The sequence below is a fragment of the Puccinia triticina genome, chromosome 6A, assembly GCF_026914185.1.
Source record: "Puccinia triticina chromosome 6A, complete sequence".
Taxonomy (NCBI): Eukaryota; Fungi; Basidiomycota; class Pucciniomycetes; order Pucciniales; family Pucciniaceae; genus Puccinia; species Puccinia triticina.
The window spans coordinates 7495816-7546536 of NC_070563.1; the positions used below are offsets into that span (position 1 = coordinate 7495816).

At 47.4% G+C, this 50721-nt stretch overlaps 5 protein-coding genes across 5 annotated transcripts; 1 reads left to right on the forward strand and 4 right to left on the reverse strand.

Moving 5' to 3' along the window:
• Nucleotides 1-1042: 1042 nt before the first annotated feature.
• Nucleotides 1043-3457, forward strand: PtA15_6A857 (uncharacterized protein; the record flags this gene model as incomplete). Its single annotated transcript, XM_053170605.1, has 12 exons — nt 1043-1244; nt 1472-1528; nt 1610-1743; nt 1815-1926; nt 1990-2121; nt 2183-2252; nt 2318-2484; nt 2554-2642; nt 2705-2843; nt 2906-3068; nt 3129-3234; nt 3302-3457. 12 exons carry the CDS (start codon nt 1043-1045, stop codon nt 3455-3457), a joined length of 1527 nt encoding a protein of 508 aa, XP_053021780.1.
• A 6552-nt stretch (nt 3458-10009) lies between these two features.
• PtA15_6A858 (uncharacterized protein) lies at nt 10010-10681 on the reverse strand (the record flags this gene model as incomplete). Its single annotated transcript, XM_053170606.1, has 1 exon — nt 10010-10681. One exon carries the CDS (start codon nt 10679-10681, stop codon nt 10010-10012), a length of 672 nt encoding a protein of 223 aa, XP_053021781.1.
• A 367-nt stretch (nt 10682-11048) lies between these two features.
• Nucleotides 11049-12524, reverse strand: PtA15_6A859 (uncharacterized protein; the record flags this gene model as incomplete). Its single annotated transcript, XM_053170607.1, has 2 exons — nt 11049-11828; nt 11907-12524. 2 exons carry the CDS (start codon nt 12522-12524, stop codon nt 11049-11051), a joined length of 1398 nt encoding a protein of 465 aa, XP_053021782.1.
• Nucleotides 12525-13765: 1241 nt separating this feature from the next.
• On the reverse strand, nt 13766-14032 carry PtA15_6A860 (uncharacterized protein; the record flags this gene model as incomplete). The annotated part of the gene is made up of 1 exon (XM_053170609.1): nt 13766-14032. One exon carries the CDS (start codon nt 14030-14032, stop codon nt 13766-13768), a length of 267 nt encoding a protein of 88 aa, XP_053021783.1.
• Nucleotides 14033-19537: 5505 nt separating this feature from the next.
• Nucleotides 19538-26788, reverse strand: PtA15_6A861 (uncharacterized protein; the record flags this gene model as incomplete). Its single annotated transcript, XM_053170610.1, has 4 exons — nt 19538-19572; nt 22530-23153; nt 23875-23903; nt 26586-26788. The coding sequence occupies 4 exons, from the start codon at nt 26786-26788 to the stop codon at nt 19538-19540; spliced, it is 891 nt and encodes a 296-aa protein (XP_053021784.1).
• Between the last annotated feature and the right edge of the window lie 23933 nt (nt 26789-50721).

Consider the following 50721-nt stretch of genomic DNA (forward strand, 5'->3'; position numbering starts at 1 on the left):
TTGGTTTCAAACCCGCTGACTCCATGGAGAGCTTTCAAACTGAAGAGATGGGGGGTGTATGATTGGAATGGCATGGCCAGCTTATAGACACGCTTTCGGCCTCTGTCGTTTTGCCTCAGGAAGTGGTTTCAATGGCACAGCAAAACATCCGTCCAGTTATCCATTTGATTTGGCTCCGGCCAGGCGACACATAACTATGTAGCCGAGAGCAGTATCCGTATAGTAATAATTGCCGCGTAGGACTATCAAGCGACAAAAAAGTTCTTGCTCGCGGTGTTTTCCCGGCCGTTAGAAATCATTATACCGGAGCTCCTACGAGGTTTGATGAAAGCTCATTTTAAACGCTGATCGACTGCAGTCGGAGGGAGATGAAGGATGGGTGGACATATGACTGTGGGCGCTGTATGATGAAGTTTTGAAACCTCAATCAAGGCTGGAACGTTTACGAGCATGTTCGAACACCTTTGTAATTGATCATTATAAATAGCCACAGAGGGTATCCAACTGTAAGGGATAAGGGATCGACAGTTTCTTTTTCTGATGCCCACGGTCTGTGTTGCCGAAGCACATGAAGCCTCTGGGAGCCGGCTCGTTTGTGTTCCAGTTTTTGTTTGAAGATTGGTAGGGCTGCCTTTGTCTTAGATACCATTTCTCAGAATCATAACCATGAAGCCAGGGTACGCTTGTGAGGGTGGTTTCCCACTGCGTCATGGGCCCAACAATATTTTGGTGGTTTGTGATGGGGGATATGGCTGTGATATGTAGATCTGACTCTTGGGAGTGTCTCCTACATGTCCAGAGTCGAGGCTGTTATGTAAATATGTGTACAGGTGTTGTGGGTGGTTGTGGGATTGCTGTTATGTGGGTGTGTGATGTTATGTACCCTGCAGCGTGGTGTTGTTATGTGTCCTCTGCGCCGCCTGCGTTCTCCTCCTCTCCCTCTGGCGCACTTCCTTCCTTCCTCGCCTTCATCCAGCATTCCTCCTCCCCTTGAGCTGCCCAGCCGTCGTCCCCCTTCTCCCGAGCCCCGCTGCCTCCTCTCATGTCGTCTACCCTGGCCCATCGCCAGCTGCACCAAGACCGGAAACCAGCCATGAGCCTCTCCACTTACAATACAAGGTCCTATCATCGAGCCCTGCCCCACCAGAACTCGTCCAAGAGCGCCTGGAAGCTGGATACCTTCGTCGACAAATCCAGTGGCCAAAGTCGGGAAATCATCGTTCTGGCTGATACTCCTAGTCCAAGTTAGTCTTCAAAAACCATGCATTCCTCTCTCCAGCCATCCCAGCATTCTGCCGCAACGAGCTATCCGCTCCCCCCCTCATTTCCCTGCCACCGTCTGAAAATCACAAGAGCCTTGTCGGCACCTGCTTGCATTAGTCATATTTTTAGTACTTGGTTGAGCTAGTCACCTGCTCGCCCATCGCCGCATTGCAACTGATTCTTCGGCATTCCAATCCTCACAATCTAGCACCCCACTCTGGCCCTTCGAAAACCAGCGGCTTCGCTCGTCCCATCGCCAACAACGGTAAGCCGACTTCTGTACCCTGTTGACCATGGTGGTTAGTTTTTGTTGACCGCATACTGACCCAGTTAATCTTTCAGTAAGCTAGCAGTTTACCCGCCGAGTCTGCTCGACCGAACCCTCGCTTGTACTCACGATTTGTCTCTCCAACTCAGGAACTGCAGCCTTTGGCCAAGAGCAAAAGGAAATACGAAAACTACTCTTCAGGACAACAACAGGTTTGCCGACATTGCATGCTCTCACCTCCCAAGGAGATCTCAAACCAGATTTGCCTCTTTTGTTTCGGCAGCAGCGAGAAGAAGCGCGCGAAGCAAAGCGCCATGAAGCGGAAAGATTGCCTATAGACGACAAAGAGGGCCACTACATCGTTCGCCAGGATGACCTGCTGGGGGACCATCGTTGTGAGTCAGTACCAGATATTCTGGCATCTGTCCAGCCACTGACTTCCCATCCATCCTGCTCAGACCAAGTCGTCAAACTCCTCGGACAAGGCACCTTTGGCAAAGTCGTTCAAGCCACAGACCTCCACGCCCCGATCGACCGCTCTGGCCGTCGGAGAGAGGTGGCTGTTAAAGTGATCCGTGCCGTACAAAAATGTCAGTCGCCTCCGTAGCTCCATCTGACTTCTCAGCTGACCCATTCGCCGCCTGTCTCTAGATCGAGATGCCAGTAAAATCGAAATCAAAGTGCTCAATCTTCTTCGGGAAAGAGATCCCGACAATGTCCAGTGAGCCCCCCTCCCGTCAAACTACTTGGGCCAACTTTCAGCTAACGATTGTTACCAAATGGCAGCAAATGCATTCATCTACTCGATGTGTTCGATTATTGCAACCATATTTGTATCGTGACAGAATTGCTCTCGCTTTCTGTTTTCGACTTCCTCAAAGACAATCAGTATAGCCCCTTCCCAGCCAGCCATATCCAAAGCTTTGCCAAACAGCTTCTGTCTAGTGTTGCATGTACGTGTTAAACTTGCCGAACTCTTACTTCAGTTCTCTAACTCGCCTTGCACCTTTTTTTACATTTAGTCCTTCACGAGCTTCGTCTAGTCCACACTGACCTTAAGCCAGAAAACATTCTGCTGCTTGATGCGTCGGCCAATCTGATAGCTGCCAAGGTAATTTACCTATCTCGAATTTGAAGTTTCATAGGGTTCTAACCCTGGCTTTATCCATTCAGCGAGGAGCCAATAAATCCAAAAAAGTCCTGCGGTGTTCCGACATCCGACTCATCGATTTTGGAAGCGCTACGTTCGAAGACGAGTATCACGCATCGGTCGTCTCGACCCGGCACTACCGAGCACCCGAAATTATTTTGAGTGAGTCGTTGCTCTGAAGCAACCCTTTTTTCCACCATGCTCACGCCGGGTTTTCCTTGCAGACATGCCGTGGTCATTTCCCTGCGATGTTTGGTCTATCGGCTGTATACTTGTTGAGTTTTTTACCGGGGAAGCTTTGTTCCAAACTCACGAAAACTTGGAGCACCTTGCCATGATGGAAGCGGTCTTTGGGCCGATGCCCGAAACATTTGCAAGGAGAGCCGCGTAAGCCTGCATTCTCCTTGTCACGATATTTCTGCTTGCTGACCTGGAATCGGCTTACAGGCGTAATCGCTCTGAATGGTTTACCAAGAACTACCGCCTCGACTATCCACAATCCAACACGACTCGGCAAAGTCGCAAGTTTGTCCGAGCAATGCGCCCTTTAGAGGTGAGCTTGCAATGCGCCCTTCGGGCAGTAGTTATATTTATTCACTAACCCAGATCCACCCTTTTAGGATATTATCCCACAAACATCCATTCAGAATGCCCGTTTCCGGGATTTGCTCAGCAAACTCCTTGAGTGGGAGCCTCACAAGCGTATCACAGTCAAGGAGGCTCTCAAGCACAGTTACTTCACACTCAAGATAGATGATGAAGGGACGATATACTAAATTATGACTACTACCCTACTAGATTATTCTCGTTTTGAACCGCATCAGGGCTGACATTACTCAAAAGTGGACCCCCGATCGGCCTGGCAAGTGCTGCCGGCCAGAAGATATATGTTTCCATACTGTACTATTTCTCTGCCTTCGTTGTGCCAATCTCCATTTCTCATCATTCATCTATTCGTCAAATATTATCATGATTCCTCACCCATTCTATCCACCCCTGCTCTGGTTTGTTTTCTACTCTCTTCCTGTGCTGTTTACGGCCAAGCCCAAAAATGGGGGTGCCGGTTCACATATATATGATCAGGCAAATGTTTGATACATTAATTCTACAAATCTCAAGATAGTGCAAGAAACACTCTTCCGTTGTCATGTTGTAGTCTACTGCTATGAGGATTCCCATTCCCATCTTCTCTTTGCGACTCTCAAGTTTTCCTGGCTGCTATTTATCATATCACTTGCAACTTGTCTTCAAAGTCTATACTGCATCCGTGTCATGTATTTATCGGAAAAACACACCATAAACCTCAGCACCTCTGTCAAGCACATTTGAAGGGCCCTTCTTGACATAACAATCTACTTTGCGCAACCCTCTCTGACCCCTAGGCTTGTGCAGACCCTCGAGGGCGCCTTCTTTGGCAGTCGGTGAAGCTTTTTCCATCTTTTTCCGCTCCAGGTCTACATAGAAGGTATACGTTAGCACTGTTCAATTGGAAAATCCAAAATCAGTTGACTGATCCTGATGTTGGATATTCCAATTGGGTACCAAAATCAGCCGTTGATAACTTTGTTAGACATCAATTTGTGCCATTTCGCATGTTGATGTGTAGCAAATTTATCAATAGCATTGTTAAATTGATGTTTAACATGAATTGAACTGTTGATCCTAACTTAACTAAGTCCCTCTCTTTGTGGAGGGGGGACGCCGTCCCGTTCGGAGGGTCCCTGCGGGACGGCGCCCCCCCTCCACAAAGAGAGGGACTTAGTTAAGTTAGGTTCGTCGCTTCGCTCCCCCGAGGAGGGAATTAGCTAAGTTAGCTGTTGAACCAACCAACACCATCTATTCCTGACTACATTTCTTTAATGCTGTGCTTTTCTCTTAAAATTACGGTTCCAAGACGTAATAAATTCCCAACCAACTAGCGACTTCCTAATTAGCAAATTAGCTCAACGTGATTGGTCAGTGGAGTGATACGTCCTAGTCTACATACAAGCTGTGTAATATTTGTGATGGGGCGCGTTTCGTATTTACTGCCTAGCTCATACTTAAATATAGCTCACCGCTGGGATTACATGCGAGAGCCAAACAAGCTCAGCGGGATACGGAATATCATGCACTGTTATAAAAAATTAAATCAAGATCGGTGTTTCACTCCTGCACCTCAACCGAGCTCTGTCGTCCAGACAACTGCTGTGTCGGAGCGTTGAAGCTTAATAACTCAATTCTGGCTTGAATTGGAGTACTCACAGCTGGAGGGGTAAGTTGAACATCAGCTACACCTAACTTGACACACCCCCCTGGTGGGAGGCTCGCTGTGGCTGGCCGCAAAGCTGCCCCTCCCGCAGGGAGGGACTTGTGCACAAAGTCAAAATTTTGGCTGAGAAAGAAATCACCAATGGCTGGAGGAATAATACTTAGCATCACCCAGCCTCCCCCTCAGCTCCTGTGGACCTGCCCCAACACTTCTCAATCTCAGCTTTCAAATGGCGCTGGTCTCATCTCCCCAATCCTTATCATTTTTGCTGTACTAATGTTTTAAAAATCAAAAAGCACAAAGAAATGTAAACCAAGGAATTACAACCATCATGCCTTGTGGATATTGGATTCATAAGCCTGCAGATATCTGCAGATCCTACACCTGTAGCCACCCAATTGTTGCAGATAGGATATTCAATTGTGCATATTATCAGAAAATCCAAAATTGGATCTTCAGTGCAATGGAATATCCTCCAGGATTCCTTTGACCTCCAAAACGGATTCCTTCAATCAGTTTTGGAGGTTATGCCTCAAAAACTTGGGGGAGGGTGCCCATCAGTACTGCCAAGAAAACTGTCTATTCAGTTTTTTTTGTACATATTTTGGTGAATTTTAAATTGTTTTTTTGTGTTTTTAGGATTGAAAATCCTTCCTTTGTCTGCCAGCCTGCAGACATTATTCATAAGCCTCTCCTACGGAGAGCCCTCCGGGCGGGGTCCCCCGGACCCTCCGTTTGAGAGGCTTAGTTAAGCTAGAGCTACACCCTAACTTAACACCAGTCCCCCCTGGTGAGAGGCTTGCTGTGGCTGGGCGGCCCCCCCCCCCCCCCCCCGCACAGAGGGCTCTCCGCAGGAGAGCCCTCCGGGCGGGGTCCCCCAGACCCTCCGTTTGAGAGACTTAGTTAAGCAAGAGCTACACCAAACCAAAGCAAAGCACAGGCTAAAATTAATGGAGATTTGAAGGGGGCCAAAAATTGGCCTGTTGTGGATACAACAAACATCAACCTCACAAAAATTAAAACAGGTATGTGAAAGTTGAAACAGGAGGGAGGAGCCAACCTATGAACACAAGGTTGTGAGGAAAACCTGTCAAGCAATTTTCCGGCCGTAATATGAAACCTGTGTCCTGAGCCTCCTGCTCCAATAACTATTGGGTTGACAGGAAAAGAGAAGATTTGAATGCCGCAAGACTAGAATATCACAAGCCTTTCCAGAGGATTTGGAAATTTTGCAAAGGCTCTTTGGGTCCCAGTCCCACTAAGGCCCCAATTATAAACCAATTTTTGAGTTTTATTTTGTAATTATTTGATAAGCGCCAAGATCAAAGCTGTATTGACAAGAGTTTTTTCCCGTGCCTCCACGGCCAAGGTCAGGATCATATTGCCCCTGGTGGTCCCGGATTTTCTGGGGAATTTGGTTTTCCTGCAGGTGATCGGGATTTTTGTAGTGACTGCAATCCAATCGTGGAACGTTGAGGCAATCAGGGTATATCGGCACTACAGCAGTAATTTTTTTCATGTGCCAGCCAACCCCCGCCCGGCGAACTCCGCCGACCCAATACAGCCATTATATGGGGGGGGGGGGGGGTCTGAGGCACCAGTTGCCTGGAAACCATACAGGCATACTGCCTGTTCAAAATTTTGATTTCAGAAATCTGGCTTTCTGAAATCTCAAACACCCCTCCCGGGTGTGTTTGAAGAGTTTTGAGATTATTTTGAAATGAAAAGAAGTCAAAACAAAGTTGGTTTTGATTTCAAAACAATTTCAAAATAATCTCAAAATAATCTCAAAATAGTGTTTATAATTGGGGCCTAACTCTCCCACCCCATTACCGTATGAGTGGCTCACTCATTTGCGTGGTGAATTCCAGACAAAGAGTACATAGAATGAAACAAGGTACAAGAACAACCCCGCTTTTGAGGGGTTGCAAAACCACAGCTGGCCGTGGCCAGATTCATGCAGGTTTGGATGCACTCAAGTGCTCCATGAGGTTGATTGTGTTGTCTTTTGGTGGCACATGTGGTTTGTTATTTCAGCTCATAAATCTTGCCATAAATATTTACTAGTAACCACCAGCTGCTAGATATATAGATGTAAATCTCTTATCACCCTTGCCCTTGGCCAATTTGCACATGTGTATGCGTTTGGCTGCAGAAATATTGCCAGCAGGTATTTGGTAAGTATGCCGCGGGTGCTGTGAGATGGACGCGACGGGTGTGAGGTTTGGTTTTCCTAGTCTGGAAAACTTCCAGCGCGCGATAAGGTTTAAATGATAATTTTTAAATAATTTTGATTGATGCAAGCGGGCAAATGTCCTCAGAGTACTGTGATTGCTGGTAAGGTTGATAGCTTTAGAGGTGAGAAGAAAAGAATTGACGGCTTCTCAGTCCCTGGATTTAGTTCAAAACTGTTAAATGTTAAACTGAAGGATGCATTTTATCAGAAAAAAGAAAACAAGGATCACAAAACAAAAAAGAAAAGGAAAGGTACCTGAAGGCAAACACGACAGAAAAGAAGAGCACGACAAAAGATTGGGATGATGAAGGAGGAAGAAAGAAGAGCAGACTAAAAAGGAAACAAATGTCAATCGGTGAACAAGGATAGAGAAACATAACACTACATACAACCGATGAGAAGTTATCGAGGGAGTACCGAAAGTCTTGAGGAGATTTGTGAGAGATTTTGAAGACCGAGAGTTTTGATGTCTTCTGGAGGAACAAAGTAGTCAGGAAGTTGAGACTGCTTGGATGATGCGATGAGAGTGTATCGAGCGAGTTCCCCGGAGGAAAAGAGGTGAGGAGCGAGAGTTGTCGAGTTTAAATATTCTGAGAGTGTTGAGTTTGCAGGAGAGAAAGTTTGAGTCGAAAAGATCGGGTTGTCCGAGTTGAGCGAGTCGGATGAGCTGTTGTTATGTTGGAGAGACAAATCGAGATTTACCAAAGTAGCGAGATTGAAGGACGAGCGTGAGGAATCTTGGAGACTAGAGGAATAGAGAAGTCGAAGTTCTTGTCATGTGACATCCACAGGACAGGGACATCAAGTTCAATTTAGGGCGCGGGTTTGACTCTCAACAAAAACCAGCTTTACAGGATCCTAAATTTGGTTCTGCAGGGCCATTGATTCTTAGAGGAGATGAGGATGGCGGCAGAATCAGGGAGTCTAGTCTTGCTTTCATGTAAATATATGAATGGCCATTAATGTATCCCCAGCTGTGATTTTGAAGATATGTGCTGAACATAAGGTGGAAGTCCATGAGGGTTTTATTCAAAGCTGAACTCCAATGGCTCCACGCGCCAGCACGACCTGACACTAAAGAGATATTGGGCTGGGTAGGATCCGGTCCCGACGGCAAAAGCAATGCCGGCTCTGATACAAACCAGTTTAGGAAAAAAAAAAAAACAAAGGGATTAGATGAAGTAACCCATTGGACTGGCCAAATTGAGAAATGCCCGCTACATACACCACGGGTTGTGCCGGATGTCCATGGGACACCTCTTTGGAGATGTCCCTGGACATCCGGCTCTTGCAGGGCAGGAAACATCCACAGGATGTTACTCTTCATGATGGATACAGATGTATCCCAACTGAGTATCCACCGGATGGTCTTGGAGCATCCACTGGATGTAACCCAATCATCCGCCGGATATCACAAACCATCCTCAGATGGGAAAAATATTTGTCCAGGTGCGCTGGCCAGCGCACTCCTGTAGTGCACACCAGGCCCCGTGACACGTGAGCCAAGAAGCAGGGGGGCAGAGGGCAGTGCGATTGGGTGCCGCGGGTGATTGGGCCCAGGTGTCATGTGGTCAATGAAACTGGGGGTTGAACACCCAACCTGCAGCATCAGAGGGCCTGGTGAAGGCAGCCCTTCCCCACTACGGCAGGGGGCATGTGTACTTGCCAGGAGCACACGCGGTTCATATCAAGTGCGCACTGGGTTGACATCCATTGGACACTCCAGCCAGAGTGTCCGATGGATATTGACTCTCAGGATGTCCAGCGGACACTCCAGCCAGAGTGTCCGATGGATGTGACCCTCAGTATGTCCAGATGATGTCTTTGAGGGCTGAACATCACTTGGAAGCATCCAAAAGCGTCCAAGTGATGCTCAGTGCACCTGGCATCTGCTGGATGCTCCCAGGACATCATGCGGACGCTTTTCAGCCCAAAGCATCTGCGGGATGTCAGCCTTTTCCAAAAAGGCGCCCTGTGGTGTAGTCTTTGTCGAGCGTGCGAGTTCCAAACAAATCAGGCCCCAATTATAAACACTTTTTTGAGATATTTTTGAAAAGTTTTTGAACTTGCCCAAAAAAGAAATTGATTTTTTTTCAAAATCTTTTTAATTTCAAAAATACTGCAGATGCACTCAAATACACCCAGGAGGTGTGTTTGAACCATTTTTGGAAGAAAAAGTGTTTTCATTTTGTTTTTAAATACTTTTCAGTTCATTTTCAAAAACTTTTCAAAAATATCTCAAAAAAGTGTTTATAATTGGGGCCTCAAACACCACGGGTTGATTCGACCTCCGGGTTCAACTTGTGAAATGTAATGATCTCGTGAAAATAAAAAACCAGAAGTCACGACGCTGGGTTTTTGGCGGGTAAGGGACCGCCTTGTTTTGGATGGGCACTGCAAGGATCGAGGTGAATGTACACAGTTTGCAAATCTTGCATTGGCCGCTCCTGGCGAGCAAGTCCTTTCGATTGGTTCAGGCCACAACCTTGTGGGGTGATGGACAACACCAGCGCGCATTACATGCAATGGCATCATTGTCCAAGGAATCAGGATGATTCATTTTACTATCCAACGTGGGAGTATCCAATGCTTATCATACCGATTGAACTGATTCCTCATACAACGGATCCGAATTCGCTGATTCATAATGGCCTTAGATCGATGGAAAGCTGATAAATGAAGAGTTTCTAGAAACGGCAGGGAGGAAAGACTGACTCAAGTCATTATCATTTCATGAATTCGAACTGAACATAACAATCTACGCGCCTACAAGGGCAGAAAACGATGCAAGATGTGGTTGGACTAAGGACTGAGAATCACAACACGATGGTACAATGAACGCTAAACGGATTTGGGGTCTTGTCTTGGATCAAATTGTTCGATCCGGGCGAGGGTATTATAAGGACTTGTCATTATCCATTGGTCATGTATTAGAGGATCGACAATGTGATGATATCGCTTGGGAATTTTGCCTAAGATACAGCAGACCAAGACGTCGAGCGGAATTTGAGGGTCGACTGAGTGGACTTCACGTAGGCTTTGGCGGCAGGCGTTGGTGAATGATTTGAGGTCGCCATCGAACGGAAGTCGCGTAAACTCGAGCCAAACCTTCGCTTTGATGGCCGCCGATTTCATCCCGAAATGAGAATTAATCTTCTGCCACATCAAGTAAGGGTTCACTTCGTTCTCAGTGTCGATCACTTCCATAAAACTCGAGCTGCTTAATCTTCCAGTGATAATATTGACCGCTTCATACATTTTCTTCTTGTAATCTGCATCGGGTGAGTGGGGTGGTGGGGTAGTGCAAATTCCGAGTAGTTCACAGTGTCGTAAATAGATCTTCATCCTTAAGACCCATTCCGGATAGTTCTCTTCGGTGAGGAGTGGGATTTGAACAAGGGATTCGTTGAATTCTTCCTCGTTGATTTTTGGCATACCACTGACTTCGAGCGCTCGGGAGTTCTTGCCGCGTTTGGAGGGAATTGTATGATTTATGATGCCTGGATTGATCATCTTGCGAACCAAGCGGAATCAGAAAAGCGGTAAGTACATCAATCGATACAAAAAATGATGTCAAAAACAGCTTACAGCTTACCGAGTCTGGGTTTTCGAATAGCTGCAAACGGTACAATCACTCACGATTTGGTACAAATGGCGCTGGACGCCAAGGAGAACACGGCCTGGATTTACATGCCAGACCGACACCGGGGTTGTCCTTCCCAGATTTGTCAAGCTGTCGGCTGGGTTGGGCTGGGCGGGGCTATGGAGAGTACACACATACTTTTTTATGTATTTATTTACATTTCACATGTGTATTACATAAGCTTGTTTCCTTGAGGCAAATTAATCTCAGCACTGTTATTTCTTGATCTCTTCAAGATCATATTGAATAATCACCAGTTGTTTCTAATTGGTCTTGGACGGGAAGGTCGCCTGAGGTTGGAAGATTGATGGTGTCCGTGGGAGCCGCAGAGCTTTTGTCGTGCCACAAGATCATTAACGACTCCAATAATTCTTCATCCGAATCGTTCTTCCGCTGGATTGCACCTCTTAGTGTGGCGCGTAGATCAGCTGGTTGGCCCGCGATTCCCTGGCTGGCCCTTTCCACAGCCGTGGGCTGTTCAGGACTTGTGCCGGGTGTCAATGACTCTGATTTGGTTTGATGCTTCGAGGCCGACTTGCTGAGTGGAGGGGCAACCGAGGCTGGGCGTGCGAATGTCGTTTGGGACGGAGTGTGCATTAATGTTGATCGATTACAACGATTTCCTGTGATTGTGGTTTTTCGGAATACCGGTTCAGGCATGGCACATCCCCCCGAATAAGTTTCGTTTGCCTCAGGATTAGGCCCATGCGGTGTCAGCATAAGACTGTTATATTGGGCTGAGACGCCAACCGCAGGGACCACCCAGCCGACACCTTGCTCATCAATAAAAATCGGCATGCCTTGCTCGTCGATGAAACTGCTGATGTGCTGAGGGGGCTGTGTCTGGAAGTCGGCAAAGTGACATCGAGCTAGGTTTCGTTGTTGGTGTGATGCGAATCCAAGCATGGGTTGCAAACTTGACAAGTTGGACTCGTGAAAGTCATTTCCAAAGTGAGAGCTTTTTACATCAATCTCGTCTGCAGTTTCATCCGCGCGATCCGAAAAGCCTTTGGCGTTCTGCACCAACAGAAAAAGACAAGCAGCAGGAAGTTCAGGCATCTTTAGGAAGTAATTCATGTCCGAAATGCGGCTTACCTCCAGGAACTGCCAAGCATCCCGATCATCGCTCCTTTGTTGCCTTTTATTGCGCCATCGTCTCAAAGCGCAGCTTAGAATAGCACACAGGACGCTGAAAATGGCGAACCCAACCACACAGGAAAAGAATATCACGCCTGGGCTGGAGCCAAGCCTTGCGGGTAATTGATGCGGGCCTTGAGTCTGCCGAGGCACAGGCGTCATTGAGCCTACGGATTTTGCTGCAGTAACTGAGCATGATGTTCCAGTGGAACATGAAGGTGGAGGAGGGCTAGGTTTTGAAACAGCGGCTGAGGTCGTGGCTTGGGATGCACTCGCCATCTGAATGACCGGAGTAGGTGTGATAAGATGAGGTGGTACAGATACGGCCGGTGACGTCGGGGTGACCAACAGAGGAGCAACCGACGGAGACATAGTGGGAGAGCTTTCTTTAGATGTCTGTGGGATGGTTGGAAGTGTCAGAGAAGCAGCTGGCGGTGGTGACAAAATCGTGTGGCTTTCTTCAGGTGGGCCCAGGTTAATCGGAGCCAAAGGCGTAGGACCAGGTGGAGCTGCGATCATATCATTAGTTTCACGATTTGAGCCATTGGGGCCTGTTTGAAGCTCCGGTCGTGACATGAGCTGCCTTGATGTGTGGCGACGGGTGGATCGGATCAATGAATGATTCTGCCGATGACTTGCGTGGAGAGGAGATATTTTTTCCATCAGGTGTAAGCGGCGAGACTGAGGCAGGTCTGATTTTCTGAGTGTGGATATTGAATCTGATGTTCAAGAAATGAGTTGGAGGTATAACGATTGGGTCTCTAGGACTGAGGTGTGACAGAATATGTTTGGCTAGCGCGTGCAATCTACCACCAGGGTAACACAATAAAATGAAGATTGGAAAAGTCGTCCCCAAACCTGGATGATTGTTTTCCCGATAAATACGACGAATGAAGAGAAGAGATAATGGTCTTTGGCAGAGGAAAGGTTTTGAAATCGACTGACTGTTACTCGAGACGTCATTCGCAGGATCTAACACGGATGAGGATCGGGCACCCTCAAAATTGAACGGAGGAGCCGGATACCACCTCAGATAGCTTGGTTGAACGATGGCCGTACGGATCAAACCAACAACTTCCATGTGCTAGCTACTTGGGTTCGCTGATGGCAATGGATGCTTCCTGAGCACAAAAATTGAGACCAACAAGAAAGCCGTTCTTCTCCTATAACCCGAAATGCAGACCGCCGATATCTTATACCTAAGTCACAACGCGTGCCGGCAGAAGAGGCACAAAGCATGACTTTCTGAATACCCTGTGGGACTGAGAATAATCTTGAATCGTATTATGCTGGAAATATCTTTCCAAGATTAAAGAAAAGAGGATTCATCGTACAACCAGTTTCTTTTTTTGTAAGATAAACCACGATGAGGAGAACTACTGTGGGGTATAAATATGAGATGATTGCTTTTTGCATGCAGATCAACCACTATTAGATACGTTGTAAGAGAAAACCAGTCCAAATTGAAGCAGGAACTAATAGACACGTTGTATGTAAGAGAAAACCAGTCCAAATTGAAGCAGGAGACGTGTACTGAGTTCTGCAAACTTGATTCTGTTGAGTAGAGCTTGAAAGCTTCATTCCTGCGGAGCAGTACTAATTACTTGAGATGAGTAGAATCGAGTGGGGGAAGGCATTTTTGAACCCAAGAAGTACAACGATGAGTTTCTATCTTGAGAATGGGGTGCTCGAACTGTACGCCATTTGAGAGACCACGCGGCTTCAAGCAAAATTGGGAAGTCAATTTGGGACCCGTCATTTCGGAGCATGAAAGTGAAGCCCACCCGGATAGTGCAAAACAATGCTGCCTAACGCGTTCAGGGGCAAGGTGGCTCGCAATAGGGTGGTTTTTTGTGGTGGCGGGAGCCAAATTGGGTATGGCTCTCGCGTGGTTCTCTGCGACTGCCAGGGCCAGAACCATCGCCTGGATCGTGTCCGTTTATGGGGGGCTGGGTTTGATTGTCGCCAGGAAGTCCGCCGTCGTCGCGGGTCGATCCACGAGGTGATAATGCATTGGCAGGAGTTGGAGAGGCACCAACGCGCAAGAAGACTATGAAAGCGTAGATAATAAGTGGCAGTTGCATCGTTGGAGCAAAGCTGCTTATGGATTTTGGAGTCAGCAGAGAAGTGATAGGGTTGCAAGCATCTCGCAGCGGAGAGGGACTGGAGATGCTCTAGTGTCACTGAAGTCTGTAGCCGTGCTAGAATTGTCACGGGCCACGGCAATGACCAGGATGGCCACACAAGTGGCTTATATGTACGACATTACGCATGAATGGGTTTCCTCCGGCGCCTACGGAAGACGGTGCATATGCAAGCTCATTCATGACGACTTCACATGTCAAACTTTTCTTCTTATGTAATATATTTCCTTATCTCCATTCACTCAGCAAGTCTGCTGGTTTTGTTTGGGACATACAGCCATGTTAGAAAAGCGTGCCGTCGGGTAGGCCCAACTTTTGGGCTGCTGATTTCAGCCTCAAAGCCTGTATGGCTCCTCTTTGTCAGGAATGCCATTGGAAGAAAAAATCCAGTTTCTTTGTTTTTAACTTTGGGGCTGAGAGTTGCACCATTGGAATCCTGGAGTGATTTTGCAGCAAAAGCGAAAAAGCTTGCGGGTGCGGGAGGCCGAAAATTGCCTGCTGCATTTCAGCCACACACCTTTACAGCGGAGCTGTACAGGATGTCACATCGCCTCCGGGCGACTGGTTGAGCTTGAATTGCGTGTCGGGCCGACTGTTGGGTGGGGGCGTTGGTCCTGGCAAAGCGGCCGATGGGGGTAAAATTGCACCAGGATTCCAATGGTGCAACTCTCAATACCCCAATGTTGATAATGAAGGAAATAGCATTTTTCTTCCAATGATATTCCTGTATGCAGCTTGACATATAGGACCTATACAGGCTTGAAGGGCAGTGGCTGAGATTCCAAAATTGGGCCTGCCGGACCGCAAGCTTTTTCGCTTTTGCTGTATGTCAATGGGGCCCTTCGCCGCACATCTCCCTGCCCCCATGGCCAGCCCAGCACCCTGCTTGAGCTGACCCAGCTGCCCGAAGGGGTTTCAACTGCCTGCACAGTTAAGCTGTACAGGCCTGTGGCTGAAATGCAGAAATCATTTTCAGCCACATGAGCCCGCAAGCTTTTCTAAAATGGCTGTAAATATGTTAGGAGTACACCACGGGTGAGGTTTTAAAGTTTCCATCAAGTAAATTTACTGGATGGTACAAAAAACTGAAAACCACCCGGAATCATTCTGGTAGGGTCAAAGGACCAAAAACCATTTGGAATGTGTCAGCCTGTAGGTAACTAACCGTGTCTGAGAGGGTTGTTACTAGCAAGATGATAGTGTAAGATGCCTAGGATGGGCCAATGGGTTCATGGTAAGACCTGTAAAAGGTTTCACTCTATCAGTAATCTTGACTGAGAGGCTTTCTCAATTGAGGCGCATCCAGATCAACAGAGGGTGTTAATAGGCATTGAAGGAATAACTCAACTTGGGTTCGTGGTTTTACCTATAGAAAGGTAAGGGTAATCAAGAGTTGATGTTATTTCTGAATTGAAAGATGGGTGAGAATGAAAGCACTGTTTAACTATAGTATGGGTTAAACTTTGCTGTAATAATATTCTGAGGGATAAACAGTCCTGGGGGGTGTGTTTATATAGAGGGGAAAAGAGCAGCAGGGAACATGAGGCGCTTGGAGGCGCTTCAGGACCAGGGGGGGGACTGGAAGCGCTCAAAGGAAGCAGATCCTCATGAGGATCAACATTGGAAATGATCAGGGCAGTGTAATGATCAGTACTGATCCTAGATCAGTAGCTGTGTACACTAGTTGATCATAACCACTCAAAAACATGTTTATTTTTATCACAAGTTTTTCAATAAATAGAAGGTCTTCTTGGTTGTTGTTATGGTCTAATCAATAGAGAGGAAGAGAGATTCAAGGGTCTGGGGTTCAGGGGTTCAGGATCTTGGGGCCTGTACCATGGGCTTCAATTTTTCAAAATTGCTACTTTGATTGTCCTCTACACAAAGATAAAACAAGAGGATGGTTCAAATGTTGAAATTCTTTACTTTTGGGCTTAAGAATGCATTTTGGTGATGTTCAGTTTTAGTTGGATAAACTAGAGGCCAAGGCGGCTTCGCCGCTGCAGGTTTATGCCACAACTCCTGGCTCCCACTGATGCAGTGGGTCAATAGTTCACAAATCTGTCAAACTGGAATTTCATCTTTATGGGCTAAACACACTTTGATGGCTCAGATCCAAACCAAACATATCCCACATGAATGAAACTTGATTTATAATAATGAAACTTTTTCTCTTGAAATGAATGGATGCAGAGACATGAATATTTAAGCTTGTTGTTGCTATGGAGATTTTTTCAACCCCACAGCCTTAGAGGATCAAGAAAATGACATTTTTAAACTTCCTGTAGCAGCATCATTTCCCATTGGGTGATTGGTATTTGGGGAAAAAAATACACACAGCATAAATCCTTCTATAATCTATAGAGGCCAAGGCGGCTTTTCCACTGTAAACAAAAGTTCAAAAGCCCTTGCTTGTCTCCATTGGAGCATTGGCATGTAGTAAAACTCCCCTCCTATGACCAAAACTACTACACATTAGTTTAACCTCCCATCACCAGGGGGGAATCTGTGGCACTCTCTAGAGAGTGCCAGATGGTAATTTCTTTCAGGAACCATGGGTGATGTCAACTGGCAGCCATGTGTATGTGACCTTGGAGACATGTTGAAGTTCTGAACAAGCTAAGCCAATCTCATGCATATCCCAATACTGTGGATCACTGTAAGTTCAATTCACCCCATGGGGAAGTCCAATACAACTCAAGTTGACAAACTTTCAATTTTAGTCTGGTGGCAACTTTTGATTCACCAGGCACCTGTCAGAAGCATTTAGATGACAAGTATGTGACCCTTGCAGGGTGTGACTGCTGATCCAAGGAGTCCCAGCCCCACATTATGACCCATGAGGTTATTTTGGGTAGTGCTCCAGCTGCTGGTGTAGAAAGTAAGGTGAGAGTGAACCACCCCAGATTGTACCACACACTCTGGGTGAAGAGGATGAGCATAGGTTCGATGCACTGCTTGTCATTTTTAAGAGGGTTCCCATGCCCACCTATGACATCAATCCATTTTAGGTTCAACAGTTGTGGCCAGGCAGGTGGGGAAAAATTCTTCTTGGCAGAAGTGTCACCTCTGGGACACTATCTCACCTTGCCTGCTGAATTGCTCAGGAAATTCAAATCACAGTTTTTCTTGCATGTATATGCATTCACCATCCTCCATTCGAGAAATGGAATTCAAGCTATCTTCTGGGGTGTGATACGTGAACCCGCCCATTGGCAAGGATTGGATGGAGTGGTGCTTGGTCTTACAATTGGCTTGGGCCAGAAATCTTGATGATCCAAGCTGGGGAGACAAAATCTGCATGGTTCTGTTGAAACAGTGTGATGTTGCTCGTCAAGAGGCACTTCATTCACAACCTGGATGATGCTGAGACAATGTATATATTTTGCCCCATGGACCAGCGACCACAGAAAGACTACCTCCCCTTACCCCGATCTACATCAGCCAGCCAGGTTTTGGGACTGGGATTTGTCTGTGCATCGGCTGTTTATTTGAGCATCAACCTATGTGAGGTGCACCTCACCGAACGTTGTGATTCACTCACTTTTATATCATGACATGCAGATCTTCAGCTCATACATGAAATGGGGTGCCGCCACCAACCTCTCACTGTAGACACCTTCAGATGATCCAGGTAGCATGGTGTGTGACAAAGAATGTTATCACACCTAAGATACCCGCATTGCGCATTGCACCGGTAGAGGGATACAATAGTGTAGAGGATGCTACCAACAGGGTGTTATCATATCAACCCAGCCATCCCAGAGAAAGTCCATGCCCCACATGATTGCAGATGACGAAATGAAATCTGCGCTGGTGTGGGCGGGAATTCAACTTCACCTAGGTCTCACACCCCATACATGTTGAGATTTAGTGGATGCCACTGGCACATCCCATGCAGCAGCACGACACAGGAACCCTGCAAATCAAGGAAGACCCCCTGGATTTTTCAATCACTGCCACAATGTTGAACTAGAAGTGGCCGGGGTGTTTTATTTGCTTACCCTGCATTGCTCAGACCTGGTGGTGCCACTTTTGAATGAGGCACTGGCCTAAGGGAGTACCCTGACCATTGTAAACCTCTGTGTATATATTACTCTTCTCGAGTCAGGCAGATGAGAGTGAAGATCCTCTAGCTCATTCCAAATTACACTGGTGCTGTGTGGATATTTTGAAGGATTTTTGCTGGCTGTGGGATGAAGTTATTGAGATGGTCCCTGTTGGCCCCTGCACCCTTTCGAGCTGTGGCATGAAATGTCAGTGGCTACTGTTTACTGATGGGTGTGTGCTGACCAAGTGGAATCCTTACGCACCAAAGGCTCTTTGGTCTATATACTTCAGGCTATCTATTCCCCTTCGGCACCACCATGAGGGAGCTGACAGTTTTGCAGCCTCTGCGGCCAGGATGCAGAGTGGTGAGGATTTATTTTTGCTTTGTTCAGCTTGTGTGCAAGCAGCCAGGTGACACACCACCATGGGCCTAAGTGTGGCCAGGAGAGCGGCACAAGGGTTGTCCCCAAGTATTACCAGTTTGGCCCTGGAACATGTGCCAGTTGGAAAACAAAGGGCCATACTTGCAAGCATTCCAAATGTCACATGGGGGAGGGGGGGGAGGGGGCTTGGAGTGGTCACTGCATTTGCAGTCGCGGGATCCCAGAGGGAGGGATGGCTGTTTAATTTTAATTACGGAATGACCTGAGGCGCCCGCAGCAGTAGGTTACGGGCGTTTTCAGTGTCAGCAGGTACACTGACAGTCCCAACCCACACATATTGGAGGGTTATCAGTTGGAACAAGACAAGCCAGAGGCATCGGCAAAGACACTTTGACTGTCCCTCTTTGTCACCCAAGAACCCCAAACCTCAAACTGCATCATCATGTGCCCAGATTATATCCAGTCATTGAGAGAAGAGAAGCAGTTTTATCGGCACGGAAGTTTGGAGACCATACTGGCCTGAAGCCCTTCGAGCTTTGTGTATGTTGGGGTACAATGAGTCCCAATCAATTGTAGCCCGGCCCTCTTGGGGCACCATTTGTAGATTTGTAGCGCTGTGAGAAAGCAGATGTGTTGTGTTGCAGTCTGAGCTATTGTGCAGATGCATCAGCCCTCTTGGCAAAGTTTGTGACTTTGGTGGGTGGGGGGCTAGCTAAACCAGTGCCCAAGTTCACAAATCAGGTTTCAGCAAGCAGTTCACAACACCATGGGGAAATACTGCCAGCTTGCCCTGCCCCTCACATCTATCAGCATGGACTGATTTTCAACAGCACGTGGGGGACAAGGCAAGACATATATTGTCCACCCGAATGAACGGCCGTACCATCCGGTGGACACTCCGACATGTTGGCAAAGGGAGAAATGTGTGTAAGCTCATGTATCTGAACGGGTGCGGGGCACATGAGAGAAGCCCCGCACCCCATATGCAGGTCTGATAGATCCGCATTATTATTCAAGAGGCGATGGGAGTTGGACCGGTGATGCACCCTGTTAATTGAAAGGGAAATACGGGAGGGCCAGGATACCCCCATGCAGAAGTTTTATAATTGCTGTTCAATGTCGTACGGAGATGAGAACCAAGCGGTACGTACTTTGCCTTTCTTGCCAGGTCAAAGGCATGAATTTGGCAAGGTTGGGGCATGTCTGCGCCATTTTCTGTGGCAAGCATTATAAAAGAGGGATGGGTGACCTCTCCCGGAACTTCATGGTGTGAAGCTCCTCCACACATCCCTGATCCTAGTCAAGATGATCGAAATCTCCGGGAATATTCACCTCTCCAACACCGATCCCACCCAGATAAGATGTGTCGGGGACGAACTTCACATACGCACTTGCATCTTGTCTCATCAGGTTGCTCCTCAGTCTGCATTATCCGACTATGCCGAGTATGACGTTGTGCTGAAGTCGTCAGGGGGAGTGGTTCCAGCAATATTGTACAACTTCTGTACCCAACTCTTTTTTAGCGGCCAACTTTTCGTTCATTCCGGATCCAGCCACCCGGTCATTCGCGTAGAGCGGTTCAACTGGCAAGTTCACCGGGGACACTTCCCTCTGGCTCAGGAATTCGAACAAACACACGCATTCGGCACAGTCTACGTCGTTAAGGTCCACAAGAATCCCGTGGTAGGCTGTGTAGGGTCGGTTGAAGTTGTGGATGGAGATATGAGTCAGGTCAGTTTTACTTGAGCAAGCCGAATGCTCAGGGCGACTTGTGAGCCCATGATTTGTACGTGCGCTGACACTGATTGGAACAGTCTAAGCTTGGTCGGATCATCCTTGCGGCAACGAACATCCAAGCCCACGATATCTTTCAGACTACTCAACGCGGTGATTACCTCAGGTTTGGCGGTTGGGCACCCCGAGAATCACACTCTGGAAGCAGGTTGCTTGCGTTGGGCGCATGTAGTTCAGTCGGCTCTTGCCAATGGTTCTAACCACTGATATGGTCTTTTTGGGCATGTGGAGCACGCTTCAAAGTTGCAACGGTACCAGAAGACCCCTTACAATCTCAGGCGCGAACCCAGGACACGTTTTAAACTCACGGTAAAGGATTGGCAGAAACCATCCAGGATCAAACGGCGGGGGGCAAAACATGCTTGGTAAGCTGTTGTTGTAGGTTTTACACGTGCACAATCTGCCACTGCCTGCGTCTGTACCGATTGTGTTGTTTCAATCATGTTGTTGTGTCACCATCTCTTATGGCTTAAGGACTTGTGGGCTATCCACATACTACAGTTTGACTTGCCTTTGTCCCATTCCCGCATCCCACGACCGAAATAACAATGCGATGTGTAGATGGTGACACAAATTTATAGTGGCGGGTCAATTTGGCAGATAGTAGCCAAAATCCCTGGAATGGGACATTTGGCCTAGTCACAAGGACAAGGCTAGCAAAGTGTGACTTGCCTCACAGTGAGGCATTTCACACATTCACCAACACCAACATGGCACTGAGAGGAGCGGAGGTAGATATAACAATGCAAAGTAGGTATGACAAGTATATGACAAGGCTTAAGAGCAGGGGAAGATGAACAGACGGAAAGTACACAACCCTTGGCCATTCATTTATCAATGATGGGCTCGGATGCTTGAGGGAGAAGGAAAGGGGAGGTGGGTTTCCAAGCCTGCCACTGGCTGAGGAAATCGTTGGCAATGACCTCCGCAAGCTCAAACCGTGTCGGCAGTTTTACAAGAGCGAGGGGGCATATTTGGTCTTGTGACTGAAATATTGGAGAGAAGATCTTGACTAGATATGCCGAGGTATTCTTCCATATAGGTTCTTCGGGGAGATGGATGGTTGTTGTTTTCTGTTTGATGATAGACATTGCTTGGATGAATGACATACATGCAGACGTTCCCGCAATCCGGTGGTCCCTGGATGTGATGAACAGCCCGCGAACTCCAGTGAGGACAAAGTAGACGAGTGGCTGAAAATTCTGCTTCCTTTGAAATTTCTGGAGATGATTACCGGGGTCATCCGGGAGCCGAGAGACGTCTGTACAGTTTTTCTGAAGGCTAGCACAGGTTGGTGTTGTGTTCATTGCGGGTCGATGAGCGCGAGTGTTTGCCTTCTTTTGAGCTGAGGTCAAGGGAGCATCACGCAGGAAGTGAGTTTGGAATATGATGTAAGCCATGATAACGTCGATGATGACATTGCGGAAGTGGTGCAAAACATTGACAGAGTGCAAGCGCGGCGTGCTCTGAGAAAAAGGTTCACTGCTGTCGCCTGACGGATCAAAGCTGGATGATGAGTTCTTAACCCTGTCGAGATACTCGAGGGCTTCTACAGCCTCGGTGACATGATCGGCAGAGGGATGGGAGCTGAATGAAGGTGGTTTGAAAAGGTTTTCCGCGATCAACTCGACAGAAGACGCAATAATCCTAGCCCATTCAATGTGCAGGTGTTGCGGCGGGTGGAGAAGACGGGTAAGGCATTGGACAAGGGTTGATTTGGGATGTTGGCTTTTGATGACCGTTGGGATGAATGAACCTTGCGGGAGGTTGTTGTCCTTGTCACCAAAGCTGGTGAGCTTGGGGAAGTCGATCAGGTCTGGGCAATACCATTGCTCATGCGGAGACGGCGCTAAAAACTGGTTGGCTGACCAGATTCCGAGCGCAAATTAACCATCTGTGAGATCCCAGCATCCCACTCGAATGTCAAATGAACTCACCCAGCGATGTAATAGTCTCAAGCCATGATGCGTACGAGCCACCGGTGCGTTGTAAGTGGAATTTTGGAGCGGGAGGACAACAAACCTGCATTGCACGTGCACAATGCTGAAGCAAGGGAGCGAGTGATTCCCAAGTGGTGCGGTATTTTGCCCAGGAAGGTTTAGAGCCTTCAAGAGTTTGGTGGATGTCAATCACCTGCGCACAAATTGTGTCCGACTTGATGATTGTAATCTGTCCAGAACCAGAGCCCGCAGTTGCATTGGGTGGCTGACCATTGTTAGCCTCTGTGGTTGAAGTTCTCGATTGCACTGGTTGCTCTGGGGGGAGAGGACTACCTTCACGACTCTCGCGGTTGAACAGAGGCGGAGATTTAGGTTGCTCGGGTTGATTGTCATGAGCTGGCCAAGGTGCAGGTTCGGCTGTTTGATCAGGCGCTGTCAGGCGTCCAATGCCCAAAGAGGTATCCCAGCTAGAGAGGTTTGGCCTAGGTGACGGCAGAGGAGACCAGGCCCTGATGGCAATGGCGCCGGCAGTTGACTCAGTGCGTGGTGTTGCACTGATGTTGGGAACCGGCAGTGGCGCGCTCGTCTGGGTGCACGCTTTCATGGCTAGCTGCTCTGCCACGCCAGATGCAGATGAGTCGCCTGTTGAGGTGGTGGGGGTCAGAAGTTTCGGAGCAAGATCTTTGGAATTCCCGGGGTCTGGATGGTCTGATAGGTTGTTGGGTGTTTTGGCAAGGAGGTCGACCGCTTTGCCGGACCCTGGCTTGCGTCGTACACGAGGAGCGCGTTTGCGAGATTTCGTAGCCGCGCTGGTGGTAGAGGGGGGGTGAGCTTTGGAGAGATCTGTAATTTTGATATCCTCTTCATCTGAAATAACACCTGTCGCATCAAATCCTAGGGTAGAGGTGCATCAGTCAAGACCCATGACTCAACTCCAAGGGAGAATGTGCAATAGCACATACGGTCTTTTCTGCTGAACAGCGATGATACAAGTTCCTTGGCCTTACGTTTACAACTCCGTGGAAGCTTGAGGGCGAGGATTTCTTGAGCAGAGCGGGTAGCAGCTTCAATACTACGAGTGAACTCTTCAGGAGAAATTTCTTGGATCTCGGTGCGTAATATGGATTGGTCGGGCATGAGGGGATTGGTACCTGCACAAAAGGCCGCGTGGAGCGCAAATTCGTGGAACGATGGGGCAGCGAGTGGCTTGGGTGGCAGGGGAAGGTTCTGCTCAACCTCATGTTCGGCTGTGGCAAATATAGCAACATTACATATACTAAGGAGTCAGTGACTGGCGGACGCGAGAACATAAACTACTCACTGGGAGATGATGTTGATGATGACGCCGAAGACGGTGCTTGAGGAGGTTCTTCTCCAGAAGATCCTGAGGTTTCTGGAACGTCCGGAGTGCGATCATCCATTGTTAGGTGTGATCGGCGAGTTGGGAGATCTGTTACTTTCAGGATGGGTGTGAGAGGAGAATAGGAGCGAGCGAAGGGAGGGTGGATTGTTTGAGGAAGGAGGCAGATTGGGTGTGGGGTGAGGGTTTATATACAGCACCATGCCTTTGTGATGTGCAGCCAGAAGAGGCCTTTGTGTGTAACGGAAATTCTACCTTTGCTGAGCGCTGCGGTCAGGACCACTCTAAGCGCGGTTGAAGCAATGGCACATCAGTTTGTTTGGTAGATATGAGAGGGAGTTTCCTGTCGTGAGTTGCTGACATAGGGCTTAGGCCATGTGCTGACGGCATGGATGAGCATCCCCAATTGCTGCCGTCATGGATGGGCATACTTGGGCGTCAGCAGAGGTCCCGCTTGTTTGCCAGCGTGGCATGGGCATTGCGGACTAGCGGCAATGGCCAGCTCCTGCCTGCCACCGCGCACACGGTTGTCATTGGGGCGACTCGATGGGAAGCAAAAGGGGGAATTTGCGTCTGGCTTGCTTGTCCACCGCAATGTACGGCCGTACCTCAGAGTGGACACCATGTGGGCTTGGCCCCCATCGGGGCCCCAGTTAGGGCCAGCGTCCCGTCTTGTCTGGCTATTGTGACATTGATCGGCTGGTGATTCATGGCCGCTTTAGCTCACGTCTTCCACACACCTGTGATGACTCCCACATCACAGGAGACACCAGTTCTAACCCCACCTCTGGCGCCCCTGCGAGGCAGGTGGATGCATGGCCGGTGCTCGGCCACAGTGCCTGCGGCGGATGCCAGGCGCGCACTGTCTGTCAGCTCTGCACCTGTCCACCGCATCGTTCGGCCAAACGTTGTGGTGGACATGTCCTCCCCAAGCAGACACAGTGAATGCCAGTCCTATTGGGTCCCCAGTAGCTGGTGTGCCCGTCTGCACAGTCACTCAGCCCGTGTGGACTCAGTACGACGGATGGCAGCAATGAGGCGCTGAAGGATCACACAGCTCACAGCACATCGGGCTCTGAGATTATAGATGTCATATTTGCAGAATACAATACCTGGTATGTAGCCAACACTTGGCCTGGTCGTCACATGTCCACCGTCACGTTCGGCCGAACGTTGCGGTGGACATCTGCCCGTGTGCAAGTCCGCACATATTCCTCATGAAGTCTCCCACAAGTGTGGAGCCAGAGATACGAGACCCCACACAGACCAAGATCTGAGCGTCGCGCAGTGCAGCAACATCATGATCATCATTGGCTCTTAATCTATGAGCTGATCGGTTGGGCATGGGCTCAGGGCTTCCATTGTCACAAGCCTACAAAAGATCAGGGAAAGTCGGCGGGATACAAGATCTCTCCTATCATAACAAGCACATGTATATGGCAGGCAGCGTTCAAAATGAAGGTGTCTTAATCAAGCGTCCACTTGCATTGATCCGCCCGGTGCTGCGCTTGAAGCTTCCGCGCCAGAACCGCTGGGGCCTGCATTCAATCGATCTGTAGTGTGAGGAGCCGGTCCAGGATTACTTGGGCCAGCTCGACGGTGACATTTTTCTTGCATACTTTTGGCAATAGCGTCGAGACCGATGTCTGGTACCTTGGAAATCGTGTCTTGCTCGAATGACCCCAGGCGATTCCAGTACATTTTGTTGTAGCAATTGAGAGGCAGACCGCGGGGGACACCAAGGAGCCCCGTAGTCGTTTTGAAGTTACGTGCGGAGCGGCGGTATAGTTTTTTGTTTGCGGAAATGGTTTGGTGATGTGCCGCGCGAGCAATGACCATCTTATCAAGGAGGTGAAGGATTGTAGTAAGGTTGTCACTGCGCCAGTCTGGTATGCGTCCTACCGGCGCGGCAGTCCCCGGGGCGTCCTCAATGTCTGAGACGCACTCCATCTGCTCGACAATGTGTCCGAGGAGGGTGTTCTTGGGGAAGACCTTCTCCACAATGGCGCATCGATTCTCCTTGATCTGGAAAGATGAGGCCCATTGAGAACATTCAACAGATTGTAAGACACAGGACAGTCCCAGTAAGTGAGGACTTACTTTCTTGCGCCATCGCCGGTATTGCTCCCGGGTTGACTTGGCGCTCTTCAATGACTTGTATGCCGCAACGTCCATGTTCTGAAATTCTGCCATCTCACGTGACTTAGTCACCAGCCATCGTCTGATAATAGCAGGTGCTTGACCGGCTTGGGTGTCGGTGATTGGTTCCGTGCGCCGCATCCATTCAACAGCCTTGGACGCCATGACTTCAATGACGGCCGAGTTCCACGGAGAAGTACCGTCCGCGTGGCCCATTTCCCACTGAAAGGTGAGTCTGGAGATACCCGCCAGCGCCAATGCCCTCTCGACATCAGATCTCATTTGAGGACTGATCGGACGACAGCCTTTCCCAGCACCTTTGGAGGAGGCAGGGGTGAAGGGCGGTGATTTAGTGTTGCGGCGAATTTCCTTTTTGGCAACCCCAACATGGAAGTCAACCTCGGCCGCCGGTCGGTCTGCCAGAGCTTCGCGCACCCGATTGAGCTGTTTCAAGATGATTTCACTCCTCTTCTCCACCCAATATTGATCCTCGAGTTCCTTTGGGGTGGGAGCTTGAGGATAGTCTTGGGGTTTGTCTGGTTGACCAAGAAAGAACTTCACAAAATTTTGGATCCCTCTGGAGAACTTGTCGTAATGCTCTGCCAGGGGTCCTTTCTGCGCAATCCCTCTTGCCTTCCGGGAGGATCTTTGCTCGTTCTTGCTCTCGAACTTTCCTGGCGTTTGCAACGACAAACTCGGGGGCCAACCGCGATGTGTCTTCGATGTCGGAGGGAACCTGAGGTACAGGAGCGGTTGAGGCAGGGTCTGCAACATCACCATGAATAGTCAGTGGCTTATTCTCTGCTTTTTTCACTGAATAACTGCACCTGCCTTGCCGATCGGTCTGCATAGCTGATTCATCAGCGGTAGCCGTTCTCTGAGCTTGAAATTGAGGGACCAGCCGGTCAACCAGGGCCGAAATCCAAGCCTCGTCATGCGCTGGAAGGGAGTCACCATTTGCATTGTCGCCTTGTTGCTCTTTGGCAGTGCCGCCATGTTGCTCAGCGGAAGTCGGCGTGTTGGAACTCATAGCGGAGTGCTCAAAAGGGGCAAGGATAAAGCTTTGTTCAGCGCAAAGTCGAGGGAATAATCAGATTGGTGTAGCAAAATAGGCAACCGGTAGATAATTCTAAGAGTACAATTCGTTTGGGGAGGCCAGTGCAGGGTAGCCAGATGGGTGATGTAGGTTCAAAATGGGTCTGAATCTTTCAACATATGGCGGATTCATACACACATCAAGCAGGCATGTGACCCAAATTGTAAGTACTTTGGCCGTCCATAGAGATAGTAAGGGTGGGGAAAAGGGGATCTTGTGAAGGAGGTCACAAAGGCCAGTGCAATACGCGTGCCTGCTCGGCCTACTCAAAGGCCACATCGGCCAACAAAGGCTTCATTGAGATTACTAATTGCCGAGACCCTCCCAACCCTAGCCCACCCAAAGTGTCACCAAGTAAGGAGCATCGGAGTTAACACAATGATGTTTGGCAGATTAATTGAGGGGGAGGACTTACTGAAGTGCCCAAACCCACCGCGCTGACGGTTTCAGTGGCCAGTCCGAATGTCCCCGCGCCGTGCCGCAGAATGGCGATGTGGCCAATGACAAGGTCACTATCTATCACCGCGCTCACCTCGTGGACAGCCTTGACTAGTCGACAGTTGAGATCCGGATAATCGCAGTATGGGTCCTGAGTCCTATGTAGTTCTTCAAATGGCTTTACCACCAACCATGTTTTGCGTGGTGTTTGGTCGGAGCGGAAGATAGTCTCAACCTCACCAAACCGTTGATGTTTGCCCAGATAGAACTCCACCAAAGAGTTCCCTTCGTGACCCTCCTTTGTAGTGACCACCTTCCTGTTGACTCGAATGCTTTTGACAGCCTCCACTGTGGGGACCAAATCTAGCTTGGCCGGTTCTATTCCTGGGCTAGTGCTGGCCGTCCTATGTCTAGCCACTGTCCGTTGCCATTTGACAAACAAGGACTTCTCCAGGTCAAAGGTAATGGGGAGTCCTAATTCTACCTCTGATGTCGCCAAAGAGCTTACATACGTGGGGTCTTGCTGGAGGGAACAGAGGTTGGAATGGAGGTGCCACTTCGTGATAAGGGTCTTAGGAATGTCTTCTGCGAGAAGATAAGATCATGTGGTCAGGATCACCGGTGGATAGTCAAGTCAGGGACTAATAGGAAAACTTACCAAGGTGGTGGTTGGTTGGTAACCGTTGTAACATGCCATTCACACGTTCCTGAGCCCATGCTGCCGTTGACCAAGGCGGACCAAACCTCCTGATAACCTCCGAGAAATGCTGGGTCACATGTAAGTTAGGTTTGCTTGATTTGGAGGGCCAACCACTGCGCAAACATTTCCGGTATTTGCATATCAAACTGTCAAGCTCTTCCAAGTCCTTCGCTCTAATGCTTGGCAGAGTGATGAAATGAGCCACCTGAGAGAGGGTGGTGGTTGATTCTAACATCAGAGAGACTCCATGTTTGCTTTCAGTGGTCGCAGAGCCTTGTAGTGCTTGGACCCACAGCGGTATTAGTGCAAGCGTGTAGTAGACCTTGTAAAGGATCAGCCACTCCGCTGCCTTCAAAGACCCGTGATTAGCAGACCCCAAGTTTTGGGGCACCCTGTCAATCCAAGTTGGCAAGACGGTGTGAAGGATAGTCCGTCGGACAACGTCCAATTCTTCTGGTAACAATCGGGGGAGGAGATTGTCATCGTCACAAGGCCTCTGTCGAGAGTTTCCTCGTACCGTGTCATTGCTTCCTCCAGCCTCATCATCTGATTCACTATCTTCATCCTCCGGGCACTCGTTGTACAGAGTCTTCTTCCTCAGACGCAGCGAGTAGGAATGGGTTGAGGATGTGTCTGACCTCGCTTCAGTGCAATCTGGCGATGCCCGAACTGCGGTTGATGAGATGTTCACTTTGCCCAGAAGCGCCTCATCGTGCCTGGTACGGGTCCTTTTGGTAGGTCTTTCAGGGACAGTTGTGTCAATGGATTCGTCGTTAACCTTCCTTTTCCCCTTTGAACGCTTTGCGGATCGCAGCTTCTCAGCAAAAGGCGGCTCCGAGTAACTTTTGTCATTCTGCCATGCTTGGTCTAGCTCTTGAGTTTTGTTCAGTTGCGCCCCAGCTGCAGGCAGGTTCAGGAACCGCATGCTGTGATCTTTCAGGTCACCCAGCACCGGAACGCGTGCATCAACTCGATTGAACAGAACTGAACCGGTCGCCAATACAGGAGGTCGTTGAGGACACTCCATCGGGCCCCGTTCTCCTTGGCAAATTCCTTCCTCTCGGTGAAGTTCTGGATTTTCAACCAAGCGGCGGCCATTTTGAGGTGGGATTCGTCTGTGCGTGGAGGGAATGTTCCCGGATCGAACTCGTCTAGGTTTTCTCTCTTGAGCAGACAAAACGAACAGAATAGATTGGCGGCATGACTTCCAAACCCGGCGGTTTTGCGCAGAGCAGGGAGGTCTGCAATAAGCGGAAAAATTGCGGCACGGACAGTCCTACCGGTTGCATGCAGGCAAGTTGATTCAAACCAGACCCCGGCCCAAAATTGCTGCAGCTCTTCTACGAGGGGGCGCAGAATGTGGTTGATCTGTTCTAGCTTTGGTTCCGACGGGCCTGGGATGATGCCAAACAGAAAGACATTTTCCAACCTGTATCGGTGCGTCGGAGGTAGGTTCAGGCAAACTAGAGTTATGGCACCAACTGTCGTGTGCTTTCCAAGGTTTGAGCTTCCTTCTGGTATGAACCAGTCGAGATACGGACTGAAAACAAGGTTCCCTGAGCGTTTGGTATATACTCCGGTCCCGTCATCTGACTCTGGGAATTCTTGCCAAACCCTCCCATGCCACACATCGCTCATTGGGTTCTCGTCGGGCCAGTCATTCGCGCTCAAACATGCATCCAACAAGGATTCAAATGGAGGCTGTAGAAGGCGGCTCTTCAGCCATGATTGCAGTGAAACATAGGTGAATGTCCGCACAGGGACAACGACTTGGCTGTTGTTGAGCTTGTAGAGCGCTTCATCACATTTTGGGGCAATTTTTTCTGACTTCGTCCACTTGCAAAATCCTTGCTTAGGGGAAAGGAAGGGCTGAGTGCAGCGGGGCGGAGTGACCCCAGGCCCAGGCGTTGGAGTTTTTGAGTACAGTGCGAAGCATTTCTTGCAGCAAAGCCGTGTTGTCAGGATCGAATCCAAGCCCAGTCGATGGAACACGGCTTCTTGAGTCTTAGGGATCTGCTCAACGATTGTGTGTGGATTGATCTCGGTCGCAGTTTCTCCACTCCAGATTTTGGCTAGAAGTATCACATTTTCCCGGGCAGCCTTTAAGAAATGCACTGCTCCATCCTTACTGAGCTTGTTCGCGAAAACCGTGGACGCCAATTGTATCATCACCTGCTGGCAAAAAGCTTCATGCAGAAAAATTGTTGTGGTTTCCACGCCAGCCAGTTCCAAGGAACCAGGCCCGCGTGCAACAGGAAGTCGCTGCTCAGAGGGTGGGTCAGCATGTCACTGTGACCAGGAGCGCTGGAATCTTCACACTCACAGTGCTTTCATTCGAGGGTCCACCTTGCCTTGGGGGCAAACCAGTGGGCTGGGCTTGCTCCGCAGAGAGTTTTTTCTGATGTGTTTGAAATACCCGATATGACAAAACCCGGCCAGGCACGATGCCTCGTCCGTCTTCTTCATGCTGAGTGTTATTGCAGCCGTAATGGGTGCAGAGACAGACGTACATAGGTTTTTGTCTCATTGGATCCTTTGGTATCTTTGATCAGGCTTTGCTTGCTTCTAGGGGGCGTCTCTGGGCGGGCTGATGGACGTGTAACTAACAAAGGCTCTGATTGCAAAATGATAGCAGGTCTGGAAGCGGCGAGGAATCTGCTTGTGCAGCAATAACAATTCATGGTTCTTGGAACATGTGTCCTGCATTTCTTAATTCTGTCCATGCGTGGACGGTCAGGCTGGCCACACGTGCAACGCCCGTGCCTCCTGCTCAGCCGTCGTCATTACATCTACACTTGTAACACTACTCTGCTCCTTCTATGGCAGAATTTCACAGCATCTCTACAAGATGTTGATGCAGGCAGCTCCTGGCTGCATTGCATGGAAATGTCTGATGACCAGCCCCCGCTTTAACCCCAGTGGCCACCCAGCTTTAAATTAATTATGCACACAATCCGATTGGAAGGATTGAGCAATCGTAAGCCAGATTTCTGACCCACATCACGTCGGGATAATCGTGAGTTCCGATTCCCCCTTTAAGAATACCCTCGATCTGAGCATTTCCCATCATCCTGTCATCACGACACCACCTCACCTTCCAGCTTCCACATCATGCAGGGCCACCGCAATTTTACTCTGTTACAACTGCAATGGCTCCAAGAGAAACAAACCCTGGTGGATGCCGAAATGCGACGTATTGTTGACCACCCAGATCCTCTGGTCAACGAGGGGACCTATCTCAACATGGCGTCCCGGTTTCAAGGGAAGTTGTTTGCCGATGCCCATGACATGAAAATCCCACGATGGGCCGTACCAGATGTTCTTGCCACCTGGAACGCTATCAGGAATCGTGAGGGCAAAGGTATGTCTTACTCATACTCGTGAAGGACGTCATCATGGCTCAGTTGCCACCATCGCTTGCAACCCACAGGTCCGGTGAACAGTCAGATCAGGGCAGCTGAGAGTAGCAACAGCGCACATGGGGGGCTTTCTCAGCCTTCATCTGTGGTTGACGGCTGAATTTAATGTGAGGGATGCTCCTGTCTCTTGCAAGTCACTGGCCCATTGACGATGTGGAGCTCCGCTCGGTGCTAGGCCGGCGGCAGCGCTGGGAGGGGAAAAGGTGTTGAGTGACTGCCCTCACGGATGGTCCGGATGAGTCGTAAGGATTCGAAGTGATAGCTGGGGGGGGGGAAGTGGTTTTGGGGGTACAATGAAGGTTGGATCTTCGTTGGCGGTTGTATCGCGCTCAGAATCGGAAAAAATGGATTGGAAAAGAATTGAGGATTGGATAGATTTCTTGATAGCCGCCTTGGATCAGAGCAGATGCTATGGCCTCCTATCCTCCAAGTTCGCCCGGAACTTGGATTCCTGGAGGCCTGTCACAGACATGTCATCATCTCCTCGCGCGCCATGCGCGCGCACACAACACAGACAAAGGAGAAAAGAAAAGAAACAGACAACACAAAGAGAAAAAGAAGCAGAGAAATAGAACAAAGAGATAAAACATGAAACCAACAAGAAACATAAGAAATAAGAGAGGAACCAGGAGAAATGGAGATAAACATGACAAAAGACAAGGAAGAAACAAAAACCAGAACAAGACAACAACTAGGAATAAACCCACAGACAGATCTGTGTTAGGACCAAGAAAGAGCAAAAGTGAGAAAGAGGAGAGTGGGGAAAAGGGAGAAGGAGGATCTGAGAGAATCTTGAGCCTTGAGGGTGGTTTTCTTGAGGGCTGATCTTGAAGTTTGGATCTGAAGCTGACTACCATTTAGACCACCACAACGACTGGTTCTCACCCTGCTCCAACAGTCCCATCAAGCACAAACTTCGACTTCCCTCCTCCCCCCCAGTATGGATATATCTCTCCTAGTATGAGCTCTCACACAGCCATCTTTCAGTTGTAGCCCGTGAGCTTCCCCGCACTTGTTGCATCACACCCAATCACAAATAGAAATGGGAGGCTGTGTGTACCTGGTCAGTTACAGATCTGGTGACTTCCAACACGCATATCTGATTTCTACCCACACATTTGCCTCGGGAGGGTGCCTTATGGCCCAATCTCCTGCATGTCCAGTGACATGTGTGCGAGTACCCTTACTGGGTTGGGAATCCCGCTGGGCCAGTTGATTTGGAGCTTGGGCATTAGGCTTCGAAGGGATCCTACTGCCTCTGCCCTCATCAGGCTGATCGCCACCTGAGCGGCAGCGGGGCAATTGATAGCAGTAGGCGGCCCCCAGGCTTTTGCCTTCACCGCTGTTAGACGGTGGCATCGGTGAAAACAGCCTGCCTCCTGGATGAGCTCAACTGACCACCAATCTACATGAAGGCCCCAATCCCGCTTATGCCATGCAGGAGCAGCTCAAGCGGGAGCAAAGCCTTGGTGAGATAGAATGTCTTCATCCGTGGTCAGAGTGGTCACTGTCCACCCTGACGTTCGGCCAAACATCACGGTGGACAAGCCCTACTTGGCATACAGGCCCGTGCCCGCTCCCCCAGCAATGACACCATTGAGCGGCCCAAGGTCAGTCCTTTTGTGACACCTCAACAACACATGATTGTTGTCCACCCTGATGTTCGGCCGAAAGTCACGGTGGACATTATTTCCGTGGTGTCTTCTGCCCGGCTACGAGGAAGTTCTAGCAGGCCAAATAGACTTGCTTGGAATCCCCTTGTCCTGTGCTCACGTTACGTCCCTTTCAGATGAGTGCCCACACATCTCCTTTGTCCCCCACAACTTCACAGATTCGTCTCCAATACTTAAGGTGTGCCCCTGCTCTTCATCCCCCAATCAGGACCTCCTCCCATCGTCCTTGGCCAATTATGTCCTCATCCATTGCGACATTTCGGGATGGCCAACCGCCATCCAGTTCAGCAAAGATCAATGCTATCTACTCCGCATTTCTCCCAAACTCCAACTCACCTTGCGCACGGAGCATGGCAGCCTTTGTCCGAACTCTTCTTCATATGGTGACTTCGCCCAAGAAAGCCACTTCGGATACATGGAAGATCCGACCGGCTGCCCACAACCTCCATGTTGGTTCGAACTTGCCTGACTCCATCCTGAACCACTCCATAGATGCTGTTCCTCCAGAAGCACTGCTTGGGAAAACTCAAATCATTCACCCAAAATTCAGAGAGCTGTTTCTTCAAGACCTTCTGCGCTCTAGTTTCCCAGGTCAGACGTTTGCATGGGATCATCCGTGGGACGCCCACTGGAACCAACTGTTTGCAAAGTTTATTATCAAGCACTGGTGGAATGCGTATAGGGCCGGAGATTTCAAATTTTTCTTTATCGATCCCGTGGAGGCTAGTGACTCTTCAATCCAACTTGGTTTGCTCCACCGCTGGTTCACCAGAAAGCGGGAAGGTCTTCAATTGGGCCGGTTTTTGCGCGAGTGGCAATGTAAGAAGAAAAAAGGTGAAAGCAAAACCAAGATCCGCATGCAGGTATGTTTTCTTTCTCCACATGCATGTAAGTGCAATTGCACACTCAGTTTGTTCCTGCTCAACACCAGGTTCAGCAACACCGTCAAGAAACCCTTTCCACACTTCCGGTCTCACCTGCGTGCTGCACACTTTTTGACAACATCAAAGCTACATCTGAGACTGAAGCCACGCCTCCCCGCTCTCTCTCTAAGTTGCCGTTGTCTTGGAGATCCTCCGAGTTCACCCGGTTTGCTCAACAGTTGGATACCATCTACACGCAGAAGATCAAGATCAACACCAATGGACGGCTCTTTGTCCAAGAGTCCATTCTCGAGGCGCGCAGAGTTTCTTCACAGGTACCAACATCGAACAACTTCAAAAACGTGCCGCGTAACTTACCGGTTAACTGCTACGCTGAGAATTATCTGTCAACCCTTTCGAATTCACAGCGGGAACTGCTACACCCATCACAAGCGGTTGTCTGGCCTAATCTTATTACATTGTCTTGAAGCTATGTAGATCAAGGTGCGGGTTCTGGAATTATACCAAGAGATTTGTCATCAACAGTTTGGCACACTCATATTGCTCGTTTCCTCCGGTAGGTACACTCAGCCTCCGCTCCCAATACAATACAATTAGCGTCCAAAAAGTTGTAACATAGAAAAAGAAGCAACTTACAATGCCAATTCGCATTTGCGTCTCTGCAATTGGAATATATTCATCTCTAAGCTGCCTTGTACGTAGTAGCGATACACCGAAATTGGGTGGGTCTGTCCCAGCCGGTAGAGTCGATCAATCGCCTGGTACTCTATTGCTGGGTTCCAACTCGGTTCCTGAGTTTTGTGATCAAGAGGTTGATGAGCGCCTGGTCTTTCCAGTCTGGAAGAGAGGAAATGAACATGCCATCAAGTACACATTTTGGGCACATCGCAAATCAATCCCTACCCCGGCTGCCTGTAAGGACGCCAACAGGACATGACAATGACTGACACCTCGAAACTTATTGAGATTCTTGTCACGCTGTCCAACACTTAAGTTCCCGGTTAGCCAAGTGAATTCCATGTGGCTTTCTTCGAGGGCGCGGCCAATGCTGTACATGGACAAGTCAGCTGAAGGGCTTGCGGAGAATTGAGATCATGGGATCAGCTTACATCTCCAAAAACCCAACAAAACTTGAGAACACCACTGCCTTTGGATGTTGAATCTCTCTGCCTCCGCCGACGAAGGCCAGTAGACTGTCTATCAGGTGGACAATCTTTGCAGAATCCTGCCATCGCCAGGAAACTTGTATGGGCAGTTCCTCACGGGAAAACATGGGATGATTGCAAAATTGGCGCAGCATTGTCAACTGGCGGAAGAATTCGGCGCCATCCCATTGCTCCTTTGATGTGCAAAGTCTGCCAAAATCTCGGATGAAACTTGCGTGCAACTCCCTTAAGTACTGTTCCCAGTGCGAGTTGTGTTGCACCACCACTGCGTGTTCGACCTTCTCTAGTAGGTTCAACAACACATCTTTTGTCCTTCTCAGGCAGACTGATTGCATCAGGTGGGCTAGACTTTTGATAGCTTCCGGTGCCCCAACGTTCATTCTTGGAATAAGGCACCTTTTCCAGATGAGATCGTTATCCCACGGCGGAATTCTCAATGTGGTGATTAAGCTTTGGAGGTCCGTCAAGCGATTTTGGACCGGCGTCCCAGTTAGACATAATAGAAACTGGCTCTTGAGTTGCTGAATGTTGAGGGTCCGGTGGGCTGTTGGATTCCTCATCAGGCTATCAAAATCATCAATAATCAGAACGTGTTTTGGGTGTGTGAGGTCAGAAAAATAAACATGACTCACTGTGCTTCATCCAGGACTATCCTGTACCAGCGGAGATTCAGGGATTCGATGGTGGACTGAGTTGGCAGTGTCTTGCCACTAGAAGCAATCATTTCATAAGTTGTAAGAACTATAAGCGCTGATTGGAGGTCCTGCCGAGTGAGTTGATTCCGCTGCGGTCCATGAAACACGTGGTAGGTGATTGCCCCATCCTCAAAGTGAACTCTGATCTCATTCTCCCAGTTGGTGAGTGTCGCGAGTGGGCAGATGACCAAGGTTGCAGATGAGCGGTCTGACCAACTCTCCCAACAAAACTCCACGGCGGAATCACTGGTGGCCAGAATCAAGGCTAGTGCTGTCAAAGTCTTCCCTAACCCCATATCATCTGCTAGGATTGATCCTCGTTTGATTGTTGATTTTGATTCAGCAGGCGGCTTGAAATCTGTCTGATCCAAGGACGTGCAAATCCAGGAGTTCGTAGGATGATTCCACAGGAGCATGGGATTTTGGTTGGCTACTTCATTCTGCCGGAGAAACGATAGGGCAGTCAGCTGATGGGGTTGCAACGTGGTGCGGCATCGTCGGAGAGTACTGGTGACCCAAGCATCATGGGCTGTTTCGTCGTGCGCTTGTGGTCGTGCAAAGGCAATCTGCGGGATTTCAAAGAACACAGCGGGATTGTAGTTCCATATTGGGGTGAGCTCTACGTCGGCAGCGGCAAAACCCATCTGTACAGATTCTATATGTTCGGATCGGCTGAAGACACAACCTCGCAACTCAGGTGAAACGCCGCGCCTGGTCACTACAAAGGCGCGCACCTTCATGAGAGCGTGATCACTAGGTGAAACTTCGCGACTGGTAACCGGGGTCGAACATGATGAAATTGGTCCGAGCAGCGGACCGAGGTGCTCACTTGCGGCAGGGCTGAGGGATCCAATCTTCCGCCGGGGCACACAATACACATGCACTTCTTGGCGACCTCGTTGTAGGAAGCCCACTTGCGGCCCATCGAGGGCGGCACAGGGCAGAGAGGGTGAAACTGAGATGATGAATTGTCCAAGACAATACGTGGTTCTCATTGCATCGGAGTTGAGGGTGGAGACAGTGGTTTGAATGGCCGTGTCTGGAAGTTCGCCGGCGGTCGGATTGGTTGTTGTTGGCAGATGTGATTTCGCTACCTTGGCCGGGTGTGGGGAATGGGGTGGAAAATCGCATGAACTGTGTGGGTTTGTGACCACACAACCTCCAACTTGCCCAGACTGCAGGCCCATCAAGCAAACAAATCTTATGTATTATGATGAGTCACCTTTGGCCAAAGGCACCTACATCCTAATACATCAAAGCAGCAATGTAAGCATACAAGCGGCATGCTTTTGTATTTTGTGGTCACATTGGTGGTTTTCTCATCTTGTAGTAGCTACAGAATTTGTAGTGTGCCCAGGGTCTCCCCTGCTTGGGTAGGGTGCTGAATGGTTCAGCATTACAGGTATTATAGATGGTTACTGGTTTGGCGGCACTAACCCCAACTGCAAGTGGGGGGACGCAACTGCTTAACAGGAGATCCTTCCAATATGATCTTCACCTCCTCCTTCTAGGGCCCATTCGACCTGAAACCATCAATGCACCAGAGATCCCAGAGGCAAACATTCATTCCCCAAATCCACAATATGGATGAGCTGCAACACAGTGTCTTGGGGTTGGCAAATCCAATTGTCCCTGGTTGAGTAAATTACACTCAGGCTGGATGGGGTGCTGCTCCCTGAAACATGACAGGGACTACCTTCACACTGGCCATCAATCAACAATCATGGCATATTAATGGTGCAACTGTTTATACGTTGTGGTGCTCCATTCCAAACCATAAGTAGTATTTTATTGCTTTCCTTTACATATATTCATCATTACATTGCCTATTACCCCATCACCCCTTCACAAAAACCTCATTATTATTGCATATTCAGATTCTACGCCAAATTTCACCTATAGTCACTTATACATAGTACCCCCTTATATTCAATGGTTCAATAGTTATAGAGGATATAAGACTTACAGAAACCCTTTAGTCTTCATTAGTTACAATAATCATTTCATTAGTAACCTACTTGAATCATTACAGTACATTCCTTTTACATAGTTATTCTCACATACTAAATCCTTTACATACATTGCTCATCATGTACTATGCCTATTGTACACATTACATCATTGGATCTGTGCTTACCCTTTTCAGTAGTGCTCATCATTACAAGTTGTTACTATGTTCTCATCACTCTTCCCCATTAGTACATTCTTTTATTCCCATAACCAACATTCCCCTTTCAGCATTGCTCATCATTACATACTGTTACTATGTTCTCATCACTCTTCCCCATTTGTACATTCCTTTATTCCCATAGTCAGAATGCCTCCACTGTCTGTGCTCATCCTTTCTTCATATAAGAACTGTCCTTCCCCCCTCACTTGTACCCTATGCAGAGAACTATATGCAGAATTTATAGATAATTTTAGATACAGAAATTATAAGTGCCCATTCTCATCAACCCCTTGCCATTAAACCTTGCCATTGCATTCCCCACTCTCATCACTCCTCCAACTCTCTTACCCTCAGTAGTCAGTAGTTAAAGCTCATAGTACTAGCTCCTAAGATCAAGCAGAAATCAGCCACACCTTTTTCTTCTTTTTCTTAGTGTTACTCTCATCCCCTCAGCATTAGTCAGGAAGGCAGCCTCATCAGCACCCTTGCATAGCTTACATTAGTACTAGTGTTGCTATCCATTTCCCTTCCAAGCTCTATTCTCCCCCTTGAGTAGTTCCACAAGTGGTGTCCCAACAGTGGCCTTTCTATACTTCAGATATCTTCAGCTCTAGTAACACTCTTACCATCAGCTACATACTACTTCACCTACACTCCTCATACTCCTTTCTTTACAAATCAACTCCCTGCTTTTAGAATCAACTTCAACCAACAGTAACACTATCAGCATCTCCACTATCAACCTTCAACACCCTTCAGATTTAGAGTCAACTTATCTGCTTCAATCATGTCTGCCCAAGGATCTCCCAACACCAATGTTGCTCCCAGTCTTTACCCTCCAGTGGATCCATCCAGTAATGCTGCAGTTCAGGACTCCACCACTTCCAACACTGGTCAGACTCAGGTTCCTCCCAATGGTCCAGGTTATCAACCTTCTTCCAATGCTCCAGATCCCCAGGGTTCTTCTACTCCACAAGTCAACTCCAGTTCTTACAGACCTCCACCTGGACCTCAGACTTCCAGTATCCCTAGATACACAGGATATAGAGATACCAATCAGCTTTCAGAAGATTCAGAAGATTTAAATGCACCACCACCCCGCTTTCCCAGGTTCCAGCGCCAAAGGGATGACTCAACACACTCTACCAGGTCCAACACTCACTTTTTAAATAGGGAACCAGCTATGCCTAGGTATGAGGATCCTGTCAGCAGAGGAGTAAAGATCAAACCCATGGACAAAGAGCTCTTCTTTGATGGAACCAACATGCCTGTGGAGAAGTTCATTAGAAGGTATGAAAGTGCTGGAAGAGATGATGGTGCTAATTCTAAGGAACTGGCTGGACAAATCATTGCTTTTATCAAAGGGTTGGACCTTAAGGATGAAGTGGAAGACATGTCAGGCCATGAAAACTTGGATTGGGAAACCCTGAAGAAACAGTTACTCACCAGATTTGGAACTTCTCAGCCATTGGTCAGATATACCAGGGAGGATCTCAGGAAACTAGTCTACAAATCTGCCCAGGATGGAGGAATCAGCACCTTGGAAACCTTCAACACATTCAGAAACAAGTTTGAAACCATCACTCACTACTTGGTAACAGTACCAGCCTGGAGGAATTCAGACACCTTCTTTTGGAAACTCTTCACAAGGATCTGGATCAAAGAGTTACTAGGAGCTTGATGAGGGACAATCAAATGCTAGCCTCAAAGGATGGAGGTGATATCTTGCCAGACACTGAAACTCTTCTTACCTACATTCACCAGGAAGTTTACTCAAGATCAGTGGTCAACAGAAGGACTGAATGGAGGGCAGAAGAGAAATTCACTTTGGACAACTCACCTAGGACCTTCAAACCCACACCTGCTACTCAGGGAACTGCTCCTACTGCTTCTATTTCTCTGGACAAACAAGTGGAACTCCTTACCAAACAACTTGCATCCCTCACTGCTGGCAAAGGACTACCTCCCCACATGGACAAACCTGCTAGGACCTGGCCATTCAAATGCTATTATTGTCATCAGGAAACCCATGGAACCAACAGCTGCTCTCAACTTGCCCAGGACATGTCTAGTGGTGCTGTTATCAAGGATGGCAGAGATTACAGACTTCCAGACAAATCAGTTATTCCCTGGATTCCAAGCAGACCAATCAGAACCCCAGTAGAAGAGTACTCTAAAACTAAGCTCACATCTTCTTTTGGCCAACTAGAGGAGGACCCAGCCTATTATCAAACCCACAGTTATGAAGCAGACCTTGGAAAGAGGACCAGAAACAACTCTAAGGATCAGGATGAGGAGGAACCAGCCAAGTCAGACAAAAGGATCAGGAAGGAGAAACAGGACCTAATGGACATGGATACAGAGGAATTACTTCACATGACACAGCCCCCTACTCCTAGTGCTTCCAAATCCCCTACTTCAAAAGGCTCCCCTCAAGTCAGATTCCAGGATAAGGACAAGGATTCAACCACTGCACCTAAGTACAAACCAGTTAAGAAGACCTATTTGGAAAAGACTTTGGCCAAGGAGTACCCAGGAATTGAGGAGGAAGTGGCTAGTAGGATGTTGACTGCAGGAAAGATGGAGTTGGCCTTTGGAGAAATCTTTGCTATATCACCAGGAGTTACTGACTGTATCAGGAAGAAGATAACCAACAGAAGGGTCCCATTGGAAGGTGTCAAATCAGCAAACTTCACAGACATGGAGGATGAAGAAGAACCAGCACAGGAGCCACCCACTACTCACTATTCCTGTCCCCTTGGATACATCACCATCACTATTGGAGGAGAGAAACATCAAGCACTCTTGGATACTGGATCTATGGTCAACATTATTCCTGAAACTCTTGCACACAAACTTGGATTAGTACTCACTGCTAAATCTATGAAGCTCAAAGGGATTGGAGGCCACCTTACTGATATTCCTGGGATTGCTGAAGATGTGGAGGTAACCATTGGAAAAGTAGTCAGGACTGTTCATTTCTGGGTAGCCAAAGGACCAGTTCAGATGATTATTGGAAAGCCTTTCTTGATGGATGTCTCAGCCAACATCAACTACAATGGAGCCAGAGGAGAAGCACTTTCAATCATGGATTCAGCTGGTCAGACTTTCTTGGTACCAATCATACTTCCCAGTAATCAGAAGTGGGAAACCAGCATACCTTCCAATTCTGGTCTGGTAAATTTTTTAGATTGAGACCAGGTTTTCAGTTCCCTTCCCTTACAACTGCAACCCTGGAAAACAACCAAAAGCAACAAACTGTAGTCACTCATTCAGCAAAATATAAATCAACTCTAAAAAAAATAAAACCAGTAAACCAACCAATGCTATTATCTCTCAACCCTCCATTATCAAGGCCACCACTCTCCAGAGATCCTTACCTCACTCCTTTGAACCCTTTCCCTCCACCATTCACTCCTACCTCCAAGATTACTCAAGAAAGGCTGGACCTCATCAACTTTGGACCTCCTGGATGGCTCTCTCCTCAAGAATATCTCCTGCTGGTATGGGTAATTGTGATTAGACAAGGTGCTTTGGCTTTTGTAGAAACAGAAAGAGGCCTTCTTAAACACACCTATGGACAGCCTTATATCATTCCAGTCATTCCCCATGAACCTTGGCAACAGAAACCAATTCCAATCCCTGCACCCATCAAAGACCAGGTTATAGAATTGGTAAGAGAAAGACTCAGCACTGGCCTCTATGAACAATCCTTTTCCAGTTATTCCAGCCCTATATTTTGTGTAAAGAAGCAGGATGGTAAGCTCAGAATTGTACATGACCTTCAGAAACTCAACAAAGTCACCATTAAGGACGCTGGACTACCACCAAAGACAGAGGAACTCATTGAATCATTCACTGGAAGGGCTTGCTATGGACTAGGTGATATTATGGGAGGATATGATGAAAGAGAATTAGCTCCAGAATCCAGACCTTTGACCACCTTTGAAACACCCCTTGGAAGATTTCAACTTACCAGATTACCCCAAGGAGCCACCAATTCAGTTGCAGTTTACCAGGCCCAAATGATGTGGATACTCCAGGATGAATTACCTCAACATATGGGAATCTTTGTGGATGATGGAGGTATAAAAGGACCAACCTCTGACTACAATGAAGAAACTCTAAAGGACAACCCCCAGATCAGAAGATTTATCTATGAATATGCCATTACTCTGGAAAGGATTCTTTTCAGGATTGAAGAAGCTGGACTCACCATCTCTGGGAAGAAATTTGCTTGCTGTGTACCTGCTCTGGATCTGGTTGGCCATGTGGTTTGTAAGGAAGGCAGAAGGATATCCATCAAGAAGCTCAACAAAATTGAAACCTGGCCAACTCCCACCACTCCTTCAGATGTCAGAGGATTCCTAGGTATCTGTGTATATGTTAGAATGTTCATTAAAAATTACTCAACCATTACTGCTCCACTCAGAAGACTCATCAGGAAGGACTCCTCTTGGGATTGGACTGAAGATTGCCAGGATGCCTTTGAGGACCTTAAAAGGATTGTTGGAACTGATATCACCCTAAAGAAATTGGACTATGGACCTGATGCTGGCTTAATCAAACTCTCAGTGGACTCCAGTGTTATTGCTGCAGGTGCTGTTCTTACTCAACAGGATTCTGATGGATTGGATAGGCCTGTGTTATATGAGTCAGTAGTCTTTTCACCCAGGGAATCAAAGTACTCACAATCCAAATTAGAACTCTGTGGTGTTGCCAAGATCCTCAAGAAACTTCAAACCAAACTGTGGGGTCAACATTTTCAACTCAGAGTGGATGCCCAGTGCCTTATTGGAATGATCAACAACCCTTCACTTCCCAATGCCCCTATGAACAGATGGATTGGATTTATTCAGTTATTCTCCTATGACCTTGTTCACACTCCTGGAAAAACTTTCACCTTACCTGATGGACTTTCAAGAAGACCCCCTGATTCTGATGAAGATGATTGTCCTAGCTTTGATGAAGATGAAACCTGGATCAAACCTCACCCTGGATTTGGAACTAAACATTCTTCTTTTGGCCTGCTTCTGGGGACATCAGCTCAGTTGGGGGAGGGGGTAAGTAACTTGCAGCAAGGAATTTGGAAGCATCTCCAGGAATACCTTTCAACCATGAACAAACCTCCAGGATGCAGCAGCCTGGAATTCAAGCAAATTTTGCACAAATCAGCCAACTTTTTCCTTTCCAATGGAGTCTTGCACAGGATCAACAAACCATTCTCCCAGATAGTAGTCACCTCTCCTTCAGCTCAGAAATCCATCCTCAATTCCCTTCATGAATCCTTAGGCCACAGAGGTATTGCTGAAACCTACAGAAGAATTAAACTCAGATTTTGGTGGCCAGGTCTCAAGAGAGGTGTTACCAAGTGGGTCCAGTCTTGTGAAGCTTGCCAGAAGAAGAGTTCAAAATTGCCAATGGAACCCAAGAAACCTACAGGAGCAGCAACCATCTTTGGAAGAGTCAGTTTGGATACAGTTCACATCAAAGCTGGCAAATGGAAATACCTGGTAATTGCAAGAGATGACCTTTCTGGATGGGTAGAAGCAGTTGGACTAGAAAAGATTCAAGCAAAGAAAATCTCTCAGTGGTTCTTGGACAACTGGATCTACAGATATGGAGCCCCTTGGTCAGTCACTGTGGATGGAGGCTCTGAATTTGGACAACAATTTCAAAAATCCCTTCTGGAATCTGGAATCAAAATCAAAGTCACCACCCCTTATTATCCTGAAGCAAATGGTATGGTAGAAAGAGGACATCAGGCAATTAAGGATACCTTGGTCAAGCTCTGTGGAAAAGAAGGCAAGAAGTGGAGGAATTATTTACCTTTAGTTTTATTTGCAGACAGAATTTCCACCAAAAGATCAACTGGTTACTCACCTTATGAACTAGTTCTTGGACAGCCTCCCATCTTACCCATTGACCTAGAATTGGAAACCTTCTTTGGAGTGGATTGGTCAAAGGTAGAATCAACTCAGGATCTTTTATTGGCTAGGACTCAGCAGCTTGAAAACAGGGATACCATCTTGCAGCAAGCACACCATCAGCTTATGGATTCCAGGAAGAACTCTGTGGATTATTGGAACAAAAAGAAAACATCAAGGCAGCCACTAAAGAAAGGTCAATTAGTAGTAGTGTATAACAAATCTCTGGACTCTCAATTTGGCAAGCTCTTTGAAAATAAATGGAATGGTCCTTACAGAATCAAAGCTCAAAACCCAGGAGGATCTTACATCTTGGAAGAATTGGATGGCACAGAATTGGCCAGAAGGTTTGCTGCAACTCATGTCAAGGAATACCACTCCAGGTGAAAACAATAAATAAGGAATAATCAATTCATTTCTCTTCTCTTTTCTCTTTCTCATCTTCTTACACAATAACATAAAAACAAAATAAAATCAAATCTATAAACAAATCAGAAATAAAATCAATAAAAATCATTTTCAAACACTCTCAAATAAAATAACCAATTATAAAATCAAAAGCTCACCTCTTCTTCTTTTATCACTACATCACCCTCTTCCATTTCACTTCCCTCCTTCTCCTTCTCCTTCTCTTTTCCCTTCTCCTTATCTAAAAATAAAAAAAATAAAAATCAAAAGACATAAAAAGAAAATTAAAGCATAATATTAGTAAAAGTCTTCAATAAAGAATAAAAAGAAAAAAAAAAAAAAAAAAGAATATATTAGAACTTACCCTCAGCCCTTATCCCCCCATTTCTGCTTCTACTCTCCAACCATCTTCCTCCTCTTCCACTCGGTCCCTCATCCTTAATAATTCCAGGGCATTCCTCTCCTCAGTTTCCTCTATCATGGCATCTATTATGGAATGAGTATCCATCTAAAAATCAAAATAGAAACAGGGAAAAAAATATCAGTATTATAATCAATCTTCTTTCTTTTCAAATTCTTATTCATATACATACGGAATCCATTCGACATACATGTGTAAAAGCGTTGTGGAACCGGCTATACAATTTAAGGCGTGCGTTTCGTGCGGCAACCGGGTCGTCGAGGTCCTCACGAGCGAAGGCGAGGAGTCCTTGTTGGATATAGTGGCGCAAGGCATCGACTTCTTCAGGTTTAAAAGAATCTCTCATACCGGCGTTGTACGTGTGAATGTTGTCGACGAACGAGTGCGCTCTGCGAATAGAAAAGGGTATTTTGTAGGAAGGTCTAATGACGGCCTCTTCGTCAAGCTGCGAAGATGATATGGACGTATTGGACGAAGAATCTATCGAGTTTTCAATGATACCTTTCGGCGATGAGGGCGTGGAAGTGGCGTTGAAGAATAACATTACGGATAATGATGGATAACGGAACTTTCCGTTGGCCGATGACCAGGGCCTTATATTTACGTTCTCCTCTTCATTCTATGACGTCACTATGGACGCCTTCACATTTCAGAAGCATTTGGCGCGGTTTTTCTTTCATTTCTTTATTATTGACTCTGGTGTTCGACCCAGTTTAATTAATCCTTGGATCACTTTTGGATCGCCTACACGTCATTCATTATTCCTAAAATCTTTTTCAGTCGAATGGCCAGCTTCAGGAGTCCATTTGGACAGTTTCTCGGCGGTACCTTTGGCTTATTTCATTATGTATTCCTTTAATTTCAACTCCCTTGCGGCGGAAACCGCGGAAATCATAATGAAACTTTGAACCATTCCAATAACGATTCGGCCCACCTCAAAATTAACATTAATCTTTCCAGTTTTCATCTTCCCGATCTCACCTTTCGTTTGAACTCGGTTTCAGCCGATTCTATCGAGCGGTTTCGGAATTATACGCGCTCAAAGTCACCCTAGTGTTTCCACGGGCTCATTCACAACTTTCATTCAGTGTTCACGGCGACCTATCGGTCGAATTAATTCTAAATATACCGTAATCCTTAATTCATCTTCTCTTTCCGTTCTTTCAAACGAATCCGGAATTAGACAATTCCATCGACTGAAAGCTGAGTTATATCCGAAAACAGTTTGCCTTATATTGACGCGGTGTTACTACTACGCGCACCCGCGGATCTCGCTTGGATCTTTAACCGGCCCTACACAATCGATACTCAACCCTTAAAAATAATTGATATATACCGTTTTAATCTAGAGAATCGTATCTTTCGAATGAACTCGGTTTCAAGAAATTTCATCGAGCCGTTCCGAAGATACAGGTCGACCATTTCCTACTTTTCTTTTCGTCAGTCCGCATGCGCGCCTCCCGCACGGAGCCCCTGCTCAGACATCAGGACCCCTCTTGCGACAGCACACGCGCATGGACCCAGGTTCCATTCCTCATCTGGACAAAATTCAAGGCTTTTTTTTCGTAGAAATGTTGAAATAAAAGACCATTATCAATGATTCCTCCTGGGAGGAGAGGAGGGATTTTTTCCCCTCCATCATCAGAAAGAAAAGAAGAAATCATTCATTCATTCCTCCTTGACAATTATCAATCATCCAATCATCCATCATCATTCCTTACCATCCCATAGCAATTACTGGACATCCAACCACCTCAATACTGGAATTTCCTCATCATCTTCACCATGTATTCTAAGAATTATTGAACCATCAATTCAAACAGTCATTCATTCACCATTATAATCAATTTCTTCCAACACATGGCAGCTCAGAAACCACTCAATTTGAGCAAGAATATTCTTTGGACAACTTATCAACTTCTCTGGACTTCAACTTCTCTTCACAGAACTCTACAATATATATTCAGATACTCAGAAATTCAGTCATTCAACTTCAAATCATTCACAACCTTCAGAAATTACAATTATCAACCCCATCAATCAATCATCATCAATCATTGCATTCTTCCATTTGCCTCAGTTAGGCAGGAAAATTAGTGTATTCTTCAGAATGGAATCTAGTCTAATATGTGTCTGTCTCAAGGATATTGCCTTCAGCAGAGTTAGATCTTCTTAAACATTCACCCCTCATTGATAATTGGACCTTCTTTTGGATACTGGACTCTTTGGATTGGATACTGGACTATGGATACTTTGGATACATAGGACTATTGGACTTTGGATTGGACTTGGATACCTTGGACTCAGATATACTGGACTTGGATTATTCTTGGATTCTATTGGCTTTGGACACTGGACTTTGGATTTGGACTGCTACTCAGGATTTTGGACTTCACCTTTTGGAGGAAGAACACTGGACTTTGGACTTTGGACTCTTGGACTCAACATTCTTCAACTCTTTCTGGATCACCCTTCTCTTTGGTGCATTGCCTGGGGACAGACAATAAGTTGGGGGAGGATGTGGTGCTCCATTCCAAACCATAAGTAGTATTTTATTGCTTTCCTTTACATATATTCATCATTACATTGCCTATTACCCCATCACCCCTTCACAAAAACCTCATTATTATTGCATATTCAGATTCTACGCCAAATTTCACCTATAGTCACTTATACATAGTACCCCCTTATATTCAATGGTTCAATAGTTATAGAGGATATAAGACTTACAGAAACCCTTTAGTCTTCATTAGTTACAATAATCATTTCATTAGTAACCTACTTGAATCATTACAGTACATTCCTTTTACATAGTTATTCTCACATACTAAATCCTTTACATACATTGCTCATCATGTACTATGCCTATTGTACACATTACATCATTGGATCTGTGCTTACCCTTTTCAGTAGTGCTCATCATTACAAGTTGTTACTATGTTCTCATCACTCTTCCCCATTAGTACATTCTTTTATTCCCATAACCAACATTCCCCTTTCAGCATTGCTCATCATTACATACTGTTACTATGTTCTCATCACTCTTCCCCATTTGTACATTCCTTTATTCCCATAGTCAGAATGCCTCCACTGTCTGTGCTCATCCTTTCTTCATATAAGAACTGTCCTTCCCCCCTCACTTGTACCCTATGCAGAGAACTATATGCAGAATTTATAGATAATTTTAGATACAGAAATTATAAGTGCCCATTCTCATCAACCCCTTGCCATTAAACCTTGCCATTGCATTCCCCACTCTCATCACTCCTCCAACTCTCTTACCCTCAGTAGTCAGTAGTTAAAGCTCATAGTACTAGCTCCTAAGATCAAGCAGAAATCAGCCACACCTTTTTCTTCTTTTTCTTAGTGTTACTCTCATCCCCTCAGCATTAGTCAGGAAGGCAGCCTCATCAGCACCCTTGCATAGCTTACATTAGTACTAGTGTTGCTATCCATTTCCCTTCCAAGCTCTATTCTCCCCCTTGAGTAGTTCCACAACGTGATCTACATACAGGTCAATCGAAGGCACGTAGGCTAATGAAGGTGTAGTTTGGCATGGCAGCCAGACAACACCTGCCAAGGCCCCTTCACCCAGGTGGCCTATTCTAAATATACATAGTCATGTCCTCAAAAACCCCAAGGGGAAGTGGTCAATCATCGTCTCCAGATGTCAATATCCCAAACCGCATTGTATGGAACAAGCCCACCCACACCCACACCACCCAAGTCCAAGGCGCAGCAGGGTTGTTTGGCCTTGATTTGTTGAATGAGGAAAAGGTGAAATCCACTTACTATGGTGTTGGGCTGCAATTAAACCCCACTTCAACATAACTGCTTCAGGACTTCAGATTGCCACAACATCAACACATACTCAAGCTGCCCCTGAAATTGGCAATACTTGGCCATGCTGGGAGATATTACTTGTTGTTCAGATGAGGCAGACATTCATCTTGCTTCAGACAGGACGACTCATAAAATTACGGTCTGGCACTCTCTAGAGAGTGCAACACATTCCCCCCTGGTGCATGCAATGAATTTTTTGGCTTGATCACTAGGGGAGAAAGTGTGGCACTCTCTAGAGAGTGCCAGGCCGTAATTTTATCATGATGCTGGTCTGAAGTGAGTTAAATGTCAGTGTTCACCTCTTGTTTAATTTCTTTTTATAACTCATTAGGAATTATTGCATGTGAGTATGATGATTTTATGCATGTTGGATAGTTCAACTCATGAGTCACTCCTCATGAATTGCTGTTCAACTTTAGTATATCTTGCTCATAAGATTAGATTTATTCATCTTTCATATTCTGATTTGGCAGGACATGCAAATGACTGATCCTCAATTCCCTTGCCATAGGCATCAAAGTTTTTCTGTCAACAGAGAGCATCTGTGATAAGTATCTTCAGATGGGTGTGTCATGTGTAGGCCGATTGGTGATCACTCATCCAAGCCAACTTGGCATGGGGGTATATACAGTTGTATGAAGGCTTATGATATTGTCTTCTCTCCCTTTTTCTGGCAGGATTGGTTTCCTCTAGCGAGTTGCTGCAAAGTCCATGTGTACAGTGCTTCCCAGAAAGCAAGTTTTCTGGGACCACTCACATTTGCAATATTCTTTTTCATGTCACCAGATTATGATGCCTTGCATCCTCAGTGTACACATGGCTGTATAGGATGTGAAATGAATGCTGGGGCACTACTGGAGCAACTGCCACCTGCCCGCACTCAGGCTGGGTGCACCGGACTACTCCGAGTCCTGTGATTATGAGATGGCAATGCCACTGGACCCTACAAAGTGAGAGGATTTGTATGCTCCAGCTCTCAAGCCATGAATCTCAAAATTGTAGAAGTTAAAAAAATCCCCAATGGCTGTAGCCACACCAGGTTGAATACATGATGATGAGGCATAAGTGGTCGCTCAACAAGATAAAAGACTCAAAATTGACCCCTCCCTCAGAGCAAGCTTTTTAAGAAGTGCTGTAGTTTGAGGCACCAGAACAAGGCTGATGGGAAGTAAAATCTCCTCCCAATGACCTTTCTGTACCAGTTTTTGAGGGGAGTAACAACTACTCTGGAAGACCAATCTGTACCGGCAATTGGGAGGAGTTGTTCACACCTTGATAACTGGTGCAGGCGGAGTAACAACTGCTCCTGATAACTGGTCTTTACCATTCTTTGGGAGGAGTTGTTACTCCCCTGAATGCTCAGTACAGGTGGTCATCGAGGGGAGCAACAACTCCTGAAGACGGGTCTGTACCGTTCATTGGGGGGAGTTGTAACTACCCTCAATGACCAATACTGACCAGCCATTGAGGGGAGTTACAACTCCCGATGACTGATGGCAGCTGGTCATCGAGGACTTGTGACTCCCTTCGATGGCCGGTCAGTACTGGTCATCAAGGGGAGTAACAACTCCCCTTGATGACTGGTCTGGGATGGCCATCGAGTGGAGTTACATCTCCTCTCAATGACGGGTACAGACCGGTCACCGAGCGGAGTAGCAACTCCTCTCAATGGCCAGCCTGTACTGGTCATTGAGAGGAGTAAGTTTCCCCTTGATGACTGGCACAGGCTGGTCATCGAGGGGAGTGACAGCCTTGACAACCACCTGTACTGGTCATCGAGGGGAGTAACGACTCCTCCCAATAACCAGTACAGCTGTTCATCAAGAGGAGCTGTAACTCCCCTCAATGACCCGCACGTCAGGTCATCGAGGGGAGTTACAACTCTTCCCTAAAAGTGGTCATCACAAGGAGTTGTGACTCCCTTCAATGAACTCCCGTACGAGTCATCGAGGGGATTTACAGCTCCTCTCGATGAACAGCTGTACTGGTTATTGGGAGGAGTCGTTACTCCCCTTGATGACCAGTACAGGTGGTCGTCAAGGCTGTCACTCCCCTCGATGACCAGCCTGTGCGAGTCATCAAGGGTAAACTTACTCCTCTCGATGACCAGTACAGGCTGGCCA